Here is a 72089-nt window from a genome sequence, read left to right as displayed (position 1 = left end):
CTCCTGCCATCAGGAAAAAGACTGTATTAGATACCCTCCTAAGTCTTGGTATGGCCATAAGCTGAGCTGGGCCAGTCAAGATCCTAGAGTCGTGGATACGCTACATGTACAAGAGCAACACCGACGCAATGCCCGACATCCTCCGCAAGGAGCTATCCAACAACACCAAAGGGAAGGGCATACGAGGCTACGAAACCACGGCAAAAAAGATAGCCAAAGAGTTCGAAAGCAAGCCATCGGTCAATGCGTTCAAGCAGGCCTTGTTCAGAGAAGACTTCACTTTCCCCGAGACGTTCGTAAAGCGTGCCTACGGTATGATGACGTGGGGGAAGGGGGAGTCTAAAATGAACAAGGCCTTCGGAAAGATGCCACAACAATCCAAACCATGGACAGCAGAGAGCGGTTCCTCCATGATAAACAACATCATCAGCAATGCGAAAAACATCAAATCAAATGGCTACCGACTTTCAAGGTTCGACCTGAAAGTCGGACTCGTTGGGGCCGCGCTTGAGATACGCGACCCGAACGAGGACGGCATCAGACTCTCGCAACATTTTATGTTGCACGGAGCAGCCGGGAAGGGAAAAACATTGCTTGGCGCTTTGTTATTCCCGACCGAATATGCCTCCACCTTGACAAATGACAGCGCTGGGGTTGGTCAAATGTCGCTCCGGTTAAAACACAAGATGATGAAAATCGACGATGCCGGAGCGTCGTTTTTTAACAACGACCAACTGACCAGCGCTGTTAAATTCATGTATCACAATGCATGGAGCGCCAAAGTCCATGGGGACCGCCAGGACAACGCGGCTACCTGCGCTTTTATAACAACAAGGAGCGGTACAACATTTTCCCCTTTAAACGTCACAATGTCATTGTGACATGAAATCGACTTTATCAACAGAACACAATTGAAATAAAAGCGGAATGTCGTAGAAGGACACAATAAGACACGTCAGGATCAAAATTACAAAACATTTTTGAAGATGTAGCCAGAGTCTTTAGTGGATCCTACGTGATCCTTTACCGACATTAAAAGTTTAATGCTAAAAAGGAGAGGAATGTTGTTTCCATTCCTTTCATAAACTTTAAGAGAAATCGATAATTTCGATGACATTTGCACCTAAAGGGGAAGTACGCGAGAACAAATGTGTTGTTGCAAATGTTGTCCTTGTAAGTACACATTTAAGACTGTACGATTACTTTTTATCCAATTATTTACAATTTTTTGCGATTGCATTGTCCACACATTTTTTATTGCATTTATCTTAATGTCAACGCGAACTCAAATGGTTGTTAACTTTTTGAACCAATACTGACCACAGTTCACAGTTAAAAACTTATGTGTATGTCTTTTCTTTTTTTTACATTTATGTTGAACGGTACTGGTTACAACGAGCCGGTGTAGATTGTTTGCCTGTGTATGATGAGCCAAGACGAACTAACAACAGCGTTGAAAGTTTTGTACTATTATTTTGGTTTATTTCAAAACTTAAAACAAAATACAAAGAAGCTAACACATTTTAAGATTACGACGCGTAAGCATATCGAAGCCACAAAAAAGGAAATACATATTTCAAGATGGCAGGCTAAAGACATGCAAGGAGCAGCTTTTTCGTTAAGAATATCCAGTTTTTTACTTTTTGGAAGCTGCAAAACATGACCATATGGGCAATTATATTTGTGACTACCACAGAGGTGATGACAATATTTGAGCAAAACAATTATCAGTAGCACCTTTGAGAACAAAGAAAAAAGCCACTTTAAGATCCTTTAATTTAAATTTATGTACCACTTCTTCTACAAGCACAACTGAATATAAATCATTTTTCAATAAATTTTGATCAAATTAAATCGACCGCACCATTGTGAAAAGACATTGGGCCAAATAATGCCCAACCTTTAACACAGCTTGCTGCTGACCCACTTTTTGTAGCCATTTTCTTTTTTTTCCCTTACAAACTTGTCTTTTTAGGCCCCTTCCCTTTTTCCTGTAAAACTGAAACTTTTTTAAAATTTACACAATTAGCTTATCAGAAAAAATTTGGATTTTTTCAAAAAGAAAATTTGTCCGACGACGTTCCGGTCCGAAACTTTCCTAGTTTTGGATGACGTTTATTTGCTCAAGGTTTTTTTTTATGAATGTTTTTTCAATGTTAAAAAAATTGCAATAGGTACAACGGAAAATGGAGAATTACGCCTTTCTCTTCTTCAAAAGAAAAGATAAATTTAGAAAAAAAAAAAAAAAATGGAAAGAAAGAGGAAAAAGTTGAACATCAAATGAAAAACTACGCCTCAAAAACGAAATTGTTAAATAAGTAAATATTTATTTTAATTTTATTCTTGTTTTTCACCTTTTAATTATTATTTCATGTTTTTTCTTAATATATTTTACCACAAATTTAAACATGTTTTCCTTTTTTTTTTTTTTTTTGAAAACAATACATAAGTATATAAATAAAGCACTACAATAAATTATTAGTATGTATTGTAAAGAGCTGAAATAGATTCAATAGAAGGTTCTTCGAAATAAGGAACAGAAGGTAATATGATGTCGTTATGTTTGATTGCAAAATTATGTATGCAAGCAGCAGCAATGACAAGAGAATTTTGCATTTTAGTTTGAAGCGGGATTCGGAGGCAACGAAATCTTTGTTTCATCACAACAAAACAACGCTCTATTGAGCTTCGAGTTTTGATGTGAGAGCGGTTGTATTTTTGCTCAGCTGCTGTGATCGAGTTAGTAAGTAAAGTTAAAAGATATTTTCGGCATGGATACCCCTCATTACCAAGTGAAATTCCTTTCATCATGTTGTCAAACATTACAGAAAGTCTGTTATTATTAAAAATTCTGCTATTATTATGAGTTGATCCAGGCCAATTTTCTACAATGTTAGTTATTAATAGTTTAGCATCACACACACACTGGACATTAACAAAAAAATAACCTTTTCTATTTCAAAAAAGTTCAGCTTGGTCCCCACCAGGTGAAACTATGGGAATATGTGTGCAGTCAATTGCACCAACAATACCAGGACAACCAGCAATTGAGTAAAAATTGTGTGTAACTTTAGTTATGTTTGAAGGAAACCTTATAAAATATTTATGTTTTGCAGCTATTATTTTGCTTATTCTGTGAAATATTTTGACAATTCCCGGTTGCATAAAAGCGAAGGGTTATTAGAAGTTGTATAATAGGGGGAACTGCATGTGCATTGACTTGCACCATCAAAAAAAAAATGATAGAAAAAAGATTATGTACTTCTACTTTCGAAAATCGATATGTTGTTTTAAATTGAACTTGATCTAAAACAGTAACGCATTATCGAAACCATTGATTGTTTCTGCTTCTTCACAAGGCAGTTGATCAAGAAAAAAAATAATTTTCATTTTACCAAAGGATTCTATTTATATTTCACTACATAACAAATATTTAATTTTGAAAGCAAAAAAACCCTGTTTTAAAGCTGACATTAATTAGGCCTAAAAAGCGCACTTGTCGGCCTAAAGTTTTGTAACCGCCGTCTGCCAATCCGCAGGCAACACAAGCTTAAAGCTGCCTAGCGAATAAAACTACTTATTTTTTTAGTTTTTTTTTATTCTTTCGTTAACTAATTAACATTTTTGTAACTTTTAAAACCAAGTACGCCGAAAAAAAACACCAATTACACTTTATAAACGACGTCCGACTTTCTGACACGCAATTCTAAACATACTTTATATGAAACAATACCAGCATTTTCTGTGCCTTCTTTCGAATTCCTGGAAATCTGGTGTGGTTTAGCGTTGCGTAAAACTCACAGCTTCAGGGTTTTAAATTTCTCCTCTAAAAGGTAGTCACTCTAAAGATCAATCAATTCCAATTGTAGTTCTTGTGAAAGTGGAGCCGAAATAATCTGAAACTAGATTTATTTGAACAACTCTTTTCACATGGAAACTCTAACCTCGTTTTTCTGGTATTGTGTTTTCTTATTTTTGATTACCCCGGGCTCTACTTTGAGTTGGATTGATGTAGCTTATTTTGGATAAATCCGCATAAGCTAACTTTTAATTTTATAAACAAACAGTTTTTGATGTTGATTTGAAATGGAATTGTTATTTATTTGCTGTCAAACTTTGACGTATTTTTCCTCCCCATTTAAATAATAAGTTTCAACTCTTTTCACATGGGAACTCTAACCTCGTTTTTCTGGTATTGAATCATTTTTTTCAACGTTCTATTTCCTCTTTTTATTAAGTGCAAATGTTTGTTTTAAAAACATTTAGGCAATTTCGTTCTGCTGAACGGACGCCACTCAATAAACATGGATTTAGACAAAACTTAAATTCAGAGTTTATTTCCATAAGAATTAGCCAGAATTTTATATTCTTGTATCAACTAACCACTAAAAAATGTTTTTAATAATTAAAATTAATAATTTGCTACACGCGCAACAGTTCTTTTTTACAACGTAATACGTGAGCGTCGCCTTTTTTGCATGGTGCTCCCTTTTGGCAGTCTTGTTTTGATTAAAATCTGTCTGGACTTTTTTTGTGCCTGTTAATGTTTAGCTTTTGACAATACTGGTGTCTTGTTTTTTCGCTTCGCACAATTAACAATAGTTCTGTTCCGCTTCGTTCATTCACAGTTTGGGCGTGTAAATTTAAGTCTTAATTGTGACGCAGAGCAAGTGAAGCGTGAATCAGCCGTTGTAGCTCTCCTTGCTTATAACAAACAGCGCAAGCGTTGCATTGTATTTCAAAGGTCTATCTTAATAATTTATATTTAATGCCTTAAAAATATTTTTATTTGATTTTACTACAACGTTGCCTTAATATATCTTAAGCAATAGTATTTTGTTTTGTAAAATAATAATTCGAACCTTTGTGTATAAAGTACAAAAGACCACAAACAGGAGTTTTTGTTTTTACTGACCATTTTATTTTGTACTGTTACTGTTTTACTATTAATATTACCTTTTGTTTGCCAACAATTACTGCCTCTATTTTATTCTATTTTTAGATATGGCCTTGCCGAAACCTGCTGGGCATGCCAACGACAGAATTACCGTCTGGTTTAGTGGCGTTGGGGCGACTAGGTTTGTTTGTCTAGTGTCGAGTTGTGCTGCACCACAGACTATGTTGCACTCCTTAAAAAGACATCCAGCTGTCATGGCTGGAAGGTCTGTAACGTACCCGTGCATGCCGTTTGCAATAAATGCAAATTGACATTCACAGGGCCCACGCTTAGATCGGTGCAGCGTCACTACTCGTCGTGCGCTGCTCCACTGGCTTGCACTCCTCAAGTCTCTATTAAACCCTTTTCATGTTCAACTTGTGCGTCCACGTGGTTAACTGTGATCAGCTCGTAGACATTACCATCAAGCCCATCCTGGTGCGCCGTCTCTTCCTTATTCGGCTTTTGCTCCTGTCACGGCAGGGAAATCTATGCTCTGCTAGAAGCAGGCCGTCGCGGGGGGAGAAGCCATAGTCGCTGTTCGAATAACCTACGGCGGCATTGGTACCAGCTATGCATGCCACTACAGCGACTGTGTAAAACACCAGAATGGGTTTGGAAGAGTGCGAGCCCTTGTCCAACATCTTAAGACTGTTCATAACTACATAAATATCAAATTGGACGTAACATGCAACAGATGTCACTGCATGGTGGACCAAGGCCCGTGTTTAATATTGAAAGCAGCACAGCATTGAAGAAGTTTTGGTAGGATTGAGGACTCTCCGGCTCCTACTCATTGGCGGCTCGTCTATGGGGCTAAAACCACCAACTTTTTAACACACTTTTTTAAATTTAATATTAATATTATTTTTGGTAAATAATAAATTTTTTACGAAGTTTCTGATTTTTGACAATTTTTTTTCGCTAAAATTAAAAAAAAATTTAAAAAAATAGTGCCTATTTTTGACAACAAAATGTGCTGTGGCAAGCGCTTTATTCTTAACCGCTTTCCAACGGGTTAAGTTCATACGAGTTCACCGCGCCGACACGTCTTCAATGTTGGTTCGGGCGTCAAGAAATTAACGGCAAATGATGACGTTTTACCGGTCAGGCCATAAACAATACATTTTAACAGGCCAAACAACGCAATTTATCGGAACAACGATAACTTGCCCGACGCCACCTTGTTTTTATAATTACCCCACCTTTTGGGTATATAAGCTTGTATTTTTATTTATAAAAACTCGGACTCTTACGCTCTTACTCTTACTCACTTAGTTTTTACTTACTCGCCGACTCTGAAGTTTAGACAACAGCAGTCAAGTCTGGCCTTATGGCCAGACGCATTAATATAAAAATGTAAGATCAGTTTTAATTTAGTATTGCGCATTTAGTGTAATCAAGTACTTGTTTTATATTATTTGTATGTACAATATAACTCGCAATCCTTAGTTAAAAGTTTGTTATCATCAGATTAAATTAACCAGAAAGCTTAGGTGCAAATCAAATTAAACGGAGTCTTAAATCTTAAACAATTTATTAATTAATAGTCAGGTTTATCATAGACTTTAGCAACAAAGGCTTTGATAGAACCTGTGGTGACCCCAAATTAGACAACTAACAAACCACAACCCAAATTCAATAAACCATCACAAACCACCCATATAATATTATTAATTAAAATTATTTAAAACGTTAAGAAAACCCTACAGTGCCAAAACTTTCGAAAAATTTAGCGTAAACATGTGTGGCTAATCTGAGATTAGCGCCACGGGTTGCCAAATTAAAAAAAAAACTAAAGGCATTGTTGCCGTCAGTATTTGAAAATTTAAAAAAGGTTGATAACTTTAGGTGAAAAGTGGGGCTAAAACTACGACGGGGTTCTCAAATATTTTGGCAATTTGAATCTTATGCAGTCAAAAAGTCTAGTCTGCTAATGAAGGATTTAGCGTGTCTACCGAATAAATAAAATACTAATTGAAAAGTGTTTAATTTTTAGTAAATCAATGGACTTTAACTTAACTAAATCAAACTACAGAAATCAAAAGTTTTGTTGCTTGTCTGTTTATGCTTTTATCTTAGCGCGCATTATTTAAACAGAAAATAGTAATTTATTACCAAAAAAAGTTAATATAAACCATGAACCAGGTTGATTGTATTCTGAAAAGTTTTCCTTCGAGTTTTGAGGCAAAGTTAGACATAAAGCGCCTTGGACCTCATCAGCCAAAAACTATTGATATAAAAACTACAGGGACGTTTTATTATAACGTTTATTTTGTTTTTACTGCCTGTTGTTTCGAAATAGTGGAGAAAAGGAGGTTACTTGGTCGAAAGAAGGCTTTAATGATATGCAACATATTTCGGGCACAATAAAGACACAAAAGTTCAAAAGTGCACATCAACAATGCACTTTTATATAGCTTACTAGGAACTGTAGATATCAGTCACAGATTAGTGTAGGACACAGCTTATCTGTTCAGAGGCACAATGAAATTGTTAAAAAGAATAGACACATTCTTGACCTCATTGTTGACTGTTTAAAATTTTGTGGAGTACGTGAAATAGGTATGCGAGGACATAATGAATCACAAGATTTCTCCAACCAAGGCATATTTTTGGATTTTTTGCAGCAAATAGCAAAATCAGATACCGTTTTAAAAGAGCATTTGGAAAGTGCAACAGTAAATCAATACACATCGAAGACAATCCAAAATGAACTTTTAGATTGCATGTTTACTGTATATAGAAATACATTGGAGAAAGACATAGGTAATGCTGATTTTGTTGCTGTTCAAGCAGACAAAACACCTGATATTACCAATCGATCACAATTTGAAGTACTTCTCAGGTTTGTGGTGAATGGCTATCCAGTTGAACGGTTTCTGTCATATTCTGAAGCTAATGATCGTACTGCTGTTGGTATGACCTCCCTTTTAAGATGCACTGCAACCCTTTAATCTAAAAAAAAAGCTTATTGCCCAGAAATATGATGGTGCATCTGTTATGGAAAAAAAATGGCGTTCAAAAAAAATGCAGAAATGTTTTCCCCATTCCAAATTTGTGCACTGTTATGCTCACCAACTAAACCTGATACTAAAGCATGCCTGTCAAGGTATTAAAAACATTAAGTTGTTTTTTGCTAACTTGTCTGGATTTTCTACCTTTTTTTCTATGTCTCCGAAACGTTCAGATGTGTTGCGATCAGTTTGTGAAAAACGGCGGCCAAGACCATGTGAAACAAGATGAAATTTTCAATCCCGAGCTGTCCAAAGTGTTTTTAAATAATAAGGAGAATCTTTTAGCAACTTTTAAAAAAACTCTTAATGAATCACACTGGGACACAACTTCAACCCATGGATGTATTGGATTGACACAACTTTTAAAAGATCCCGCATTTCTTTACTTTTTGAAGTTTTTTAATGATGTCTTTCACCATACAGATATATTGTATAATATTCTGCAGTCAAGAGAATCGACTGGGGTGACTGTTGCCTTTGCTATTGATGATATTCGTGAAAAACTTGTGGAACCTAGTATGGAATTTTGTCCAGAGTTGTCAAAACGCCAAAGGGTTGCTACTTCTTCAAGATTGCTGTGCGCAAATGCAAAAGAAGCCTGTGATATAATAATTGTTGAAATTATTAATCGATTTAGCAACATAAAACAATTTGAGTCGTTTTCATTAGTTAATATCTGTTTGTATAAAAGGTTTAAAAACTTATTTCCAGTTAATTTGGTTAAACAGTTGGTACTGGCTTAACCCATGATAGATAGTTCTAAACTGGCCAACGAACTTAAAGTGTTGTACACCAACAACGGCTTTGAAAACATTAAATCAGTTGTGGATTTAAATTCATTTCTAATAAAAGGTTCACTTTTAAAAACTTTTTCTGAAGTTGGTAAGGTCATAGGAATAGTTTTAAATACTCCAATTGCAACTGCTGAATCTGAAAGGTGTTTTAGTACTTTAAAAAGAATTAAAACATTTTCAAGAAACACCATGACCCAAGATAGATTAAATGCTTTAGCAGTTTTATTCATTAACAAAGATGTGATTTCTACCACACCTGATTTTAATAAAAATGTCATAGATTTGTTTTCCAAGTTAAAAATTAAAAGAACTTTTTTAAATTATAAATAAAGTGTTTTTGATGATGAGTGTTGTAATGTTGATTTTTTCTTAGATACGGATTATGCTTGCCCTCCACTGTTGATGTGTTGAGTTTTCCTGGAAAATAATCAAATATGCCTGCCCTCCACTGTTGATGTGTTAAGTTTTCCTGGAAAATAATCGAATGTGCCTGCCCTCCACTGTTGATGTGTTGGGTTTTCCTGAAAAAAATCGATTATTCCTGCCCTCCATTGTTAATGTGTTGAGTTTTCCTGGAAAATAATCGTTTATGCCTGCCCTCCACTGTTGATGTGTTGGGTTTTCCTGGAAAATAATCGATTATGCCTGCCCTCCACTGTTGATGTGTTGAATTTTCATGAAAAATAATCGATTATGCCTGCCCTCCACTGTTGATGTGTTGAGTTTTCCTGGAAAATAATCGATTATGCCTGCCCTCCACTGTTGATGTGTTGAGTTTTCCTGGAAAAAATCGATTATGTTTTTTCAGTAAAGGTAGATTGTGTAAAAACCATATGTTCGGATAAAAAAACCAATGGATACATGCAAATTGGATATATATTTAAAAATTTATGTGCAGATATATATAAAAGCAATTATAAAAATTTAAAATAAATTAACTGGAATTTATTTTTAGGTTAAAAAAGAATAGGCTTTAACGGTAAGAAATACATTTTAATATTTAATATAGCTTGTTAAAATACCTTATTAAAAAAAAGAATAGTAATCCATTTGTTTACATTACACATTTTTTAAATTAAATTACAAAAATTATAGTGGTCAAGGTGGTGGAGGAAGAGGAAAATGGGTTTGGCGAGAAGAGGAGGGGGAATTTTTTCGGTGGAGCGTGCCCCCGGACCCCCCTAGTCGTGCTGTGACTTTCTAAAATTTGCCTACAAGTCGCCACTGCTCCTACTTGACCTCAAGGAGCAGAGGGCAGAGAGAGAATTTTAAAAATAACGAAAATTAACAAATTTTTCTCCACTCTGTCGTCCGCACCACCTCAACCACCTTCTTCAATGCTGTCGCCAATAAAACCCCATATTATTCCATCTCCGATCCCCATGCAATGCTCGTTGACACTATCGTTTATGGACAGTCTTAACCCGAATCACATAAGTTTTTCCCCACCAAAATTACAGCCATTGGTTTTGCCCCCGCCATCCTTACCGGTTAAGTATTTAACACCGCCACCAACATTAACTTATGCCCAGGTAGTGAAGTTACCGTTACTGTGAAAGTCACTACCATACATGACTTTCTATAAAACAAATTTTTCCGAAGATACGTATCTAAACATCTCGAGTATATCTTCCCCAAATAATTCAGTCACATCCCAAAATTCAGTTGTAACGGTAACTTCCCTACATGAAGCACCGCTTATATCAAAACCTCTTAACAACACCCAAACCCTGATCACACACAAGCCCATTTCATTGGCATTGCCTTCTGTTGTCCTACGTTTCTTTGGCTCTGCGGCGGAATGCTTGGCCGAGTGTGGCCCCGCGCTGAGTGACATCATTCTCAGTTGCGAGGGTTCACTCGACTTTAAGCCTGTTTACATGAGCGTGTTTGAAATTATTTCAAGATCGGTTCCGAGTGACGTCAGCGTAAATTTCAAATCCTTATACGCACTCAGTTTACATGGGTTTATAGAACCGTGTTTGAAATCGCAAGCGAGTGTTGATTTTCGACATGACAAGCTGGCAGTCTAGAGTGTCCGACTATTGTTTTTCTTAGTTCAGTCGGTGGGTAGACAGGTAATCCTTCAATTAAATATCTAATGTGGGATTATCTCACCGGATTATTAACGCCTACCTACTGATTTTACAAGGTTTTATTTAACTTGGGTCAGTTGGTTTTAAGATTTACAGCTATATAAGAAACCTACTTAATACTATTTGATTATTCTGCCATTTCGCAATTTAAATATGACATCCCCAGCCCTGGAGTGTTGAGAGAAAAACTATACAATTTATATGTCGATATATGCTTCATGTCCACTTTCACGAAAAAAGAAACAGAATTTGGATGTTTAAAAGGTATTAAAATGTTAAATATTATACAGTCTGTACAGTATAAAGACTACTTTTATCTACGCAAACCCCCCACCTATAAGTTTATGTATGTGTTTTTAGGTCAAATAATTTTTGGACACAAATCGTGTCAACATTTGTGGATTCCCAATGGTTGCAGAACTTTTGAATGCGCAAATCCTCTTTTTTTAAATTAATTGAACTTGTTAAGGAAGATATGCAACCAGGTAAAATATATTGTTTATGTTGTTTATTTGTTAAACTTGAGTTCAAATTACAAAAAAATCAATAAAATTATATTTTAGATGATTTTGCAGTACGAACACCCATTCCAACTGAAAAAAGAGTTGCAATAGCAGTCTACAAGTTAGCGTCTGCTTCAGAATATTGGGCAGTTGGAAATACATTCGGTGTTTATAAATCTTCGTGTTTAATTGCTTGAAAAGGTACACAAATCTAGATTATGCTATTAGTGAAATTTGCGACAAAACTACAATTTTTTAATTCTAAATATTTTTGTGTTAGGTTTTGCAATGACTCCCGGCGGCATGGTTTTATACATTTTCCAAACAAAAATGAAGCAATTAAAATTGCTAAATGAATAGAAGCGAAATCGCATTTTCCTCAAGTAAGTAAGATTTAACAAGTTTAGAAATTAAAATACATTTTTTCTTGCAAATTTTAATTGCAATATGACTGTTTGGTTAGGTGTATGGGTGCATTGATGGTAGTCACATTCCTGTGACAGCACCAAAACAAGGAAAAAAGGATTACACCAACCGAAAAGGTTGGGATTCTTTAATTCTGCAAGCTGTAGTGGATGATAAATGCATGTAAGTTATTCTCTATTTAATTTCATCAAATTTTAATTTGTTTTAAAAAACAAATAACTTATGAAAATAAAAACAGTTTGCGGAAGCTCAATCCATGTTATGTAACTTTTTTTTGAAATGCTGTTACATTTGTGCCATGGTGAAAAGAAGACATTATTTCGGCAGTTTGTTGCACCCGGCTCTCCCTATCTTTTTCGCACTGCCGTTCTCGACTCTTTGGCCTGTTCTTCAAAGGAAGTCACCATGGTTTTTAAGTATTCTGAAATTATAAATGTTTCGTGTTAAATACATAATGTATTTAATTTTAAAAATTAAAATTTGTAGGTATCTTTCTTTACAACCACTAACATTTTTTTACCTGGTATTTGTTCCTTAGAGTGCTTGCGCTTTTTCGGTATTTTTCCCCTGCAGTGAAAGGTCCAGCAACATCTTTGATAAAACAATAAAATTTAATGCATGCCATCACTAAACACCATTTTTAGATGCTTAAAATTTAAAAGAATGTGTAGGGTTTTCTTAACGTTTTAATAAGTTTTATAATATTAATGATGGGGGGTTATAGTTTATGGAATTTTGGTTGTAGATTGTTAGTTGTCTAATTTGGGGTCACCACAGGTTCTATCATAGCCTTTATTGCTAAAGTCTATGATAAACCTGACTATTTAATTAATAAATTGTTAAAGATTTAAGACTCCGTTTAACTTGATTTGCACCTAAGCTTTCTGGTTAATTTAACTTGATAATAACAAACTTTTAACTAAGGATTGCGAGTTATATTGTACATACAAATAATATAAAACAAGTACTTGATTACACTAAATGCGCAATACTAAATAAAAACTAACATTACATTTTTATATTAATGACGCGAAGGCCAGACTTGACTGCTGTTGTCTAAACTTCAGATCGCATTAACACTAAATAAGAGAGCGTGAGATTTTATAAATAAAAATACAAGCTTATTTACCCAAAAGGTGGGGTAATTATAAAAACAAGGTGGCGTCGGGCAAGTTATACGAGTCGTTCTTTTCTTGGTTTCTTCTATTACGATGACGTTTTTTTTTTTTTTTTTTTTTTCGGTTAAAAGTCTAATTGTTGGCATTGTTTTGTGCGTTGTTGTTTGGCCTGTTAAATTGCATTATTTATGGCCTGACCGGTAAAACGTCGTCATTTGCCGTAAATTTCTTGACGCCCGAACCAACTTTGAAGACGTGTCGGCTCGGTGAACTCGTATGAACTTAACCCGTTGGAAAGCGGTTAAGAATTAAGCGCTTGCCACAAATGTAATCTTAAAATGACAGGTTTGACTGTTACAAAACTTGTTTGGGTGTAAAAAGACAAAATACCTGGGGATTCTTCCTCCATTTCTTCCATACCCCTTTTTCTTGGCAAGGGAGTTTGCGACCGGGAACTCGCAGAAGTTACTGAGGCTGACGATTGGGACTCCTCCTCCAACACAATCGTCAAGTTTGTTTGTGTTTCTATACTTGCAAATTAGTTTTATGTACATTTTCTTTAAAAAGACTACTAAAAAAGCTAAATAACATATCAGAACTGCAACCTGCTTGTAGCTTTTTTTTTAATTAAAAAGTTACATTTATAATTCTGTATATAAATTTTTAAATCTGAAATATTAAAAAGTTAAATAAGAAATATATACCTTCATTCTCAACGAAATCTCGAAACGTATCAATTCCTCGATTTGTGATAGCCTATTAAAAAGGTAAATTAAAATAGATTCAGAAATTGCTAGAATTAAAAATTTGGTAGATATTTACCTTTGCTCTCGGGCGGCAACTTAACAACAGGTCCATATCGTTGTAGTACTCCCAGGTTTCTGCAGCATCCCCAGATCTTGAATGAATTAATTTATATTTAAAATAATCAGTCTTTAAACGTTTCCACTTCTCGCGTATGGTTTGCCTGCATTTAAAAAAATTATGTATTTTAATAAACATGATTAATTTCTGCCTATTATGTTAAAAAAGTAAGCACTAAGTATAACTGCCTTGAACTACCATGAAATTTAACGCAAACTGCTTACAGAAAACCCCTGTTGAGACTTTCCACCTACTTAACCAAACCTTTTACAAAAATATTGGGCCAAATCTTTTCTTTACTACCAGTTAATGATTTTTCTACTTTATTTAAAAACTTAACATGCTTTTGTTTATTATGAAACCAGCTTAAAACTTATCACGAAAAACAGACTTTCCCACCCAATTCAATTGGTTCTGCAGTTCTGTTAAGAGTTTAAAGCTTAAACAATAGAACCGTGTAATTAAATTGCTTACCAGCTGTGCCATTTCCTAGTCCGCATCTAATCCATTAAATTTTACAAAGAAAGTTTGCCGGCGTAAAGCAAAACTCGCCATTTAATTTAATTCTGCTGCTAGCCTACTGACCGATACTTATTTTAGAACCGTGTACGAGTTTCAAAACCACCTCTCCGAAGCGAATTTAAAATTTCGATTTCAAACACGGTTCGCCTTTTTCTCGCGTAGCGAAAACGAGAAAACCGTACTCCAACACGGTTTAAGCGCCCATGTAAACAGGCTTTTTGTTCGGTTCTGCACTGGGCTTGAGGCATGGATTCAGGCCGTCTCTGGTTCTGTAAGTCGGCGTAAACCCGCCCCCGGTTACTGGAGGATACTCTTAGCCGGGTGGAGAAGCTTTTTAGATCTAAGCTAACTCTCCACTAAAAACTTCTGGCGCTCAAAAGGTTTGTAAGTCGGGCTCACCCTAAGAATGTGCCAGTTTTCAAAAGCAAAATTACATCCCTTCGACCAGGAGGAGGTTCGGCATTGCGTTAGAATTGCCTTTGGGTTGCCATTTTTTATACAGCAATGAGATGCGGGTGTTTGGGTATAACATCAATCGCAACTAATGGCGACATTATGGCCACCACGCAACCCTTTAAAATGCTGACCTCGCCCGATCCTGACGTGGCTGCCGTTGCACTTGCGCAGGTGGAATTGCTTTCTGGTAATGTGAACCTAGAGCAGTATGCCTCTTTCCTGAGTGGGGGGGCCTGTTTGCGGTAGATCTGACGAGTCTGGTTCGGGCATGGGTCGCGGCTTGTTTGCATATGTTCGCAAGGGGTCGCCCAGGCTTCGCACTAGATTTCTTGTCTCCGCTGACGGCCAGCTTTGCGTTAAGGTGAACGGGTCAAAGTTACCAAACAAAAATAGAAAAATACTTACTCGTTCCCTCCACCAAGCTCAGAACACCATCTGGAAAGAGCAGTAGGCGGCCCTTCCTGATGCTGGAAAGACCGTAACCGTCCACTCAGCATACTCTCACTCGAACCACTGGGTAAAAATCCGGCACTACTTCCAACTCATGTGTATTCATTTGGCATCAAGGCTCGACAAAACCTTCTTCTTGTTAAAAAAATGCGGACGCGAGGAGGAGACCCTCCCTTATGTACTAAACAACTGTAAACCAGTCATGCCCGCTATACGAGAAAGGCATGACTTCATCATAACCAGCTGGAAGGTTCTCCAAGATTTCGGTGGACGCTGTCTGTTAGGAGCACGCGACGGTCTCTGGCAGCAATCTCTGTCCCGATCTGGTATTAAGGGGAAGGGGCGGAATTGTTGTCGTTGACTTTGCCTGCCCATTTGACAACGGACCCGATGCCCTTGCCGCAGCTAACGACCGGAAGCACGAAAAATATTCTAACCTTGTGCGCAACATCTCCATGGCTACCGGACAGCCAGTCAAATTTCACTCCTTTATAAATGGGTTACGCTCAGGGCTATCAAGGGTAGCCAACAAGTCTGGCAATCTCTCTTCTTTTGTCACTAAATGAATTTTGCTGGATTCAATCATATACACCATAAAAATAACGGTAATGCATCCAGTTATAAAACTGTTTACCTCAACAAGGGCAAGGCTACAACGCCTTGGAGAACTCAATGCAAGCAGCACTTTGTCGCACTTAATTCCTTAAATAGTATGCAGTTCCTCTTTTTAGTTTTCTGTTCTGTATTTTTGTAACTATTTGCACTTATATCGCACTTTTTGTAATGTTTATTTTTTATGTTATACTCGCAAATTAACTCCAATCAAAAACCTAAATAATTTTCAGGAAAATTTGCCCCCACTTGAAAAATATAGAAAAACATATACGAAGTCACAAAAAATTATTTAAAACCGAAGAAATTAATAAGAAAAAGGTATTTCGTTAAGAGAATTGCACGTTTTAGGATTATAAATGCCCCAAGCTAAACAATATTAGGCGTCAAAATTTGAGCGAATTTCGCAACTTAAAAATATCGTTTATAATGTTATTTAGACATTATTAATAATTTAGACATTATTAATTAAAAGTTTGTTGAACCACATACACAATAAGCTTACTGCGCAAAATGGGTTGATGGCGATGTAAAAAATGGATCATACGCGGTAAGAACTGATAACACAAGTATTACTAGGATGTTTTAATTCTATTTATTTTGTAATAGAAACTAAGGGAAGTGCTAAGTTGGAGGATATTCTAACCAATGTAAAATTATTGAAAGATATTAAAAAATTGTCACCAACTTCCCAAACTTCGGCTCTCGAGACCTTTCACTCAGTAATTAATCAGTTTGCTCCGAAAATGACAGGGTATTGTTATGAAGGCATGGCGTGCAGGTAGAGGGTAATTTTTGGTTTAATAACAAAATAGCGATTTCATTAGTTTTATACACATTTATTATTTAAACAATAATTTTGTAGAATTTTACTTGCTGCCTTGCATTTTAATGAAAATTGTAATCGCCAACAAGCCAAACAAACTAATGGACAATTGAAATATAAAATAACATTTTCTAGAGCCAAATATAGTTGAGCAAAAGTAAATTACATTTAAATTTGCAATTCGTAACGCTGGTAATCCAATAAGAATTTAATTCCCTTAGTTTATTACGATTTAGTCCAATTATAAAAAGTTCACTTTACACTTAGTCATTTGTTAGATGTAAATATTGTTTTAATTATAGTAAAACATTTTGGAACTACATTTTATTTATTAAATAAATCAGTAACATGTTGTAGTAGTACACATATATTAACAAAATTGACCTTTTTTAACCTGACGTTATACCATTACTAGTAGCCTTTTAAAAAAATCAGCAACTATTTTACCTAATTTTACTTCAAAAATCGTAATCGTGAGCATAAATATCAAAATATCGTAAATAATTAAGTCATTAAATGTGAATTATCAGTATATTGAGAATCTAAAATCGTAGGCAATTCTGGCCTAGCACCAGCAAAATTAGAAAAAAAAATTCTTAAAGCTGCATGAATATGGTAAATACAAGAACACAACACTTGTCAAATGAAGGGCAAAGAGAACCAGATTCAATAAAAAGGGTTTTCTGCCTGTTCTCGGCTTTGTACCCATTGACAAACTGCGGTCTTAAAAGCATCACATAAATTTGCGCCCTTTATTACTAAGCAGGGCATACCACACCATTGCAGAAACAATTGTAAAACCAGGTCCTTTAAAGATGGCAAATATCATTCGGAAAAGCTTATAAAAAAGTTGTCCAACATTTCTTTTTTAAATGACACTATCAGCAGCAGAATGGAAGACATGAGCCGTGAAATATTGGCTCAGTAGTTGCAGATCAGATTTTTTAATTACAAAAGTTTTCGGCATCCACTTGGACGAAACCACCGATGTTTCAAGTTTAAAACCTGTTTACACTAAGCTTTTGTGACGCGCGTAACGCTATATGTCTTGCAAGCAAGTCTTTTTTTTTTTTTTTTTTATCAAAGTTTTTACAATATATTCTTTGGAAGGTAATTTTACCAATATTTAGGTAAAAGTTAAACGAAATAAACATATAACAAATGTAGATTATTTTATGTTAGTCCACAAACTGGCTTCTTGCGAATTAGGCCACTACTAATAAAAAATAATAGGGCACAATATTTTTAGATTTTTTTTATTAATAATACTTTAAATTATGATAAGAATCTTTTTTAAATGGAGTCACAAAGTTAAACCTAAATTATTTACAGAACAGGTAATACACTTAAACACGATTTATAAAAACTAAACGCAAAATGGTAATACCAAGTACGGGAAAGCAAAGGTTTTAAGACTGATAAGATGTACAGATGCATGGAAAATATGCCCTTAAACGTACTGCCCAAAATTAACGACTTTGCCAAAAATAAAAGATGAGATGAAATTCGTTAAGTATACTTACAAACTGCTAAAAAAAATTAAACAATCTATAAACTAATAGAAACAATATGTTTTCTCTCGTATTTTACGTACTTAGGTTTTTGCAAGAACTGTAAATACAAATGTTACCATAGTATAAAAATATTTTTATGACAAAATTGAAAATCGTTATTTACAAAATAAATTATAATCTAATATAAAATTTAAAATTATTACATTGGAGAACCACATTTTGACCATGCTTGCAAATTAATTTAAAAATTGGTTGATACCTAAAAAAGACTTGAAAATTTATAATATCTAAAAGATTTACTGAAATTTTTTTTAATATATAAAATCATGTAGTTTTGTAAAATCCCCAGTTAAAATCTCGTAACCTATATTTGATTGATTATATTTATATTAAGGTAACTAAGTGACGTTTTTTTGGATTTAAACCACTTACAAGTTTAGGTTATAAAATATTAGGGTTTATTGATTAAGCTCCAAAGTTAACTAGGGCTATAATAAATCGCTATTAAACAAGAGTCTGTCTTATTAAAATAGCACGCAAGTAAATTAATTATGTTACAAATTATATTTTAACTTAAACACACACACCAAGAACTGACTTGAGTGTTTTATTATTTTTATTTGGTTTATTTTGAAGAAGAAAATGTCTTTTTGTATTGTTTTTTTTGTTTTATATATATATAACCTTTAACCTGCATTCTATTCAAATAATACGATTAAGTATATAAAACTGTAATTATATTGCAAAACTTGTTAGAGTAATAAACCGGACACATAATTATTTTTTTAAATAAAATGCAATACCTGTTTAAATTAGTTACCATAGTTATTTTTATAATTCCGACAATAATTATTTTAAATTACTTTATCAACGAAGTGAAATAACGTAAAAGTTGCAACAAATATTTGCAGTTGGCCATTTACCCACAACCAGAAATTCGAATTTTTATCACTTTTGCCTATTAATTGAACAGATATGTAGTTTTACAGTTGTGATCTTACAACTCGAGTTGTGACAAGGTATATCTTTTGGGTTACGTTACAAACTACGAAGAAAATGTTTGTTTTTTTAATTTTATTATTTGTTAGTCCACAATTGGGTTTAGAACTTTAACATTCGTTTGATTAAAATTTGACAATTTGTCTAGCAAAATTCTATTAAAATTCGTTTTTTAAAATTAAACATCGTAGCATAAATAAATAGCCTATATACTTTATTTAAAAAGAAAATCTAATTATTTGTTACAAACGGTAAAAAGAATGACATAGCACTCATACCTAATGTATTTAAAGAATACCCAAAATGTCACTTATAAGCATAACAATATAAATAGAGGCTAAATAAGTTTTAGGTTTCTTGTATTTACAGTCTCGCAAAAATTTAGTACCATTATATTAACTAGAGATGTATTAATTTTTACCTATGTTAAAATAATATAAACATATCTTTAGATGTATTATAATTATAGAGTTAAACTTCACACATTAAAACAGTACATGTGATTAAGGTGTTTAGAAATATATTTTAAAGAACCGATAAAGAAATGGAAAACTTTGCGAGGTTCTTAATAGCAAAGTTTTGTTCGGAAACTGTAGACTACAGGTGATCTTAAAGCCAATGGCGGATCGTCTATGGGACTAAAACCACCAGTTTTTTAAATTTTTTTTATTAAAATTGTATATTATTTCCTTAAACAAAATTTATTTATTCTGCTATGTTTTTCCCTAGAATTATTAAAAATATTAAAAATTAGCGCCTATTTTGGCCACAACTACGTAAAAAATTTCGAAAAACGAAAAGTTAACTTGTGTAAGCTAAACAAAAATTAGCACCGCGGGCTGCCAAATACAAAATATTTTAACGCCGTTTTTGCTTTCAGAATTCCGAAATTTAGAAAAAAGTTGAGAAAAAGACCACCATAAAGTTGCCAAATATTTTGACAATTTCAAACGGTGTATATTAACAAATTTTATTGTTTTTGTTTAACTATTAAACAAAAATAAAATAGCCGTAAACTGAGTTTTGCATTATTGTTTAAGGAAGTTTTAAGGCCTTAAAACGTTCGATTCAAAAAACGGGTATATTCTCAAATTAAATTCATTATGAAAAGGTCGCTCTTAAGTCTCACTAGAGCTAAACAGCAAGTTAAATCAATTTTTGCATTCTTTTTAAAGAGTTATGTGTTAATAAATGCTTTTAATTTTGATTAAGGCAAGTTTTCAAAGATAATCATAATGAATTTACTGCCTGACAAGTAGACTTATAGGCAGGTTGCCTGCCGCCTGCCAAAAAAAACATAAATGAAGTTTGCCAATGAAAAAAAATATGCAATGTACATAGTGTACTAGTGACTGTAAATATTCAGCCATAGATTAAGATGCCAGATAACTGTTGATACTCACAATGAAAAAGTTAAAAGAAAAAGGGCACATTCTAAGTAACTTTTTCAAACCGCTGACATTTTGTGATGTGCATAATTTGGTGGGCAAAAAGTTGTTAATTAAACAGCAAACTTTTGTAATTGAAGAATATTTTGGTTATTTGACAACAACCATAAAGATATCAGCTTTATATTAAACATATTGCAGCTTTTCAATAGCTTTAAACAAAAACAAACTCCTTTTATTTTTTATATAGTATTAGCTCCGTGATATATACTGTTAAGATTGTATTCGAAGGTTCAAATCCTTGCGGCAACATTTTATTATTTTAAATTTAATTAATTAATGAATTCACGCTAGTTGCCTCAGGAAGGAATAACATGAGTTGTCGTGGCCGACTGGTTAAGGCGATACACTCTGCCCGCACAGGTTTAAATCCTTCCGACGATGCATATTTTATTTTAATTAAAATTTATTCAATTTTAGTCAGTTTAATGCAATCTCAAGAATATATACGATGGTTAAGTTATGATATTTTTTTTGAATTTTTGTTTGATTTAAAAAGTTGTACATATCTGTTAAAGTTTTTATCAATTTACAGAAACAGTTAATATACTACAACACCTTTAAAAAAAACTAAACATGCGATAGATTTGAAATCTATTGGGCTCTGCCCGCACATGTTCGAATTCTGCCGAAAACGCATTTTTTTATTTCAGTTTTAATACAAATTTAATTAATTAATTAAAATCACGCTAGCTGCTCAGTGAGGGAAACATACGAGTTGTCGTGGCCGAGTGGTTAAGGCGATAGACTAGAAATCTATTCGCATTTTTTTCAGTTTTAAAACAATTTTAATTAAATAAAATCACGGTAGCTGCTTCGAAAAAGGAACCTAAGAGTTGTCGTGGCCGAGTGGTTACGGGGATAGACTAAAAATATATTATGCTCTGCATGCGCAGATTTAAATCCTGCCAACAACGCCTTTTTCGTTTTAATTAAAAATTTAATCAATTACTTAAAATCACGCCAGTTGCCCTGAAAATTAAACATAACAGTTGTCGTTGCTTAGTGGTTAAGAATATAGACTAGAAATATTTTAGGCTCTGCCCGCGCAGGTTCGAATCCTGTCGACAATGTATTTTCATTATAGTTTTAAAATTACAATTTAATAAATTAAGTAAAATCAGACTAGTTGCCTTGAAAAGTGAACACAACAGTTGTCGTGCCAAGTGGTTAAGGCAGTGGTTTTTCGTGATTTTAATTCCTCCAAAATAGAAGCCGTTCGTAAGTAGAGTCATTTATTAGCAAGACGTCCTTATGTCATTACAACAGATCAACGCTCCGTATCTTATATGCTGTAAAATAAACGAAGAACAAAATAATAAAATAAAGTGTTGGCGATTGGAACTTTTAGCTATATGAAGTGTCATCAAACTCAATTTATTAATAGTATTAAGTGTCGGCCAGGTAAAGAAAACGTGGGGCCAAATACCATCACTCCCACGCTTTGTGCTAGTGTGTTTACGTCGTCATTAATAAAAATACACAATGAACTTTTTCATCCTAGAGTAACACGATTACTTTACTTTGTCCGGTCCAAGAATCTTCCTTTTTTCACAGAAGATATTAAAAAAAAAATGTTCTTCATGCAAATAATGATTGATTAACCGTGATTGATGAGTATTCTCGTTTTCCATTTGCATCCTTGCCCAAACTTGACGTCAGCTACGGTAATAAGTTGTTTCAAACAATTATTTTCTTTATTCGGATTACCAAGTTTTATTTACTCAAACCGTGGTAGGTCATTTATATCAGTGAAATTTTAAAGAGTAATTGTTAAAACTAGGTGTTGCAATCAGCCTTTCTAGCCCTTACCACCCAATCGAAAATTCTCAAGTTTAGCAATATAAAAGAATTACATGTAAAAATGTTCGTTTATGTTTACATTCCAACGAATTGCCCGTCTCGCAGTAAAATATAGTTTTTCCAAATGCTTTACATACGCTGCGCTCACTGTTGTGTTTTGTAACAAATGCTACACCACAGGAGCTATTTATCTTATGTTTTCAAAATTTATTTTTAATTTTTTTATGAAATTTAAAAAAAATGTACTTTAATATAAACTTTTGCTTATGTTAAACCAACCCATAAGCAAGGTTTAATTTAGGCTTTTACAAAGAACCACAACTAGCTTTCTTTTAGGTTTAACTTAGGCTCAAGATTTCAATGTTTAACTTACGGTTGACGAAGTTTAAATGGAAGGCCTTTCAGCGACAGTGGGAGGCCAACTACTTTCCCTTACGTGATTATTCATTGGCTTCATAAGCGCGTTTAATCAGGTTTTAGTGCCTTTGGGCTGATAGCTTTGGTCGACTGTTCCGCTATTTTAAATATTATATCAATATAGTAGAAATCTGTAAGCAACATCATCCTAAGTTTTATACAATCTTAAAAATGTGTTACAAATGGTTGACATGTTTATTCTATTGACTTTAGTTCGACGTCTATATAAATAACTTCATGTTATACATATTTGTCCTTGCTGTTAATTTATTAATATTGATTCTCTAAGTTTAACAACCTTATAGAATGTTTGCTTACAATTTTAATAAAAATTTGTTTTATGTTTTTACATGATATTGAACTATAAGGTTGTGCGTCATATTTAGCGGACACCACCATGTTAAAAATACCTATTTAGTTTAATGGAAACTACCAAATTGTTGAGTATGACTTAATCAACCTGACCAAAATATCGTACGTGATTGACTGTTGGTATTCTCTGTTGCGTAACAGTAATCTTCAGGAAACACACTTGAGGGCCAGGTTTATTTTTACAAGGCAACAACAGTGTGAAAAATAGACTTGGCGAGTAAGTTATTTTTTTACATTTTTTTTAAGCATTTTACTAAATCTAAAATAAATGATGCTGTTAAAAGTAACAGTTTTTTAAATGTTTGGTAGATCTTTTAATTAATTGTAATTATGTTAGTACAAAATTCTAATGAAGTATATATTTTTTTTAGAAAATCTGTACACAACATCAAGGATAGACTTGGCGAGTAAGTTATTTTTTTTTTTAAATTTTTCGTAAGTTACTTTTTCGTTTGATTAGTTAAAGTTCCTTTTAACAAAAGTTAACATGTCCGATAGTAATTTTTAAAATTAACCAGCTCTTAAGTTAGTTTTAACTTAAAATTTGACTTATTTAATAAATGGTTTGGTGCCTACCTTCGGTAATAACATTTAGTTCCGAACTCCATAAAAAAATTCAATGTTAACTTTTTGAAATTTTTAAGATAACAATCACCTTTGCTTTCTAAAAAATTTAATGTTAAGTTTTTACCTATTTTGTTTAACAGGTGTTAAAAGAAAAATTAGTATGTGTCCTATTTTTGAACGTACCTTAAATTCTAACTTATCCTAAGGTAATAAACAAAGTTCAAGCTAATCAACTACCTACCTTTCCACCCACAAATCCAAAGCATGGAGATGCTTTTGTGTTTAAGTATCTAGTAATAAGAAGTTTTTTGAAGATTGGGCGTGTAATGAAATCTCTTGAAGATGTACAGTATTTTAAAAATTGTAAATATTTATTTCAAAGTTTTACATATTTTTTAATAAATCAAATATTAATTCGTTTATTTTAAATGATATAAATAATGTAATAAACTTACTTTTATTTTTTAAAGTTGGAATCCAATCGCGCCAGTCGGTCGTTTCGCCCACGTCTGACTCTACTATATTACATACCTAAACCCTAGTATGTAATATAGTAGAGTCAGAGCGTCGAGCGGCGCATAGCGCCGCACAAAGTTCGACTAGCTCTGTGACGTCACTGACACTCAACACTGACTCTACTATATTACATACTAGGGTTTAGGTATAGTAGAGTCAGACGTGGGCGAAACGACCGACTGGCGCGCCAAAATTCTACGGGAAATAAGTGAAGCCAAGTCGGGAAAGGAAAAATCACTCATATAAAAGATGCCACCACCAAATAAGCGTCATAAAGATAGTAAAGACTTAGGAGGTTGGACGATACCAGGATATCCTCACTGTGGGCCATTTAATCGACAAGGACAGCCTAATTCAGCGTTAGATGCAGCTTGCGCAAAACACGACGCTGGATATAACGAGTTTGGTCAGGCAGCTTACTTTACTTACAACTCAGCAGACGAAGAATTTATACACGATACAAATAATATCCCTGGCGTTGTTAGCGCTTTTACTAATTCTATCTTTCGGGCAAAACGTTTTCTTGCTCCGACAACTAAGCAAAAGGGAGAAGGAATTTCTTGGGGCGCGAAACACCAAATCAACAAGTACAAAAAGGCGAGGTTTGACCGAGACGCCGAATCGGTGGGGCTTGATAGAGACGGGCTAAAGCAACTATTAATACCAGATAATAAAGCATTCCCGAATATGAAAAGAGGAATTGAACCTGACAGTACGGAAGATGAGCCTGCCGCAAAGATGGGAGCAACAGAAAATACAGGAGGAGGGGCGGCACACCCGGGACAATTTACATCCTTAATAAGAGCACCCAGAATGTACCACAACATTGTGGTTTACGGAAGACGAAAGGGAATCATGGTGTTCGAGGGGAACCGTACAGGCAGCGATGGGGAAAATATAAGGGCCCCTTGGACACCATGGTGGAGTCACGCAAGAACAGACAATGTTATACAGAAGATCATTTGACATTGGTCATCAAACAACAACAACACATTTCGCAACAGCCTGTGACGAAGAACCATTAATCACAAACCAAAGCATGAAAAGATACGAACTAGGAGATGACTTCAATGACATCCCAGTGAAAATGCTACAAAAAGACACCCATACAACCGGACTAGATGAAACAGGAGGAGGAAATACCCACAGCGTAACAATAACATCAAAAAATAACACAGGATGGTTCGATGTATTTGAAATGACAACTCCGATAAGCAAAGCAATGGTGACTCAAATGCACGTATACACAGACACCAAAAACGTATACACAGACACCATAAAAGGAATATACCAAACGCCCAACTGTACAATCGTGATCGGGCCGATGGAAGGAGGTTCCGCCGGGGTAGTTCCTCACCACCATGGGCTGCTCTGGCGAAAGAAAGCCGAGGGGGTAACGCCGGCCATCCGCAAGAAGACCGTGGTCGACACCCTACGATCACTTGGTCTAGTGATACCATGGGTTGGACCCGTAAAGTGCCTCCAACAATGGATCAAATACATCTACAAAACAAACCCAACGGCAATGCCTGATGTCCTAAAAAAGGAACTATCAAATGACACGAAAGGGAAAGGAATGCGCTCGTATGAGCATACGGTAAAACGAGTGGCGGAGACCTTTGAATCCAAACCAAGTGTAAACGCTTTCAAACAGGCCCTCTTTAGAGAAGATTTTACATTCCCGGAAACATTCGTAAAGAGGGCCTACGGGATGATGAATTGGGGCCGAGAAAAAAGCAAAATGGGAAAAGCATTCCAAAAACTAAAAACACAATCGACACCGTGGACCCCCAAAACTGGCGCCAAAATGTGCAACAACATCATCAATGAAGCGAAAAATATCAAGACCGATGGCTACCGCCTTAAGGCCTTTGACCTTAAGGTGGGACTCACTGGGGCCGCGTTAGAGATTCGCGACCCCAATGAGGACGGCATAAGGCTCAGTCAGCATTTTATGCTGCACGGAGCAGCCGGAAAGGGGAAGACGCTGCTTGGTGCACTGCTCTTCCCCACGGAATATGCCTCTACACTAACAAATGACAGCGCTGGGGTTGGTCAAATGTCGCTCCGGTTAAAACATAAGATGATGAAGGTAGATGATGCCGGAGCGTCGTTTTTCAACAACGACCAACTGACCAGCGCTGTCAAATTCATGTACCACAACGCGTGGTTTTTACCCTTATTTTTAATTAGTACTAATTAAACAGATTTTAAGTTAATTAAAAAAAAAAGTTCACAGCTAAACCAATTCAATTTATAAGTGATTTTTTAGGAGTGGAAGCATGTTTAGGCTTTATTCAAGCCCTGAACTATTAGATTTATGCAAAGACCTTTCAAATTTTAACATTTTGTAAATTTTAAACCTTTTAGAAATTAATTAAAGTTTATCTCTATATTTTACCTTATATTTTATATAATAATGGAAATTATTCACACTATTGAAATTTTAACCGAGGAACACTACATTCCAAAAAAACGCCTAAAGGACATGTCAAACCCGCTCGAAAAATATGATGAAATTGAAATAAAACAAAGATATAGATTTAGAAAAGATTCGTTAATAAATTTGTTCCACATAATAAAAAATAACTGTAATTTTGATAACCGGAATCATGGCATTCCACCTTTACTACAATTATTAATAACCATTCGATTTTTCGTTACTGGCCATTTTCAGAGAAGTGATGGAGATTTAGTCGGTGTAAGTAGAACGGCAGTGTGTGGTGTTGTACACCGAATCTCCAAACACATTGCATCTTTAAAAAACCTATTTGTTAACCCCGAACTTTTTTCTGTGAAACAAAATTTTCATATGATCGCATGTAGTTGGCGCTATTGATTGCACGCACATACCCATTGTTTCTTTAGGTGGCTGTTCTTCAGAAATCTTTCGAAACCGCAAGGGATTTTTCTCAATTAATGTTCAAGCCATTTGTAATGCGAATCGGGTTTTCACCAACATTGTAGTTCGATGGCCTGGGTCGACACAGGACTCCAGAATTTTTCAAAATTCAGTCATTCATGACCATTTTTAAGAACAGGGTATCCAGGGTTTACTGTTAGGAGACGATGGGTATGGGTGCAAACCTTATCTGTTAACCCCTATTCTTAATCCATTTACAGCAGGGGAGAGAAGATACAATCAAGCCCATGTTAAAACAAGAAGTAGAGTGGAGCAGGCTTTTGGTGTTCTTAAACAGAGGTTTCGCTGCTTGAGAACACCACTCAGGACAAAACTTGAACACTCTCTGATAGTGATTATAGCTGTTATGTGCTTACATAACTATGCCATCAAAACGGAACAACATTCTGATGCAAGTTTTGATGAGTCGTTTGGCAACCCCATGTCTGAAGAAGTAAACCTTGAACACTCATTGCCTGGTGTTGCTGCAAGGCAAAATGTTGTTGAAGAGTTTTTTAATTAAAGTCTTATTTTAAAATTTGCATAGGCAGCGAGTTTTTGAATAGTTTTGTTAATTTTTGTTTTATTATATAAATATTACATATATATATATATATACATTTTTTAAATTTATTTTTAGGTAGTATATCCAGAATATTGTATATTTAAATTTTTTTAAAAGTTTGTTTATATAAACTGTATTTATATTTTATACCTGTAATTCCATATTTATTTTTTAACATATATGAAAATATAATTTAACACAATTTTAGATTTATTTTAGTTATTAAATAAGAACAATGGACAAAAAAAACAGAAGTTTAAACTATGACTTTATTGAAAAAGAAATTCTGACAGATTTGATAAAAAAATACCCCATCATAACTAACAAATTAACAAATTCGAATTCCGTTGCATCCAAGAAAATGGCCTGGTTGGAAATAACAAATCAATTTAATAGCTCTAGTTCAAGGTGCAAAAAAACTTTGGAAAATCTTCAAAATTTGTGGAAAAATAAAAAAAAAACTGAGTATGCAAATTACAACCGCAGTATGAGAAAAACAGGAGGTGGTCCTCCACCACCACCAATTGATACGTTTACTGAAAAAGTTATATGTAAGTTTAATTTGTTTGTATAAATGTATTAAAATTTTATTTACCTATTGTAGTGTTAAAAATTTTTTAACTGCTTTGTTTAGCCATTATTCCCCAGGAAATACATCCGTTGGAAAATAGGTATGACGATGACAGTGGTCAAGTACATACCCTTGACTTAACTTTGGATAACGATGACTAGGTTGTCAGTCAAGATGTGAAAGATGGGGAAATCTCTATTGTTCTAGAGTCAGTTCCAGGTAGTTACATTTGAAAATGATTTTTTTCCAAAACTGTAAAATAACAATTTTCTAAAAATGTATTTTAAAACAGTATTGATTATTTTTTTATTACATAGTAATTGTAGTTTGAACAAAACATTTTTTTAATGATAAGATTTAACTTCTGTAGAAAAGCAAAACAAAAGTAGAAATTTAAAAAGAAAACGTAGTTGGGAGGAAGACAGGGACAAATTAATAAAAATGGATTTGGAATACAAAAAAGAACTTTATGAAATAACTAAGCAACAGTTAGCAAGAGAGGAAAAAAGAAAAGAATTGGAGCATGAATTAAAATTAGAAGAACATAAAATTAAAATGGAATTTTATGCTCTAAAAATAAAAAAATTACAAGGGGAAAAATAATTTAACCTAATATACTTTTTGTTTAACTTTAGTTTTTTTTTTAACATTGTTTTATTTTTGTTTTCTTTTATTCCTTTTTTATTAAATAACAAATGTTTGTTGATTCGAAGGTAGAAATTGTTGCCTATAGTAACTGCATAGTTAGGGTGAGCTACCCACAGAAAAGGGCAAGAGGTGTAAAAAAGGTGAATACAAAACAAATAGTGAAAATGGATATTTGATGATGAATACCAAATTTTAATCAGTTAATGGAATTTAAATATTACATACAACAAACATACTGTGTATCTGTGGCAGTTTCCAAAACACCCATTCATTGTGTTTTCCTCCACTCTTTCACAAAACCCTTTATTAATTGCTCTTTACTTGCCGAACCCAAATTTTGCATGCCAAAAAGCTACACCCATGAATATTCCGCAACAACTTATACCAATTTTTATTTGGACCTTAAATCCTAACTTTACAATTTCAGTAAAATTTTAGCCACATTATATTAACTTTGCATTACTTTCCAGGATAATATTAAAGTACAATGGTAGCTGTGCAGTGGAATGGTGCGAAACCGTATATACACGTTTTCGCATCCCGTATTTTTAGTACTATCCATTTTACACTTATTTTAAGCTGTTTACCTTTCACAGGCTAAACAAAAAAACTTCTGCGGACGAATTTTGACTTGCGTGCACGTGTAAAAACGATACGCTTCCAAAATTAGTAAACCGTAAAAGAGGCAAAAACCGTTTATCCTCCATCAAATATAACGTTAATCCGAGTTTAAACCACCTCTACCGGCGGGTTAATTTTTTAACAATTTAACTCGGGTTTAATCCCCGATTAGCGTTAACTCGACTTTAGTGACTCCAAAAAAAAGTTAACCCGAGTTTAATCCGCGATCAGCGTTAACTCGAGTTTAACTCGACTTTAGCGACTCCACCCATACTGTCCCTTTTAACGATCATAATATTACAGGCTTAATATTTTTATAGTTTGGTACCTAAATAAAAGTTGATGTTAAAACAGTATGAATTGTCCAAATTGTAGTCAAGTTGTGCAAAGTGACCATCTGTTTTGTTCGCATTGTGGCCATGGTAAGTTGTGTACACAACAGAATCTAATTTAGATAAACCTTTTTTTCAGTTACTTCGGTAGATCGAAATCATGTTATCTTCTATTACTTTAATTTGGGATATAAATACAGTAAGATTTTGCAATTGTTGCAAGGTAGGCACAACCACATATCAAGTATGAGAACACTTAAAAGGCATTTGTTTCAAATGGGCCTGTTCAGGCGATGTGGTTGGCTGAAAGATCGGAGTATTTTACCAGATGTATATGGTCGCATTAAAGAATTGACCAACGGTCCTTCATCTTGTGGTGGTTACAGATCAGTATGGCATACTTTGGAGATGGAAGGTTTAAGAGTGCCACGATTATTTGTGGAAGAAATGTTACGGGCAGTTGATCCTGAAGGCTGTAAGGCTAACAAAGTCCAGACAAAACACGGTGGCAGGTCGACCAAACTTGCTATATTCTATGCCGGAAGAATTTGGTGGGTGTGCTAATCTCCTTAAAAAAGTCTCAGATCAAAAAATTCAACTGGGTTATAATGAAATAGCAGATTCAACTGAATTTAATGAATACACTGAATATTTTGATTATGTTAGATCTGAACTGAGCCTCAACATGCCGAAATGTTGGCAGGATGCAATTACTTTTTATCAGCAGTTAATGAATGTTATTGACAATTGATTGTTGTTTTGTGTGAACATTTGGCTAGTTTGCCAGCTTTACCTACTGTTATGGATCATAATTGTTACTATTTTCATTTTACAGCAAAATTTTTTTTAAATGTCATTTTTAGTTCATTTTATTCGATGCTACCAAGTTTATAACTTATCTGTAGACTTATGTAAATAAATTTTTCAAAAAATGTTTTTTTTTTAACATTGTTGATAAAACGAACTTTATTTACAAGCAATAATTATATACACACAATAGTACCAAACAAGACTGCTTAAATTGTTTATGACAGTTTTTTTGATAAAAGTTTAGTAAATATTTATCACAATAAAAAAAACAACTAAAAATAAACACAAGTACAATTATATAGCAATGAATACAACATTTTAGTCAATGCATTCCAAAAGCTTGGGCATTTGACATTGCAGTGATGAATACTAAATTAAATTGATTGGCATCTTCCATGTGCTTGGTGGGAAGAGTAACAGTACGACCACATGCCCCCACCAAAGGAAAACATATACTATGACCAGGATTATTTTTTAAACAATCAGGATTAAAGTTTACAGAAATGGTAAGTTCATCCCCAAAATTTGGCTTGTGTTTCTGACCAGTTAACCATCCCAACACACCAGCTGTTGTTGTAAGCAAGTCATTGTTTTCACCATCAGGAATAGGATTTGCATTGTCCGAGTTGTCATATGCTAGAGGTTCATCTGTAGTGGCATGTATAGAGTTGTCTTCTATATGCATTAAAAAATCCTGAAAGTTATCCATAATTTTTTCTTCTGTGCACCTTTTTGTAGACTTTTCAATGGAATATGCGGGAATTAATAAACTTAGAACATAATTAGCATCTACTACATCCCCACCAAAAAGAGTAAACAAATGTGAAAATAGTGCTGCATTATTCTTCATAATACTAAATAAACCAAATAAATCCAATCCAGAAGCCAACTCCTTAGGATAACACAGTCAAGACTTAGTTTGCTTAGGTATATAGAGTCCACGTTGGTAAATATCCGATACACATTCGGATGAAAGCAATGCGGCGCTGGCCCACCTTGTATCAAACTTGCAGCTATTATTTCACCACATGTTCTGAAAAAGCCATTTTGCACATACTGCATAGAATCAAATGGAGCTCCTCCTGAAAAAAAACTATTACAAATACCTTGTACTACAAGAGAAAAATCCTTATTTGCAATAGCACCACAATCAATACCAGTTTCTCCTTGAAATTTTACAACAACTTTTCGAAGAGCAGGTGTTTGCTTCATTGACTCTCTTTTCCAAATAGCAAGATGGCGTTGAATATGTGTTCCTCTTCTTACAACTATAAAAAACTGGTCTGTATCGACCATGTTTTTACGAAGAGTGGAGATAGCATTATTCACATCATTAAAAATGTGTTTTTAATATCAGTTTCTTCATTTTTTTGCTTTAAAGCAGTGGTCGGCAACCACCGGGCCGCGGCCCGGTGCCGGTCCGTGAGGAGTTCGTTACCGGGCCGTATAATTTTCCAGGTTAAATGCTTTCGTTAAAATTTAACTTTTCAAGTTAACTTTAAAAATCATAAACGGATCTCTTAACTTTTCTTGTATTAATGTGCTTTCGTTAGATAACGTTCGTAAGTACCAAAAAAGTCTTAAATATACGAATTTTATGTGGTTCATTGACATCTTACGATTTAAAAAACGTTGTTTTCGAACAAAAATGCGCTACAAAAACGAATTAGTCGTTATAAAATAGAAGTTTACTCGAAACTTGATTTTAATAAGCCGATAGACATGTTTATTTAATAAATTGTATCTATTGTTACAACAGTTTAAAGATAACTCGTATACTTGCATCGTAAACGGTGGCGTAACAAATTATAAGAAAACAAATTAAAAAATGTGGCGAATGTGCTGCAATTTGCTTTAGTTTTTATTTGTTTTCTTATTGCGTCATAATAGTATGCCTGATAGTACAGTCTGACAGTAGTCTTTATAGAGTTCTTGGTAACTTCTGATACATTCGTATGTAAGTAACGGTTTAGTTTTATTGAAGTTCACAATTTTCTTAACTATTATCGAAGTGAGTGTTTTTGCAAAAGTAATAGCCTAACCATAAACCTCTTTCTTACCAATATAAGCTTAGTTTAAGTGTTAAGCTGGGCAAAAGGGTACATACCAAGTACAGTATTTATACCTAGCAACATGCCATAGCAGTCAGTTATTACAACGAGGAATAAATCAAGTTGCCAAAATTTATGAACCCATTATCTTCTGATCAAGAACATTGTAAAAAATGAGACCATTAACTGAACAAGGAGTTCTTAAAATTTGTGAATGTTCTTCAAAAGTTAGGCCTGAGAAAATAACGTTAGGAATTAGGTTTTGGAAAAGCCAGAAATTAGCGCAAAGCTACGGTGGCAGTTAATTTAGGAAAATCGAGTAGAAATTTGTTAATGAAACTTGACTGATGAAATTTTACAGATTTAAAAAGCTTTAATATTTAAATTTTGAGTCTAAGAAAAATGAGTATAAAACAAACATCTATGCTGAGTTATTTTGGAAATAGGTCAACACCACATGAAGAAACTGACGTCGAGGACGAGGGGCCTACAACCGCCAAAAAAATGAAAGCTTCTTTCAATCGCCAATATAATGAATCGTACTTAAAGTACGGATTTATTTCAACTATCGATTCTAAAAAACCTTCTCCGCTTTGCCTAATTTGCAACAGCAATTTATCAAACGAGGCAATGAAGCCTTCAAAACTACTTCGGCATATGAAAACTAAGCACCCCAAATTAGAAAATAAACCTTTGGAGTTTTTTGAAAGAATGAAACGTGATCACGAAGGTGAAAATCAATTATTGAGGACTGCTGTATTAACATATCCAAATGCACTAAGAGCATCATATTTGGTATCTCACCGCATCGCTAAAACGAATAAACCATTTACTATTGGAGAGGAATTAATTTTACCTGCGTGTTCTGATATTTGCCGTGAAATTTTAGGAGAATCGGCAGTTAAAAAGATAGCGCGCGTTCCTCTTTCGTCTCGCACTGTTGCAAGACGAATTGAGGATATGGCGGAAGACATTGAAACTCAATTATTAAAGAGGGTTGTAAAGTCACCATGGTTTGCAATTCAGTGTGATGAGTCTACAGATATTGAAAACAAAGCTGTGCTGCTAGTTTTTGTTCGATATCTTCATGAAGAGGATATTTATGAGGACATTATGTGCTTTGTTGCTGCAAAAAAACACAACAGCCTCCGAATTATTCAAGTCTCTGAATGTTTATTTCACGGGAAAACTGAACTAGTTCTTTTGTGTCGGCGTGTGCACGGATGGAGCTGCAGCCATGATTGGACGTCTGTCTGGTTTGACTGTTCGGATTAAGGAGGTCGCACCAGAGTGCGAGGCCACTCATTGTGTCATTCACAGGGAAATGCTGGCAAGAAGAAAAATATCCCCTGAGTTTCACAGTTTATTCAATGACGTAGTTAAAATGATTAACCTCATTAAAGCTCATGCACTTAACACCCGGCTGTTTGAGCAAATATGTGAGGACATGGATGCAGAGCACAAATGCCTTCTCTTGCACACAGAGGTAAGGTGGCAGAGTGTTTGAATTGCGTGAACCACTGCAAAGCTTTCTATTGGAGAAAAATTCAGATCTTGCCAACAAATTTAGTGATGAAAAATGGGTTCTCAAACTTGCCTACTTGTGTGACATATTTAATCTGCTCAACGATATAAATCTTTCACTCCAGGGCAAAATGACAACTGTATTCAAGTTGGCAGATAAAGTGGCTGCATTTAAAGACAAACTTAAATTGTGGGAACGGCGCGTGAACAAAGGAGTATTTGACATGTTTCAAACAATAGCAGAGACTTTGAAAGACAGCGAGCCTGAGCAAGCGTTCTTCGATCTTGTTAGCAACCACTTGCGTGTTCTTTTACAAGAGTTCAATCGCTATTTTCCTAGCCTTAAAGACCCTCGGGTCGCAAAGAAATGGATCCGTAATCCATTTATCTTCAAACCAGGTGAATCCACCTTGCCTGTACGACAAGAAGACCAGATGCTAGACATTGCAAATGATGGTAGCCTAAAATGTATTTTTGATGCAAAGACTCTACTCTACCAGTGTTTTGGATGAAGCTTTTGCCAGAATACCCTGACCTTGCCATAAAAGCATTAAAAACTTTGCTGCAATTTCCGACATCCTACTTATGCGAGTCTGGATTTTCTGTGATGGCAGCAACAAAGACAAAACCACGAAACAGACTAGACGTGAGGGACACATTGCGGGTGTCATTGAGTTCCATAATTCCTCGGTGGGAGCGTCTCGTTGCGGCAAAACAAGCTCAAGGTTCTCATTAAATCAAACTATTTTAAACTGTAATAAATTTTCATTGCTGAATATTTGTGGTATTTTAAAAGCCGGTCCGCGAAAAATTGTTAATTTTAACCCGGTCCGCAGTGCGAAAATGGTTGCCGACCCCTGCTTTAAAGAATCATTTTGGTCAACAAGCAGATTTTGCATTTCGTTAGTGTTAAGGTAATCTTCTAGTGTACTTTGCAACACAGAAGAACTGGAAAGGTCTGGAAACAAGCAATTATCATGACATGTTGTAAGGTCCTCTTCAGTTTCTTTTTCAACTAGATACAAAACCATTTTTTTGTAATCTTTTCCAATGTTTTTTTTTGTACTTTTCTAAAGTAAAAGGTTCGGAAGTTCCTGGCAAAAAATCAACAATACGGCCATCTTTAAATGCAAGTAGGTATGTAGCCCCATCTTTGTAACCTTTTGGAAAGAATTGAAGATATCTTTATTTTGCTTTACATAATATGGATTGAACAGGTTCTGTTTTTTCCACATCTATAACAACTGTTTGGCCCCTGACGGGCTTCAGATGAAAATCCTTTCCTCCATTTTCCAGCATCCCAATATTAATACAAACATTTTGGTTTTCTGTTTTTCTTGTTACTCTTTGTTTCCATTGTGATCCCTTTTTCGACTTATACTGACTAAATGACAAAACATCAGGTGCACTTTTTCGTTTGCCAATATGTAAATCTTTAAAAAAACGTGTAAAATTTTATTTGGGTTGTTTTTTTTTTAAAAACACTCAGATTTTTCTTAATATTTTATGTAACACTAACAAGTCAAGTATTCTTTTAATTTTTATACTGACCATATATGGGCTTGTTTCAGGCTTTTCAGTCATATTATCTCTATTTAAAGATCTAGAACCAGATGGAAGCAGTGGCGGCTCGTGGGCAAAATGACAGGGGGGGCTAATTTTAGAAGGTCACAGCACGACTAGGGGGGTCCAAATTCCAAATTTTTTATTTTTTTATATTACTAAGAAGATAAAATTTTTATTTTATCTGATAATGGGAACAATTTTAAGGTGTGCCTTTAAAGCTATTAGTAACTGGGGTGTAGGGCATACAACATTTTTAATAACATTTTTTAAATAAACACAATTGTATTTTATTCAATTAACTACTAATGTAGCCTATATCTTGCATAAAATAAAAATGTTTTTTTTTTGTTATTTTTTTTTTCGGCGTCTTCCTTCTAAAAAAAATTTCAAATTCAATAAAAAGCAGTAGAGTACATAATACATTTCTTTCATTTATGGTTAGCAAACTGGATTAAAGTTTAGTTGACCATTTACTAATAACCATTTTTTAGACATAAAAAGCAGTAAAAATACTTTTAAGTTAATTAAAACATAAAATCAGCAACATATTTATTTGAGACATTAATGTAATTAGATAATTTGTGCGAAAAATAATGATATAATTTAAAAAAATTAAAATTACATATCAACAAAAAATCAATATATATAAAACGAACTAATGAAAAAAATTAAAACTTTGATCACCTTTTTCTTTAACTCTTCAGCATTTCTTAAAAGCAACATTACAAATAATTAGTTATATATAATAAGTAAACAAAACAAACTATGAAGGGATATTGAACTATTTACCTCTCCTGCTCCCTTCTTTCCTCCCTCTCTACTCTCCTCCTCTTTAACTCCACTTTTCTTTTTTAATAAATATTTTTATCAAATTATTTTTAATAAGCTGGTGAAAAATCTTTTAGCTTCGTTAAAGCTAAACTTCTAGATTTTATAATATAAAACCTAAATTCTCATTTAATGATATAATACTAAACTATAAATTCTAAAAAAATAACGCTAAACTTTCAACCCAATAAAAAAACTAAACTTTCTAATTGTAAACTTGTTAATTTAGACCTAAGTTACCTCTCCTCCTCACTTTCTTCTTCTTCTTTCCTTTTCATGTTTTCTTCTCTAAAATTTTTTTATTTAATTGTTAAATTAATGAAATATTTAAGTATAATATTTGCAGTTACCCTAATTTTTTCATCTTCTCTCCTCTTTCCTTCCACCCACCCGACCTTCTTCCTCTTTTCCCCCAGCCCTTATCCTCCCATTCCCCCTCCTCTCCAAACCCATTTTCCTCTTCCTCCACCCCGACCCCTTCTTCCACCAACTTGACCACTATAATTTTTGTAATTTGATTTTAAAAAAGTAAATAAATTGTGTAAAGTAAATAAATTGACTATTCCTTTTCTTAATAAGGTATTTTAACAAGCTATATAAAATATTAAAATTTGTTTCTTACCTCCATTCCCCTCCCCCATATTGGTTGAAAGTAAAATTCATTTATATAATCTTTTTATTTTTTTTAAAACCTTTTAATTCTTTTCAACCTAAAAACAAATTCCAGTTAATTTATTTTAAATTTTTATAATTGCTTTTAAATTTTTATAATTGCTTTTCCAGTATAACTCAACACATCAACAGTGGAGGGCAGGCACAATCGATTATTTTCCAGGAAAACTCAACACATCAACAGTGGAGGGCAGGCATAATCGATTATTTTCCAGGAAAACTCAACACATCAACAGTCGAGGGCAGGCATAATCGATTATTTTCCAGGAAAACTCAACACATCAACAGTGGAGGGTCGGCATAATCGATTATTTTCCAGGAAAACTCAACACATCAACAGTGGAGGGTCGGCATAATCCTTATCTAAGAAAACATCAACATTACAACACTCATCATCAAAAACACTTTATTTATAATTTAAAAAAGTTCTTCTAATTTTCAACTTGGAAAACAATTCTATGACATTTTTATTAAAATCAGGTGTGGCTGAAATGACATCTTTGTGAATGGATAAGACTGCTAAAGCAGGCTTCTTTTGCATTTGCGCACAGCAATCTTGAAGAAGTAGCAACCCTTTGGCGTTTTGACAACTCTGGACAAAATTCCATACTAGGTTCCACAAGTTTTCCACGAATATCATTAATAACCTTCTGAAATGAATCAATAGCAAAGGCAACAGTCACCCCAGTCGATTCTCTTGACTGCAGAATATTATACAATATATCTGTATGGTGAAAGACATCATTGAAAAACTTCAAAAAGTAAAGAAATGTGGGATCTTTTAAAAGTTGTGTCAATCCAATACATCCTTGTGTTGAAGTTATGTCCCAGTGTGTTTCATTAAGAATCCTTTCAAAAGTTGCTAAAAGATTCTCCTTATTATTTAAAACACTTTGGACAGCTCGAGATTGAAAATTCCATCTTGTTTCACATGGTCTTGGAAGTCGTTTTTCACAAACTGATCGTAACACATCTGAACGTTTCGGAGACATAGAAAAAAAGGTAGAGAATCCAGACAAGTTGGCAAAAAACAACTTAATGCTTTTAATACTTTGACATGCATGCTTTAGTATCAGGTTTAGTTGGTGAGCATATCAGTGCACAAATTTGGCATGGGGAAAACATTCCTGCATTTTTTTTGAACGCCATTTTTTTCCCACTCATAACAGATGCACCATCATATGTCTGGGCAATAAGCTTTTCTTTTAGATGAAAAGGTTGAAGTGCATGTTTTAAAAGGGAGGTCATACCATCAGCAGTACGATCATTAGCTTCATAATATGACAGAAACCGTTCAACAGGATAGCCATCCACTACAAATCTAAGAAGTACTGCAAATTGTGATCGATTGGCAATATCAGTTGTCTCATCTGCTTGAACAGCAACAAAATCAGCATTACCTATGTCATTCTCTAATGTATTTCTATATACAGTAAACATGCAATCTAAAAGTTCATTTTGGATTGTCTTGGATGTGTATTTATTTACTGTGGCACTTTCCAAATGCTCTTTTAAAACGTTATCCGATTTTGCTATTTGCTGCAATAAATCCAAAAATATGCCTCGGTTAAAGGAACCTTCTGATTCATCATGTCCTCGCATACATACCTATTTCATGTACTCCACAAAATTTTAAACAGTCAACAATGAGGTCGAGAATGTGTCTATTCTTTTTAACAATTTCATTGTGCCTCTCAACAGATAAGCTGTGTCCTACACTGATCTGTGACTGAATATCTACTGTTCCTAGTAGGCTATATGAAAGTGCATTGGTAATGTGCATTTTTGAACTCTCATGTCGCTTTATTTTTTCTGAAATATGTTTTATATCTTTAAAACCTTCCTTTGACCAAGTAACTTCTTTTTCTTCACCTTTTCCAAACAAAAGGCAGTAAAAGCAAAATAAACTTTTTTTTTCCTCGCTTACAGTAAGCCATTTCCTTTTGCTTAGGGCCTGTACTTTTTATTTCAATAGATTTTGGCTGATGAGGTCCAAGGCGCTTCAAGTCTAACTTTGCCTCAAAACTCAAAGGAAAACTTTTCAGAATACAATCAACCTGGTTCATGGTTTATGGTATCCACAAAAATAGTCGAAGAAATCACAAACTTGTTCTTATCAGTCTTATACCAAATTACAACTAAGCAAAATACTTGCTATTAATAGCCAACAAACTATTTTAGTACACAGTTTGGTTTTTTCAAGTTTTCCACAATTAGATATTTTTTTATATATGGCAAAACTCTAATCTGCTAATCATGGCGTTCGCCGTTTGGGCTGACTGGCTGGATATGGCGTGGGCAGGCAGAATAAACTCTGCACTTTACTTCGACTGCCAATCAATAAATAAATAACATTTGGCTAAAAACACTACCAAAATTCAATTAAAATTAACAAATTTATACATTTTTTTACTAAAAAAACGTATGCGGAATTAGCCTAAAATGACTGTTTCCGCAAGACATGTGCACGCCCTTTCTAAAACTTGTGCGACGACCTTTCATACAAAAATCCAATTGATTATTTTTATTTGTTAACTTAAAAATATTATTTAGGGACTTATTACCTCCAGAGAAAATCATAAAATACCCAAATTATGTTTTAATTATTTTATATTTTAATTACTAAGTAAATTGAACGTCAAATTTAAAAAAATCACAAAGCTAAAATTGTCAAATTATTTGGCAACTTTATGGTTGGCTTAGCCCCACTTTTTGATTCAAGTTCTCAACTTTTTTTAAAATTTCGGAATCCTGAAGGCAAAAACAGCGTTAAAATATTTTTTATTTGACAGCCCGTGGGGCTAATTTTGGTTTAGCCCTCACATGTTTACGCTACGTTTTTCGAAAATTTTGGCGTATTTCGTGGCCAAAATAGGCGCTAATTTTTAATAATTTTAGCAAAAAACATTGCCGAAAAAACAAATATTATTCAAAATAAAATAAATTATAATTAAAAAAAAACATGTTAAAAAGTGGGGGTTTTAGCCCCATTAGCTACATAGACGAGCCGCCACTGGATGGAAGACTTTCATTCTAAGGTCTTTCTGCAAAACAATACAACACTGCACTTTTATAAACTTAGAATTGGAGTTATTCTAGACTGTAATTAATCCTGGCCTGCACCCTATCTTATTTATATATAGATTCACTTACTTAACAACGACCTAAACTTACCTTTCCCACAAAAAGCACAATACATTTCTCCATGACCATTGGATTGCAATTTTCCACACTTTAAGCAATACATTAAAAAATTAATAAATCAAACAGGCAGATTTTTAAAATTAGGCATACATGTAACTGCAAAGTAATGTCCGGTTTAAAATTTAGCTTTAATTAACCTTGTATTTTACTATCAATAAATACATTTTTTTTACATTACCACACTATGTTCACCCCTAAACCATTACTGCAATGCGAATCAAATACAAAATTTTGTATGAGCTTAAAATATTTCGCAAGCGCTCAATATATTTCTCGCGATCAAAATATAATTCGCGCTCTTAAAATATTTCTCGCGATCAAAATATATTTTGCGCTGTGTTAAAATATTTCTTGCAATCAAAATATATTTTGCGATGTATTAAAATATTTCTCGCGATTAAAAAAATAGAAGTGGCACCTACGGGCTACCGTAAAAAGCAATTTAGTATAGAAATTAAAGTTTATTTAACTATATAGTTTTTGGTATAAATATATATACCAAAAATATAAATATAAAAAAAATATACTAGACCACTCCCAAGTATATGAAAAACAGTAAAACATTTTCGGCATGAAATTTATTAAATTTTTTTGACATTTAAAATAAACTGATCGTAACGCTCTCCAAAGTGTAATGAAATCAGCGTAAGAACACCAAAAATTTCAGCTCTGCTAAACTTTTCTTCTTTTTTTGCGGAATCAATCTGTTGAAATATTTGTCTAATTTCTTTGTTGCCTTGTTTTGATTGAAAAAACGACATTAATCTTGGTATGATATTAATAATTGAACCCTTGAAATTTTCAACTGTTTTACCCATAATTAAAAAATAGTACGAAAAAATTCCAGCTTTCGTAAAAAGAATGGGCCAATCTTTTTGTATTTCAACCAACGGCATCTGATTTATTACCATTTTGACAGTAGTTACGACTTTTTTTTAGCTCTACTATTATCTTCTCTTGGTCTTTAGCCCCATCTTCGTAAAGACCATAAAGAATGTATCTTTGCTTTTCCGGGCAAACAGTAGGTGTTTCATCTACAAAGTTCTTTTTTTCATAAGAATCCCTTCGACGGCTTCTTTTCAATCCTGGGCATTCTTTACCTGAACTCGAGAATGGTTGGCAACGCGTCGTTCAAGCTGAAGCAAAACAGACATACTTCCATCTCCAACAATTTTATTTTCAAAATCCCTATCTTCAAAAGAATAAGTCTGACAAATTCTTTCAGCGGACTTGGCGAGGGTCTTTGTTTTTTGTTTAAAACTTCATTTAGAGCTGTCGGAACAAGATGCCATGGTATTAAGAAGCTTTCCCTGTCAATTAACACTGATGGTTCACTACATTCAGAAGCATCTGAGCTTTTAATAGAACTTATGTCGGATTCATCATGAGGGCATTTAATTCTGTGACATATAAATTGCAGTAACTTTCTTTTTTTAATAACTGGCATAATGTCACCTAAGTCGTCAGAAGAAAAAAACTCTAAATCAAGGTAAGTTTTTGCTCCAAGTTTAGTAAACAGAGTTAATAATTGTTGCCGTGTTTCATCAGTTACATTAATCTTAGATTTGTCAATTATTTGATTAAATGATAGTAAAACCACAGTATCTTCCGTTGTGTCACTATCCATTTTGAATTTATCTTATAAAACAATAAAATGATGTGTATATATTACATTTTTTGAGATCTGTAATCAAAATAAAAGTTAGGGTTACTATTCAATAAACAATGTTGAATACAGTTAATTACACACAACTATTTATTACACTTAATTATAAGCACAGGTAATGGTTGACAGTTTAATAACTTGACTTATTTATAAATAAAATGTAAATAATAAAATGCATTGCAGTACAACCAAAAAACTTTCAAACAATATATGTTTAAGTGGTATAAAAACATTTCCGGAGATTTTATAGGACCACATCAGAAGGTAGTCCGCAAGATCGGAACTGTCCAAACAATGTTTTGTGCGAGACAACTTTATATAAGCCTGTCAAAGGCAAAATTGTTACAAGGTAATTTTCTGTAACAAAATATAAGATAGAGTCTTTAACAATCAACATCAGTAATTTACTGAAAAATTGTTGCAAAATTCCTTGTTTTTTGTTAAGAACATTTTCCGGCATATAATTATGATTGGTGCAGTTGATGACAATTAGAAAGTGTATATTCTGCAATATTAAAATTGTGGGAATTTCTAGCGCGTCGCTTAAAATATGAATGTTTGCTTTCAAACCTTAGTGTTCAAAATCTGATCAAAAGACCAAACATTAGAGTTAAAGTAGGGTAGTGCAAAAAGTAGTGATGTTTGGGTTTTAACTTGAGAAAAGTGTTGTCTTCTTTGGCCAATATAGTCGCATATTTAAATGTTAATGTAGGGCACATGATCTTTTAATATCGAAGGAGAGCAAACCAATTCCACTATCTCTCTTAACAATAAACAGAGCTCCCAAATTTCGTTAAACAAAAAAGGAAACAATTGTAATAAGCACCAGTTCTCCATTGCCTGTCTATTAGTTTTTTAGCAAAACAAGCTATTGGGGGGGGGGGGGGGTTGCTTCCGGCATGATTTCCCTGGTATTCAAAATCCTCAATTTTTTTTATTTAAGAAGGCATAAGTAAACTAACCATTGCTCACAAAGTATTTAATATATTATGGAAGATCATATGCAATTTTACACCTTCAAATAAATCATGAACAAAGCGAGAAGGTAGGCCAGGTGTACAAACATGAAAAGAATTCAAACAATTAAATACAGAGTTACGTTTGATACCTTTATATAATTTGCAAACGGAATTATTTTTTAAATATTCACATGCTTCTTTGTATGATTTTGCATTCCGGAAATCAATTTAAGAGGATCTTCATAAAACTGAGTTTGCGTGATTAAACAATCCCGACAAAAATATTGGGATTTAAAGCACTTCGTATCAAGGACTACAATTTAAGTCGGCATTACGAGACGAAACACGCAGAAAAATACAAAAACTTGACTGATACCGAAAGGGCACGAACATCTGAAGCTTTGTTGGCTGGGCTTCAGAGGCAACAATGTTGTTTTAAAAAGCTACATACATCCAGAGCTTCCGCAACCAAGACTAGCTTCGTGATATCCTACAAAATTGCTAAAAACAGTAAGCCATTCTTGGAGGGAGAGTTTGTCAAAAAGTGTATGGTGGAGTCCGTGGCACTTATATGCCCTGAAAAAGAAGAAGAATTTCTGCAGGTCCCGCTCTCCCGCCGAACCGTGACAAGAAGGATTGAGGACATTGCTGAAACATAAAGTGGCAGGTTTTGATTTTTTTTCCTTGGCTTTGGACGAAAGCTGTGACGTTCGCGACACAGCACAGTTACTTGTATTTGTCCGCGGGATAACATCGGACTTTTAAGATAACGGTGGAGCTGGCAGCAATGCGCTCAATGAAAGGGACAACAACAGGACGCAATTTGTTTATTGAAGTAAATGAATGCATGAATACGCTGGGACTAAAGTGGGACAGATTAGCAGGTGTAACAACGGATGGTTGTCCAAATCTTACCGGAAAAAACGTTGGGCTTTTGAAACGAATGCAAGATAAAGTGAACGAAAATGACGCGGATCAGAAATTAATATTTTTGCATTGTATTATACATCAACACGTGTTGTGCAAATCAGTGCTAAAAATTAACCACGTTATCGATGTTGTTACTAAAATGGTAAACTTCATCAGAGCACGAGCATTAAATCACAGACAGTTTGTCTCAAGTGAGACAGAGCAGTGTGATATCGGCTACCACACCATCAGATGGCTTAGCCTAGGAAAAGTGCTAAAAAGAGTTTGGGAACTTAAAGCAGAAACCAAAAAAGAAAAATTTCAAGCAGGTATATTTAGGAAATAGTAAATATATTTTTTTGGTACATATAACATTTAAAATACTTTTCATTTCGTCCATAGATACTACTAGAAAACGTTCATGTGTTGCCATTCCTGTAGCAACATGTGTAAGTTCAACAAGAACATGTTTTTGAATGCCTGGGGCAGACTTAAATGCATTTCTGTAATTTAATTAGTTTAAAATGGACATTTCAATTAAAACTAAATGACTAGAAAAGAGATTTTCAACTGCTTTAACTATTTCACATTTGTCTAAACCTGTAGTCACACAATGTACGGGAACTTGGTAAGCGAAGAATATTGCTATCTCTTGATTCTTCATAAGCTGAGCGACTTTAAGCTGCAATACTCAGACAAAACCTGTGTAATTTTAAACTAATAACTATACATATCTGATTTACTATATTGCCAAACTGCAGCCTAGCAACTCTAAATTTTTGTTACCAAAATTGTTTAAGCTTCAAGTTTTGTAGTCTAACTTAAAATAAAGATTTATCAAACTTTTTATACTTGATAATTTCGGGGCGATACCGTTCACCATTTTTATTAAGGGTATTCAGCTTTTACTGCTCTTGCCAAAACAATTTAATAAAGCTGTCAACTTCTCCTTGCTTACAAGCTGGAATATTAGAAAAAAAGTATGAAAAAAACTACTAGTAATCTTTTAATACAATAACTTGAAAATTTAGTGGTATTAATTTCATACCAGACTCCATTAAAGTTTTTATATCCAAACCTATGTCGTCATCTACTTCGACTTGATTGGATTGCTCCAAAAAGCTTTTTTTGCGAAGGAAAAATTTTAAATATAAAAGAAAACTATTTTGATCTCTGGGTTGCCTTTCGGTTAATAGCCAAATGCGCCAACCATTGCAACACAACAACTACTGATTCGCGACATTTTTATTAAATTTGCAAAACATTATTATGGTAATAAAAATGAAGCAAACAAAAAATTCGTCCTTGGGTGGGTTTGAACCACCAACCTTTCGGCTAACAGCCGAACGCGCTAACCGATTGCGCCACAGAGACGACATACATTGCTACACTTGGATTGAATCTGAAGATCAAAATTATAATAATAAAAATGTAACAAAATATATTTGACCTTGGGTGGACTCGAACAACCAACCTTTCAGTTAACAGACGAACTCGCTAACTGATTGCGCCATAGAGACGACATTTTTTGCCACACTTGGTCTAAATTTGGAAATGATAATGAAAGCTCTCCATAATTGAAGTTTAGCATTTTTAATTTTACCTTAATCTCTGAACCCAGCTGTATTTTTAATGGTTTCATTGTAAGTTCATTCTCATAAATTTTAGCAGTAACAGAAGTACATCCACAATCTTTAGCCAATTCTTTAAGTGTATGAACATATTCTGAAAGAGTTTGTCGATATACTAGTTACTTATATTATTAGGCTTAACCTGTGAAGATCAGGTTGGTTGAGTCTAGAAGAGTAATTAGTAGTGATGTGCCGATTGCCTTTTTTATGATCGAAATCGGCTCGTAATCGTAATAATTATTTCCGATCAGATCGCGATCACGATCCGATAACGTGACCGAAAAATCGTTAACTTAACAGTGACTAAATTACTAAAAAAATAACCCAGTATGTTGAATATTTCTACCTACTTATTCACAGGTTTGTTAAAAGGTTTAACAGTCACATTTAGTACAATTTAAGGAAACACTAGGCACTTTTATTAATACAAAAATACGGCGCTACGTATTGACGTCACATATTATATTTTATGAACGCCAACATTTGCACATTCTCGGGTTTAAGTCTGTTTCTTCGCTCTTCTAAGATTCTTCCTACAGCAGAAAAAACCCGTTCACTAGCCACGCTCGTTGAGGGTGAAGACAAAATATCAATAGCCAACTGAGATAAGCGTGGCCAAACTTCACGTTTTTCTATCCAGAACATGATTGGATCTCTTTCAACAGCAATGCATTTTTCTTGAAGGTACTCATCAACTTCATCCGACGCTGTCAATGGAGACTTGTTTCCTGATGTTAAATCAACAATAGTATCAAGCAGGCCTCTTTTGGTTTGATTTAACGAGGTGGAGGGAACTACTTCAGTTACTTCATCGTGTTCTTTACTAATAATGTCTTGCTTTATTTTTTCTTTTATTTCATCTCCTTTTTCAGCGACGAATTTCATTTTATATCGAGGATCTACGCAAGTCGCGATGATGTAATGATCATTGTTAAGAATACTTTCGAAACGTACGTTAATTCCACGTTCTAATTCGCATTTCATTGTACTCAATCCTTCTGCCGCTGTGCCAGTAAGCATGGTACGTATGCCAATTATTAGCGGAATAACCTCGCTTATTGAATCTTCGGCTCGAGAAATTCTTTTGGTTGCTTCTTCAAACGGTTGAAGCAAGTCTATAATTTTGGGCATTAGGTCCCACTGGGTGTACGTAATCGCCCGAATATTTTCAATAAATGAAAGAGATGTTTGTGTATTGGTATCTTGGGCAATTTTAGTGAACACTAAGCGTTGGTTATAGACAGCCTGCACGTTATAAAACGCAGAATTCCATCTTGTAATAATCTGTTGTGGAATTTCAACCACAGGAAGACCCATTTCAGACTGGGTTTTGTGAAACAGCGACGAGGCTCTTGTGGATCTATGTAATGTTGAAGTTATATTTTTACAATTTGCAGCAATATCACGAACCATTCTTTGCGATTTTAGACTGTCTGTAACAATTAGATTAATCGTGTGTGCAAAGCAAGGATGGTGGACCAATTTAAGCATTTTTGTAGCGTTTATCATATTCCCAGCATTATCTGTGTTAACTTGTCTAATTTCTTGCGTTGAAGAAAACCAACAGGTAATTACATCGCGAAGTTGGCCACTTATATATTCGGCAGTATGCCGTTCTTCCACCAATTGTAGGGCTAACAAGGCCATTACCCGGCCTTCTTTGTTTGACCAATGCCCAGTTACACCGATGTAGCTAATTGTTTGTTTGCTGGTCCACAAATCAGTAGTTATTGTTACAGCACTAATTTTTTGTTTGATCTTGTCTTTTAATCCTTCCCACACTTCTGTTTTAAGAGCAGGTATAATTGTTCTTGAAAATGTTGTGCGGGATGGTATTTTAAACCTGGGCTCTAGAACTTCCATCAGGTCTCTAAAACCTTCGTCTTCGACGAATGAAAACGGCTGTAGATCTTTTACAATCATTTTAGCGATGGCTTGCGTAATTTGATTTGCCTTTGGATGAGCTGATTCAAACTTTTTTTTCTTTGCGATGACATCTTCAAGCGTGGGTTGTATTTGAGTAGCACCCGACGCGAGTTCCCTTTCGTTGCACCAATATGAAGTTTTGAGATGTCTCCACAAATTTGTTGTATTATAGCTTCTTTTGTTGCCCGGACTTCCTCTTGGAATAACCAATTTACATGTATTACACATTGCTTTGCTTTCACTATCTTTAATTACAGTAAACCTTGTCCAAATATCCGACCTACGATTTGACATTGCGGTATTTATTTACTTAGAAGTAAAAAGGACCCGACTGTAAATGATTTTGCAAGAAATTATCAAATAAAAAAAACGTAACACTATTTTAATTGTGACGTTACAATATTGTATTAACATAGTTGATATAAAATCATGTGGTTAAGGCATGTACAGTGCCTGATCATTTGTGGCGCAATACCTAGTTGTTACGTATTTTCCGATCTGCCGATTTTGAACTCTGATCGGGTGATCGCAAAATACCTTCAAAAATCGGCGATTTACGATCACTTTTTTGATCGGCACATCACTAGTAATTAGCCCAACAACTGAATCATAAGAGAAGTTCCACCGTATAGTGTTGGGGACAAAAAGCTATTTTCCTAATTAGGCAAATAAGTTGTCTGCTGTCATTTGACTTCGGCAATTCCAAGGTTCATTTGTTTTTGTCATAGCGTTTCGAAATGATAGCTTGGACAATAGTGCCATATCAGCATCTTCGCTAGCTATTTAAGTAAAAGTATCAATTTAGTTGTTCGGGTACATACAAGCATAGGCGATATTTTATTTAAAGGAACAACCTGAAGAATTACAAACTTCAGTAAAACTTCCACTTTAAAATTTGTGTCACGGCCCCTTTCCTCTTAAGAAAATTTGTTAATTTCAAACAACACAAATTGGTATATACACAAAAATACTGTTTATAAATTTGACTTTTTAAATTAGTCCCAACGTTAACAAAACCCTTTATATACTTGTACTTAATACCAAAACATTGTTTATCTTATAACACGGTCATTAATTAATTGTTTACGCTCTTTATAAACCAAGGGCTAGTGGTTCAATTTTAATGTAAATTCTACACCATACAAACTCTTTTTAAATCGGCCAAATCCTGGATTAACACTATCAATTAATCGTTTATTACATTTATTAACTAAAATGTAATTAATTAGCAGGCATACTTATTGGTCGTATACTAAGTTGTGTGTGCCTGACTTTTTGGTACACTTGTGCACTTAAATTATATTATTTACATTACAATGTACCATATGTAAGAACTAATCACCTATTACTACTACAATAAATCATATTAAATAAACTGATTCAGCACATTTATGCACCTGAATTGTATAAAGAGTTACGCAATGCGAGTATGGTTTGACTTTTGTGCATTGCCCTGAGTACGGATCGATTGGCAACCACAATAGTTATTCTATAATATATATTTAAAACAAATAATAATCTAAAACTGTGTTGTTTTAGGTTAATTCTTTATGTGAACAACTTTCTGAACTATGTTTTGAGCAAGCTAGTAGTTTTGCCCATGAATTCTGCTCTCCTGTCCAGTTAGACAAACAATTAGAATTTGTTGAGTTAGAACTTGCTGAATATTCTTCCACTGATATTAAAGATTTAGATTCAGTTGATCACTTTTATACCACAAAGGAACAATTTGAAAGAATGTCCAAGTTAATTCAACCTGGCAAAAACCAAGTTAACTCAACCTGGCAAACGCAGGGACTGGCAAATCAACTTTTATTAAAATTCTGATCCAGGAAATTTTTTCTGAAAATAGCGACTTTCTTCAAAATATAAAATTTATATTCAGCATTATTTTGCGATCAGTTGATTTTCGTAGGGAAATGTCAATTTTCAGGTTTCTTGTTGCAAATTCACCTATAGAATGGGATAAGCCAGAGTCTACTGATGTAGAATCATTTGATTGTATTAAAAACAGTTCTGACACTATCCTTATTTTTGATGGACTTGGATGAAGCTGATAATACTACTTTAGGGAAAGCACCCAAAAACTTGGTATCTACAAATGGCTCTGCTGAAGATTTTCTAAAAAACGTTTTTAATGGAAAGTTATTTCCCAATGCTTATAAGTTTATCACTTCACGACCAAGGCAAATGTATGAGTGGCATCCTTCTTGCAGACCTATCTTAGTGTTAAAACTAATTGGTTTCAATAAGGAAGCACAAAAAAACATTTGCAGGCAAATAAGTGGGGAAAATTCATCTAAAGGGTTAGCCTATCTACGAGATCATCAAGATATTGATGCTTACAATTATGTTCCTGTCAATTGCACTCTATCCATGCACTGCATCAATCAAGCAATTTTGTCCGGCTCCGAGGTTAATCTAAAAACTATGACAAAAGTTATGGTTGCTTCTTTATTGCATTATATGAAGTCGGATCATTTTCCTGACAACACACACATTCTTGAGAACAAATTTAAAGGTCTAGCTTGTCTTGCATGGAATGGGTTTGAGCAGAAAATAAATATTTTTGATCAAAAAGACATTAAAAAGGCTGGAATTATAAAAGAAATGCTTAAAACCTTTCTTGACACTTTTGTTATGATTCTTCAAATATGAAAGTCAAGATTTTGGAAAGAGACAAACGAAGCAACTTCAGTCATCTTACCTGGCAACTGTTTGCTGCCATGTATTTATTCTTACGGGCAAGTCTGGATAAATTTCAAAAATGTGTTCCGAAGTTTTCCACTAGTCGATGGGAGGTAGTCACAAAATTTCTGTTTGGGTTTTACAGTTCCAAGAATTTGTCTGAATTTCAATCTGGTATTTCAACAGCTTATGATGAGAAACGAGCTCTTCTGAAAACATATGCCTAAGATTTGTGTAAAAAAATTGATTCTTCATCCATCATCAACAAATACTGCAACCCTGTTTGAACTCAGCAGTTTTATGCTCATAATTTAAGTCAAAATGTCAATTCCTTATCAACTTTTATTGAACTTGGCAGTTATTTGTATGAATCCAACGATGATGACCTCAACCAGTCTGTTCTAAATCTTATAAAGAAACTTTATTGCCGAGTGACTACATCCATCTTGGCTACTTGTTTGAACACTAGACCAAACCACTTTCTTTAAAGATGAAGTTTGGTAGAAAGGATCAATCTTAACTCTTTAGTATCTTTAAAGGTTTAAAAATTAAGGTAAGCAAAATTAACATTATTTTTATTTTGGATATATTGCCCAGAATAAATTTACACTGGAAATTCACTAACTGAAGTAGATAAAATAACTAAATTTATAGATTTGTATTCAATAATGTTTAACTAATAATTTTAGGTATAAAAATATTTTTTTTGATTAATAATTTGAAATTTTGTAAAATGTTAAATAGTGACAATGCCTTTATTGTTTAACAAAGGTCTAATTTTTGAATTTTTGAAAATGAATTTTTGAAAGCAAAACTCAACATTCTTTACCTGAACACATATTAAATTTAAAATAATAAATAAAAAATGTTCAATAACTAAAAAAAGTTTTACAAAGTAACATCGAAGTAACATTTCTTTAAAGTAACATTAAACAAACATTTACTATGCGCGCTTAAAGAAACAACAATAAAACATTAAAGCGCACTTATTATTCCAACCTGGGCACAATAACACATTGGTGAAATAAATTTGATTCAAAATCTCCAAGGTTTTGTTGGAATTTTACCCAATTTCTTATTATATAACTTTTTTTCTGTAATTTAAATCAGAGTAATCTTTAAATTAAGGAAAATATCAATTTTGTTTTAGATAAAGTTAAACTTATCAAAGAACAGAATTGGTGATGAAACTGCAACATTACTGGGTGAGGTTATTGACAAGTTTGAGGAACTTGATATTAGTTGTTGTCACATCACAGAAGTTGGTGGATTGGTCATTGCTAGAGCTTGTTCAAAACTAAAAACTTCTGTAAGTATCTTACTTTATTACTGTGTATTTTTTACTTAAATTGTAAGCACAAGATTTAAATAACATTTATTTTTAAAATTGCTTTATGTAAAAACAAAACTTTAATTTTTTTGTTTAATTTTATAGAAATTAATTTACTTTGGCTTACTCTTTATTAAAAACATGTTACATGCGATAAAACAAAAGCAGTGCACAGTTAAAACGTTCTGAAATAGAACGATCAACATAAAGCTACCACGGTCTATCAGAGAGAAATACTTGCGCGCCGTTAATTAGTGCGTAAGCACAATTAAGTCAATCAACGCTCCGCGTCACAAATAATCCAGACGCGCTACAAGCTTGCTGGCACTCAACACTAAATTAGCTTCTATCAAACCCCAAATGTAACACACTTCCCTCCCACCGTAAAAGATGTCGACCACGACATTAAACAATCAGGTAAAATACAAGTATGAGAACAATGAAATCTTGCAACACATAGACATACATAAGTAAAATACATCAGTTAGAAAATAAACGTGAATAACAAAGCAAACATATTTTTTTAAACAAATTACTAACAGTAAATATCATATTAGCAAGAACAAAAACATTAAAAACAAAACACTAAAAGCAAAAGAAAATAGAATCTCGTTAGTATAAACATAATGAGAAAAGGCGGCAAAACTAGTAGTGACGTAGACAAAAAGGGCGTTAAACCGGAACGATTACGTAACAAAACATTGTAAATAGGCAACAAAGCAAACAACCACTCACGTTACATTCATCCCCTCCCAATATTTTAAAAAGGCACAAAATAAGAAAATAACATATACATTGTAAAAAAGAAATAACACTAACTAAAATTTTAACAAATAAATACAGAGTATATGACCACAATCAGCGATATCTACGGGGTTTATTTATAATACGCCCTCGGCGGGATGTTTGTAAGTATACATTATTATGGTCAGTATGTATTACTTGAAAATGATTGTTTTGTGTTTGTTTTATTTTGGTACCAGTTACTTGGTAGTTTTCGGTTTACAACCTTTGGCTTGTGTTTGGAGGATTGTCTTATGCGGTAAACCACATCGTTTATCCGATTTGTTACCATATATGGGCCTTGCCAAGGCAATGTCAATTTCGGCGAAAGTCCCTTCTTTCGTTGTGGGCAATGTAGCCACACTGGTTCGTGCTCTTGATGTATTTTGGTTAATGTTGTACGGTCGTAATATTTCTTCATTCTAAGGCCCGAAAATTGTAGCTTCTCTCTAGCGAATTCATGAGCTTTGTCTATGTCCTGTTCAACTTTTTTAACAAATTCACATGTGAAATATTTCGTTTTCTGCGCACGTCCATATGAAAAGTCGGATGGCAAATTTAACTCCCTTCCAGTAATAAAAATGCCCCGCAATTAGAAACAAACACAATAAACATAACAGTGTACATCAATCAATGAATAAGTAAGAATCATAAAATAATTAGCGACTTTTTACCATATTGGCTTAGCCACACCTTTTGACCGTTTACAAAACCTTGGTTCGGCAATAAATTGTAGTGTAAATTACATTTTGGATTGAATTTAGTCAAATATTTTGTTTGCATCAGTTTAAGCAGGTCCGATCAGCTAAAGTACCAATAGTACTTGCTATGAAGTCGGCTTAGCGCAACTTTAGGAATACAACATTTATTAACTGCAAATTCCAACACAATTTTTTGTGAAGAGCTGGGAACAATTAATTGATAATTTATGAATTGATTGCGAGTTGAAATCCACCTCCGATATAGTACATCATCCCGCAATACTAGACTATCCCACTGCTGGTAATAAGAAAACGCGGTTTTGCTCAGTGTGCCAGAGCTAAACCTAACCAAACTTGGTCGCTTTGAGGATTTCTTTTTCCAGTAAACTAAAGAGTTTATATCCTTATCAGAACGTTGTGCTTTGCGAATTAAACTTTTTGTAATTACAGGTGTTTCTTTAGGCGTTGCAATTATTCTCCTAACATTTACCACCTGCGGAGAACTTTTAAAGTCTATTTTAGTAATTTCGTCCCTTTTTGAGTTTTTAATTTTTTTTTTGCTTTTGTTTGAGAATGGGGCTTTGGCCGAACGATTTCCTCTGCAGTTTCTTGTTTTTTTATTTCGGTGTCTTCTATAAATTTATTTTGGTTGATTTCTTTAGCAGGACTTGGTTTAATCATTGTTAAAACTTCATTTCTTAAATCGTTAACAGATAGCTTCACCGCTGTCTTTATAAGAGAAATCTCGGTTTCGTGTTCATTTTTTGCATCATCTTGTTTATTTTGCACTTCTTTTAATAGTTGTAACTCTTTTTGCAATATTTCAATTTCTTTCTTCATTTCTTTAACTGAATCCATAACTTTGACCATGACGTTAGTTTTTATTTCTTTTTTAATTTCCTCAAGGTCGTCATAAGTTACGAGGTCATCACTTCTACTTAAGCTTTCATCTCCATCATAATAATTTGAAGGTGCTTCTATTTCATACGAAGTCGCACGATACATATCTTTTTGTTATATTAACGATCTCGGCAGGACCTCCATTGTAACGAATTTTGCCTGATATTCTTTTGTATAAAAAGCCGTATTTATATTTTATAGTATTTTATTGGGTAAGATTACAAACAACCGTCCACAAACTCGTAACACAGAACACGTGATACTAGTAAGGTGTAAAGACGAGACCCAAGGTGTAAACACGTGACATAGAATAGATAAGACTTGAAAGTAAACAACAATATGGCGGATTTGTTAGACCACACCTAAATAAGATCTTAATTTCTTATGCCTCCATTTCAGTCGGTCTTAACTTTGTTTGTTGTTGGGGCCATCTCAGACTACATCTAAATAAGATCTCAACTTTTTATGCCTCCATTTCAGTCGGTCTTAATTTTGAAGATGGAAAATTATTATATTTTTCACAATATAACGAAAATGAATTGATTTAATAGAAAGAAAAACAAATACTTTGCGAAAAAACGACGGTCAACGGAGATGACTTGACTATGATTGCCCATTTGTATTTTAAATGTTTTATCCCCTGGCTCTAAAACTTCGTTGAAGTGGATGTCGATGGGCGTCCCGGCGAATAAAAACATATCTTGCCTGGTTAAGCGACCTAGGCAAAAACGACTTGGTTAAGCCGTGATGAGATGTGGGAACAGGTGCCAAAGATCCTACCTTTTCTCGCAATTGCTGAAGATGTGCTGGCGTTGAAAAATGCTTCTCACAATCAGGTACAAAATCACCGGGGACAGTTAATGGTGTTCCATACACTAGCTCAGCTGAGGAGGTTTTAAGGTCTTCCTTTGGAGCTGTGCGAATCCCGAGCATGACCCAAGGTAACTCGTCGATCCAATTAGGTTCTTGAAGGCGGGACTTACGAGCTGCTTTCAAAGTCCGTAAGCTGTCGTGTGATGTAGCTTGGTTCCAAGTAGTTCAGCAATTGCTGACCACAAAGATGAAATAAACTGAGAGCCGCGGTCGGAAGATATGTCAAGGGGAACGCCAAAACGGGAAATCCAATTAGTTACCAGTGCTCGTGCACAAGATGTAGCAGACATGTCGGCAAGTGGGATTGCTTCTGGCCACCTTGTATATCGGTCCACTATCGTGAAAAGGTATGTGTTGCCCTGAGATGGTGGAAGTGGGCCAACCAGATCAACGTTGATATGGTCAAAACGTTTGTCTGGTATATCAAATTTGGCAAGAGGTGCGCGGACATGATGGTGGATTTTAGATTGTTGACAGGCAACACAACTCTTTGCCCATTCATCAACTTGTTTTGATAATCCATGCCAGACAAATTTCTGAGAGATTATTTTTCGTGTTGTACGGATACTTGGGTGGGAGAGCGAGTGTGCTGCATCGAAAATTCGTCGGCGCCATTTCGCAGGAACAACGGGTCTTGGTTTACCAGTGGAGACATCACAGAGTAGTGTAAAAGAACCATTGCCGAAAGAAACATCTTCAAAACGTAGGTTAGTTATGGCAGTGCGGTAGGCCTGGGTTTCTTTGTCGTCAGCTTGGTCAACAGCCATTTCTTGAAAATTTATGCCGTCGTTGATCGAATTAATTACAGCACGGGAAAGAGCATCGGCGACTGTATTATTTTTGCCCGAGATATGTCGTATGTCTGTAGTATACTCGGATATGGCATTAAGATGACGCTGCTGCCTTGCGGACCATGGTTCAGAGACTTTTGCCATTGCAAACGTGAGAGGTTTGTGATCGGTAAAAACAGTAAACGGCCGTGCTTCTAAGAAATAGCGAAAATGCCTAATTCCCAAGTAAACGGCTAAAAGTTCTCGGTCGAATGCGCTATATTTTTGTTCTGGCTTGCGCAGCTTACGACTGTAAAAGGCAATCGGTTTCCAGACACCATTTAATTTCTGTTCAAGGACGCCGCCTAATGCCAAATCGGAAGCATCCACTGTAAGGGCTGTTGGCGCGTCAGGATGCGGGTGAATAAGCATCACGGCCCTAGCGAGGGCTTGTTTCGTTTCACTGAAAGCCTTGTTCATTTGATCTGTCCACTCTGTCAATGCTTTTGGCCTTGGTTTTTTTGAGAGACCTGAAAGTGCTGCAAAAAGAGATGAATTCTTGCAGGCCTTTGACTGTTGCTGGCTGTGGAAAGTTCGCAATCGCCTTCACTTTCTTAGGGAGCGGTAATGCACCATTTGAGGTGACTTCATGTCCAAGAAACTCAATTCGTGAGACACCAAATTCGCATTTAGATGGATTGATTACAAGGCCGTACTCCTTTAGACGTTGGAAAAGTTCTCGAAGATCCCGTTTGTGTTGCTTTTTATGGGTACTAGCTATCAAAATATCGTCCAGATAAACAAATACAAAAGGAAAACCACGGCAAACAGTGTCCATCAAGCGCTGAAAGGCCTGGGCAGCATTCTTTAAACCAAAAGGCATCCTGAGAAATTCAAATAAACCAAAAGGTGTGATAATAGCGGTTTTGGGGATGTCTTTATCACATATAGCAATTTGATGATAACCGCGAACAAGATCTACTTTAGAAAAAATTGTCTTGCCTGCTAAATGGGCAGAGAAATCCTGTATGTTGGGTACAGGGTAGCGGTCGGGCACTGTTAAATCATTAAGTCGCCTGTAGTCTCCGCATGGGCGCCAGCCACCCCCTGGTTTGGGTACAACGTGAAGTGCTGAAGACCATGGACTTTTTGAGGGACGTATTATGCCAAGTTTAATCATATTATTAAACTCTGCTTTGGCGGTTGCCAATTTGTCTGGGGGCAAGCGGCGGGCCCGAGCGTGAATGGGAGCTCCTTCAGTGAGGATGTGATGCTCTACTCCGTGCGTTGTTTTAGGGCTATCAAAAGTTGGAGTAATTAACTCACGAAATTCGTCTAGAATTTTTGCGAACTCATTTTCAGCAATGAAATGAAGACCAAGAGGCGTTCCACCATGTCTGTGAGTTGGAAACGATTTGTATGTATCAGTTTCTATAAGCCTTTGTCCTTTCACGTCGACGAGCAATCTGTTTGCACGTAGGAAATCGCCGCCAATGATTGCCCTATTAACATTGGCAAGAGTAAATTTCCAGGTGTATTGCCGGTCTTTAATATTGAGAAGAACATTCCGAGTGCCAAAAGTTGGAATAGCGCTACCATTAGCAGCAATAAGTGACTGCCCTTGTTTACGATGGCGACGTTCTTTGGCGGTAGCCGGCAAAACGCTAACCTGTGCCCCGGTGTCGACGAGAAACCTGTGGCCGGCGGTGCGGTCTGTAAAGTAAAAAAGATTGCCATCGCCAATGAAGTTAATGACAACCGGCTTGGGAGTTTTCCGAATTTGAAAACGGGCATGGACTACGGCACTTTTTGGCGTTTTTTCCGAATTTAGCGTGGTAAAAACAGACGCCATATTTAAAAGCCAATTGTTTTTCTGGTTGTTTATGAACGGCATTGGTAATTGCAAAATCTCTGGCGGTAAGAATTTCGTCTGATTTTTTGGCTAACGCTCGAAAATCTCCAGCAGTTGAAGTTACATCTTGTGTCAGCTGTGCACGGACTGGCAGGTGAGATACGAAAAGGTGTCGAAAAATAAAATCAGGATTCTTACCGGATGGGTATAAAGCGAGCATTTTATCCATGAGCTGCACAGCTGTGCCGTCACCTAAACCAGGCATCGAACACAGTCGAGCTGCGCGCTCTGCCTCTGAAAGCGAACACTTGTTGATAAGTTGTTCTTTTAAATATTCGTATTTGTTTGATGCCGGCGGATTGTTAAGAATGTTTAGTATACTTGTTGCCGTATCTTCGTCCAGAGCCGAAACGATGTAATAATATTTGGTGTTGTCGTCGGTGATTTTACGCACACCAAACTGGGCTTCAACTTGGTGAAACCAAACAGCGGGATTTCTTGTCCAGAACGGTGGCAACTTCAGTGTGACCGCTGCAATTTTACTTTCAGCCATTATTCCGTAACCAACTCAACTTGAGGTCGGGGTCACCAATGAAGTGGAAAATTATTATATTTTTCACAATATAACGAAAATGAATTGATTTAATAAAAAGAAAAACAAATACTTGGCGAAAAAACTTCTAATGTGAACATTATAACATAAACAAAAACAAGCGGGAAAATGAGTAACGATAGTAACAGAAAAATGAGATATATAAAGGTGGCTCTTCCGGTCTGCGACGCCACAATCTTAACTTTTTATGCCTCCATCTCAGTTGGTCTCAACTTCGTTTGTTGTTGGGGCCATCTCAGACAACATCTAAATAAGATCTTAACTTTTTATGCCTTCATTTCAGTCGGTCTTAACTTTGTTTGTTGTTGGATAATACAAATCATTATTTTTTTCTACATGAACTTTCCAATTTAAAAAATCTGAAGTTTTTTACAATTATAAGATCGTAAAATTTTTTAAAAGGAATAGTTGCTTTTTCAATATTATTAAAGTTTAGAACCTTTTTGTTTATTAAATGTTTGATTTATTTCCTCTTCAATTTTAAGGTGATTACGTAAATCATCGATAAACATAAAAGCCTTGTTAAAATTTTTATCTTTGCAGAACACATTAAATTGCTTCACCTAGATATGTCAATGTTTAAAAACCTTGTGTATTGGTTTATAGTATTATTCTTTAGTACATGTTAAATTTACTTTCTTTTTTTTTACTAAAGTACGGGATGCAGGAAGTTGCGGGAAGCAAACGTACTAAACCGCGGAACGAGACGGAATTTAATGCGGGATTGGCAAAATTTATTACGGAACTTGCTTTAAAGGCCAAGGAATGACGCGGGGTCGAGTTTAAAGGCCTACAGATGTTGCCTGATCAAGTGGATTTGCGGTGTCGAGTTTAAATGTAGAGGGATGTTACTGGGTCGAGTTTAAAGGCCGAGAGACGATGCTTGACCTAAATTGGTAATAAAAATATTAGCAATAAATACTTATTTTATTAAATTAATTAACTAGTACATATCTTTTACATAAAAGTTTTTTTAAAAAATCGGACGAGGGAACTTATTTTTACCTTTTAACTTGGTACTCTGCAAAGGTAAGTTACAGTCAAATTTGCAATTTGTAAATCTGGTAATTCACTTATAATTAAATACTGGTTCCTTTATGACGGTTAAGTTTAAAGATAAAAAGTTAATTTTTTTTATCAAATAAATTTAGTTACGTATTATATCCGTGGACTTCTAAATAAACCTGGCTTTATTTATAACCCGACGTTATGCCAACACTAGTGAAATTAAAAAGTTGTTTATTTAATTCAAAAATCGTGTTTTAGTCATATAAAAATATTGTCAGAAGTGGGATTCGAACCCACGCCTCCGTTCGGAGACCAGAACACCCATCACCGCACAACGGCGAAGATTTTATCTTATGTCTGACGCCTTAGATTGCATTACGAAACTCATTAAATTAAAAATATCGTGTGGCGAAATTTCTATGTTAATTGCTATTATGGGATAGTTGATACAAAACTTTGACTTACTTTTTTCAAAAATAAACGCTTAATTTACATTATGTCAAAATTCATTTTTACTAACCAACATATGCACATCACAAAAGGAAAATAATTTTTTTAGAATATATAGATTTACCGAGAAAACAAATTTAAAGTTTCATTAAAAAGATTTGCAAATATAAACCGCAAATTTTATTTATTTTTAAATCAGAAAAAGAAGACTACTTTTTAGAAATAAATAAACTACACAACAATAGTTTAAAAATATGAATAGGCGCTACTGGGGATCGAACCCAGGATCTCTTGTTTACAAGACAGGCGCTTTACCACTAAGCCATAACGCCCTTTCTGCTTATTAACGTATTAAATTAATATCAAAGTAAAATGTAATAAGGAAAATAAAAATTTTTATTGTTTATATATTTTTGCTTATTCTCGTTTAATTTTTTATAGGTTAAAAGCTAAACAACTTATAAAAAACATAAATTTTATTTTTTTGCACTTTAAATGACTTAACTTATTCGTATCAAATAAAGCTCAAATTTTCGTTAGAAAATCCCAAATTAAGTAAACTTATTACCATTTTTGCAACCAATTTTATGTTTTATGTTGGTTTATCTGGACATTGTTAATTAAATAATTTAATATATTTTAACTATTTTCATTTTAAACCACAAAATCTTTTTCTATTAGAAAATATTGTCTTTAAAAAGATCGTGTTGCGAAATTTCTAATTATAATTGCTATTACGGAATAGTTGATACAAAGCTTTGGCTTACTTTTTTCAAATTTAAACGCTTAATTTACATTTAGCCCGTTTCCATGTCCACTTTTTTCTGGGCTTTGGGACTAATTTAGTCCAAAAATATCATGACTTGGCGAAAAAAAACGGGCTTTTTTGGCCCTGCTAAAGAGGTGGTCTAATTCGAAAAAGCCCGGGCTTTTCACCGGTCTTCGGTTACGCAATTGGTTAGGTTAGTGAGCGCATACGTGATTTTGTTAGTTTAAGCGATATTTTGTTGATAAAATGCAAACAAATGGATAAAATTAAGAGGTAGAATGGTTGGTGAATAAAAACAAATACGGGTTTAATCAATTTTAAAACGGCAGTTAAGCTGTCTGACCGACGGAGACTTTGAAACATGCCAAACCACAAGTTAAAATATAGGCGGACAGTCTGACATGAACCGTTATTTTATTTTATAATCGCCGTATTAATTGGTTAACTGTCAATTTAAATGTGTAATCTTACAAAAAATCACCTACAAATATCTGTCAGACAGTAAAAATGTCAAATTGTATGGTTTGAATTTTACAGACTGCCAAGTAAAAACAAAGCATTATTAGATTTGTTTAAACACGTTTGAATCTGTTTTTGAAGGATAAAATGGTATTAATGGTGTGTTTAATGGTATAAGTGGTTAAACAACTGAAAACAAAGAAGCTGTTTAAAGAAAGCTAATATATACAATTGGCAACCTGTTAATTTGATTAGCTATATGTTATATATTTGAAAACTTTTAATTCCTATATGGTAAAATCCTTACTTATAATTTGTGTTTTTTGTGCAATAAACAATATAAAAACAGGTTGTTTTGCGTTAAGCAGATTTACAAAGAAGTTTAAAACAGCCATATTCAGTTAGTTATTAATAATTGTGCTAAAACTCGCAATAGAAGATGTTTTATAACTAAATCAATAACAATTTTAAGTCTGACAAACAGACAAAACGAACATTTTAATAAAAAGCCCAATGTGCTAAATGGTCATGGAAACAGAACTCGGCTTTGGACTAAAAATTAGCACAAAGTCCAATACAAAGCCTGGCTTTATTTTTGGACATGGAAACGGGCTAATTATATCAAAATTCATTTTTACTAACCAACATATGCACATCACAAAAGGAAAATAAATTTTTTAGAATATATAGATTTACCGAGAAAACAAATTTAAAGTTTCATTAAAAAGATTTGCAAATATAAACCGCAAATTTTATTTATTTTTAAATCAGAAAAAGTAGACTACTTTTTAGAAATTAATAAATTTCACAACAATAGTTTAAAACATGAATACCCTTTACTGGAGATCGAGCCCAGGATCTCCAGTTTACAAGACAGGCGCTTTTTCACTAAGCCATAACGCCTTTTCTGCTTAATAACGTATTAAATTAATTTTTACTCTTTCATAGGTTAAAAGCTAAACATCTTATAAAAAATATAAATTTTATTTTTTCGCACTTTAAATGACTTATTCGCACTTTAAATGACGTATTCGTATCAAATAAAGCTCAAACTTTTGTTAGAGAGTCCCAAATTAAGTAAACTTATTCCCATTTTTGCAACCAATTTTATGTATTATGTTAGCCTATCTGTTCATTGTTAAATATATAATTTAATATATTTTAACTATTTTCATTTTAAAGCACAAAATTTTTTTCTATAAGAAAATATTGTCTTTAATTTTTCTAAATGTTTAATAATGCATATTAAATTACTTTTTAATTGTTCATGTTTAATTAACGAATTTAAAAAAAAACAGTCCGGTAAAATTATCAGTCGGATAATGTAGGGTTATATGCAATGAATTTTAGCTTTATTGCTACATAATTAAAAAAAAATTTTTATATCAAACTATGTATATTTAAATATATAAAATTTAACACTATTTTTGAATTAAAAATCTTGCGTCGACCGGGGGTCGAACCCGGAACTAGTGCTTGGAAAGCACCAATGCTAATCGTTACACCATCGACGCGTACGATAACAGTTAATTAATAAAGCTCTTTAATATAACGTAAACAGAATCAATAAAGATAATTTATGGCCTTATAAACTAATCAACTTGTGAAAATTTGGAATTTCTTTTTAGCGCTTTTAAAGAACGAACTTATTCGGATCCGATAATGTTCAAACTTTTGTTGGAAATTGCTACCATTTTAGAGTATAAATTAATATCATTTTTAAATTTTTTTTTATGTGCAGAAGTGGGATTCGAATCCACGCCTCCATTCGGAGACCAGAACACCCATCACCGCTAAACGGCGAAGATTTTATCTTGAGTCTGGCGCCTTAGACCACTCGGCCATCCTGACACGTTTTTATTACAGTTATATAAATTTAATATTTACAAAAAAATTTGCATATTTTCGTTCAAACGGGTGCTGCATTACGGAACCCATTAAATTAAAGATATCGTGTGGCAAAATTATTAATTATGGTTCGAAATTTAGATTTCGAAACATATTGTTATTGTCAGTATTATTATTCTTCAGATTAATCTTTTCCAGTGTCCTATAAGCCGTGAATTTGGGGTTAAAATAACTTTTGTTCTAAAACATTAGCAGTTCTGAAATTATAGTGTGTTGTTTAATTATCATATCGTGTTTCAAACCTCCTATTTTGGTAATTTAAATATTACTAATTACTTATTAATGGGTGTTTATTTATTGAAATTTAGGGATCGTTATTATGTAGTTAAATTTTGGTCAGTTATACATACATCATAGTATTAAAAACTCAAAAATAGATTGAAAATTTAATTTTTGTTTGTTTATTATATTTAAATGCTTGTTTGTTTATTAAAAATTAAGTTTGATATTAAACATTCAATATTTAATATAGTGTATTTTATAATATTAGTAAATTGAAAACATATTTAAAAAATAATTTTCGTTTGTGTATTATATTTAAATGCTTGTTTATTTATTAAAAATCAAATATCGATTTTAGGCATTCAAAACTTAGTGTAATGTATATTTTAATATCAACAACTTTAAACTGGGTTAAAAAATTAATTTTTGTTTTTTAAGTATATTTATTTACTTTTTTGTTGATTAAAAAATTAAAGATTGATATTTTAAAACTTTTAAAATAATTTTGTTTTGAAATTTTCTTAATTCAATAATTTATACGTTTTTAGTCTAATAATTTATTATGTAATATTAGATTTATTAATTTAGTTAATATTCATAATTAAGTAATGTTTATGCATAATTTTATTTATTAATAAAGATTAATCTTAAAAATTAATAAATGATTTCGAACCATATTTTATTTATCAAATAAATCTAGTTATTATTATTATTATTAATCTTTTCCAGTGTCTTATAAGCTGTAAATTTTGAGTTAACATAACTTTTGTTTGTGAACATTTAACATTTAGTTTTGAAATTTTAGTATGTTGTTTATTATCCGATTGTGTTTTTATTCTCCTGTTTACAACATTTAATTATCACTAATTACTAATTAATAGGTGTTTATTTAATGAAATTTAAAGATTGTTATTTATTTTTTAAATATTGGCCATTTGTATATTATAATATTACTAACTCATAAATGAATTAATTTTTTTTTTTTTACTAATTACCAATTAAAAGGTGTTTATTTAATAAAATTTAAAGATTGTTATTTATTTTTTAAATGTTGCCCATTTGTATATCATAATGTTAGTAACTCAAAAATGAATTAAAATTATAATTTTTATCACTGATTAATAATTTATGGGTGTTTATTTATTAAAATTTAAAGATTGTTATTACTTTTTTAAATCTTAGTCTGATGTATATTATGATAGCAGTAGCTCAAAAATAGATAAAAAATTTAATTTTTGTTTGTTTATTATATTTAAATTATTGTTCATTTATTTAAAATTAAAGTTTGACATTAAGTATTCAAAATTTAATATAATGTATTTTATAATATAGGTAGTTAAAAAACATATTTAAAAAATAATTTTTGTTTATTTATCATTTGTTAATGCTTCTTTATTTAATAAAAATCAAAAATCAACTTTAGGAATTTAAAATTTATTCTAATGTATATCCTGATATTAACAACTTAAAACTCGGTTAAAATATTAATTTTTGTATGTATATAATATTTAAATGATTGAAAATTTATGTTGAACATAATCAAATAATTTCGAACTATATTTTATTTATCAAATAAATCTAGTTGTTTTTATTTTTTCTAGTCAGAATTTTGAAAAACGATAACTCCTGTTCTTTAAAACTAAAAGTTCTAAATTTTTAGTATGTTTGTTATTATCCCAACGAATCGCAAACCTCCTATTTACGACATTTAATTATCACTAATTACTAATTAATATATTTTATTATTAAAATTTAAAAATTAAATTTTTTTGAAATTTTTATATGTTGTCGGTATTATTATTTTGTTTGTTGATATTTAAAATGAAGATTTAACTCTAGCTAAATATCGTATAATTATTATTTTTGTTTTTTTTTATTAAATAATGAATCAGTTCGAGTTTAACGCTTGAATAATTTAATAGCGTTCTGGTCTCCGTCCAAAATCGTCCTTTTCGCTGTTTTTTTAATTGTTTTGTTATTATTATATTTTAATACTCGTTTGATTACTAAAAAATTAAGATCGGTATTTTGCTTTTAAATTTAGTTTACTTTTATATTACAATATCAATGAATGCGTGTTCATTTGTTAAAATTAGGTTTTGTTTAAATATAAAAAAGTTCATATTTAAATTTATAATTTAATTAATAAACCTACTAAACAAATTATATTTATAAAAAAGAATTAAACGATTTCGAACCATATTTTATTTATCAAATAAATCTAGTTATACACGTTATCTGTCAATAACTTAACAAAAAAGATTACGTTCCCAAAACCAGTGAAATTAGGAGTTACGTTATATTTACGAGAGAGCTCTCTCGCAATGTAGCCTATGCGAATAAATAATAAACAATTTTAGTGTAACATAATTTAGTTAAACTATAATATAGTTTAATTAAACAGTTATAAGTTCGATTATGTCCCAAATTAGGCAGTACGCTTGTTGATAAACAATAGTCGTCAGACAAGACCTATTGTTTTAAGTTTGCGCATTTACTGAACACTGACGGTTGTTTTGCAGACATCATCTTAATCTTTAAATATATATACCTTTACCCTAACCCTAACTAAGTTTGTTGTTAATAAGCAGACACGTTCGCAAAAACTTAGATAGGGTTGGGGTAAGGGTATATATCTTTGAAGACTCAGATAATAAAACACAACAAACTTAGATAGGGTTGGGGTAAGGGTATATATATTTAAAAACTCAGATGATAAAATATAACAAACTTAGATAGGGTTGGAGTAAGGGTATATATATTTGAAGACTCAGATGATAAAACACAACAAACTTAGATAGGATTAGGGTAAGGGTATATATACTTAAAGACTCAGATAATAAAACAGTCGTGTCTGCTAGTAAAGTCTGTAGACAACATTAAACACCATACATACTCTAAATAATTATACCTTTACCCCAACCATAACTTTCTATCGAATAATTATTAATCGAATAAGCGGTTTTAAATGACCGTAAGCTACAGGTAACAGATTTTTTGGAATAAATAAAATGCATTTTTTAGAATAAATAAAATGCATCTTAATACTTATCAATCTACTATATTGCCCTTGTTAAATAATGAAAATCCCCAGGAAGTGATGAAGTGTACAAATAACTTTATTATTTTTTGACTATGTGTTATTTTACCTGTTAACTGTGTACTTACGTAACGAAACTAAATCCTACTTTCATGCACCTAACGCATCACAACGCGTAATTTAATGCACGCATTCCTTTTTTAGACTGTTCAAGTAATTCATTTCATTTCTTAGTTCTGAACTAGTTAAACTTTACTTACGTTTTCATAATGTATTTCATTATAACCATTTCTCTCTGTTTTCTATTTGAATAAGCGTAATAAAAGTAGGTGATGGTAGACTTGTTGTAAATTAATGGAAATTCAAAGACACAACACAGTGGATGCAAAATAAGTCACTATTGTCCATGATGATAAAATGTGAAAGTTGTAATAGTATAATGCAATTAAATAAACGACCCGGTGTCAAATATAATTGGAAATGTAGAAAAATCTATTGCTTTAAACATAATTCAGCTGTATCAATGCGAAAATATTCTTTTTTCGCAAATTCACGTCTGAAACTGAAACAATGAATACACTTAATCTATTTATGGAGCATAGATATCAGTCGTAAGGTAGCAACACAGATCACTGGTATTTCTGCACCAGTCATAGGAAATGCATACTTTTTCTTTAGAGAAATATCGCAACACCACTTTAAGCAATTGCCTATAAGACTTGGAGGTCCAGGAAAAATAATTGAAATCGATGAATCCTGTTTTACTCACAAAATTTAACACCATCACGGGCTAACCGCACAGCAAAATGTGTGGGTATTCGGAATGGTAGAAAGATCAAAAAGTATGGAAATTGTTAAACAACGGGATGCCATAAACACTCCTGCCAATTATAACAAAAATGGCGCGTCCAGGATCTATTATATATAGCGATCAGTGGAGAGCATACAGACAGATACAACACAGCTTAGGATATCAGCACAAAACCGTCAATCACTCGGTTAATTTCGTAAATCCGTGAACAGAAAGTCACACTCAAACCATAGAATCCTACTGGAGTCGCCATAAATATAAAATTAAGAAAATGAAGGGATGTCCCAGACACTTGTTGCAATCTTACCTGCAAGAAATGATGTGGCGTGATCGCTTCAACAGCGATGCATTCAATAAAATATGCGACCACATTTTAGTTAAATATGTTTTTCATAATATATTAGTTAAGTTTTTCTTTAATTTTTAAAATTATTTATTGTTTTTTTAAGTTATTATAAAAAATTGTTTTTTTTTAAGTATTATGTGAAATTGTTTCTTTTTTTGAATTATTTTAATAAATGATTGTTTTGTTTCAACTTGTGTTATAGGTTTTTGAGCAGTAAATTAGTGTCAGAGTTACATTAAGTTATTTTTAAAGTTAGACTTTGCCGACAGTAACCGGTAAAGTACCTTAGAGAAAACAACGTTCCGTTGAGTAACCGGTAAAGTACCTTAGATAAAACAACGTTTCGTTCACAAAACGAAAAAGGCGTTGCGTAGGAGGGGCCTATGTAAAAGGTGGAGTGCTTGTGCGGAGTATTTTTTGCCTATGTAAAAGGTGGAGTGCATGTGCAGAATGTTTTATTTTTTAATGACGTCACGATCTGCGTGGGGGACGTCATTAAAATATTATTTCATTGTGTTTATAGCATAAAACAAATATTAAAACAACCGTGATATTCAAAATGTAAAAAAACATTCGAAGCAGTTTATGACTTATTATCAAAGTTTTTGAGCGGAAATGACGTCATAACCCCTCTGTGCCACATTTTGATTGCCCCAATTCTAAAGTAAATTCAATTTTCAATCGAATTTTGCTAACTTAAAGTTGGCACAAAGGGGATAAAGGGGTCAACGGGAGCAATATTTGACGAAAATACCTATTTCGATTATCAGTTTTTGAGCGGAAATGACGTCATAACCCCTCTGTGCCACATTTTTATTGCCCCAATCTTAAAGTAAATTTAATTTGCAATCGAATGATGCTAACTAAAAGTTGGCACAAAGGGGATAAAGGGGTCAACGGGAGCAATATTTGACAAAAATACGTGCTTCAATTATCAGTTTTTGAGCGGAAATGACGTCATAACCCCTCTGTGCCACATTTTTATTGCCCCAATCTTAAAGTAAAGTCAATTTGCAATCGATTGATACTAACTTAAAGTTGGCACAAAGGGGATAAAGGGGTCAACGGGAGCAATATTTGACGAAAATACGTATTTTGATTATCAGTTTGTGAGCGGAAATGACGTCATAACCCCTTTGTTAATTATGGGCCAGACAATCTAGAAAACGAAAATGTTGCACACGACAGAGGAAGTCAGAGACCGAAATGCAGAAAATTTTAACGAATATGGGGAAAGTCAACATACAGAACAAGGTAGCAACGCTGTTGAAAATGATGGAAATCCAATTATAGAAAATGATGGCTCTCATTTTAAAAATGGTGGAAATCCAGTTTTAGAAAATGATGGCTCTCATTTTGAAAATGGTGGAAATCCAGTTTTAGAAAATGATGGCTCTCATTTTGAAAATGGAGGAAATCCAGTTTTAGAAAATGATGGCTTTTATTTTGAAAATGGTGCAAATCCAATTTTAGAAAATGGTTGTAATCAGCTACATGTACCAAACCAAACCAACGAAAGGTCAAAATGTTTACCCCACCCATTCAGTGAAAAATCATTAGTTTCTTTGCAAGAATCGGTGAAAAGTGAACTAGAATTTAAAGAAGATCATTATTTAAGTAAAGCCAGCTTAAACGACCGCTCAAAAACTGATAGTTGAAGCACGTATAGTTTGTTTGCAGAGAGCCAGTGCTGTAAGTTGGCTAGTTCATTATTACCATTTAAAATTAAGTTCCCACGGTTTTTATCGGTTATAAGAAGGGTTGTGTCATCTGCAAACATTACAAGGAAAGATTTTAGCAGGGAGTTGGAAAAGTGATGTAAATGAAAAAAAACTAAAGGTTCCAGTATTTAAGTAATTCTATTTTTGTTAGTTGATAACTGGCCATTAAATTCGACGACTTGAGATCTATTTGTCAGATAATGTTTAAACCAGTTTTAAGCAATTCCATAGTTTGTAGTTTGTGCAGTAGTATTGTATGATCTATAGTGTTAAAAGCTTTTAAAAAGTCCAAAAATATTCCAAGTGCTGCTTTTTTTTGTTCAAAAGCATCAGTAATATTACTTATTAACAGGGTTGCAGCTAAGTTAGTTAAATGTAGTTTTCAAAATCCAAATTGTTGTTAAAAAAAAAGGATTTGGTTCAAGAAAGAATGACAACCTTTAATGCATAAATCTTTCTAGTAATTTTGAAATACAGGGTAGTAGCCTAATGGGTTTATAATTTTTTGGTTTCTTTGGGGTCACCGTTTTTGTAAATAGGAATCACTTTGGCAGTTTTAAATTCTATTATCGATTTCCAATCACACGGTTGAAAATATGGCTTAATCTTTCTGAAATTTTTTGAGGGGTGGATTTAAAAATTTTTGATGGTATTTCATGCAATCCATAACTTGTTTTGGATTTCATTGATACCAAAATAAGTTCAATCTCTTTCGGACAGGTTGATTTAAGAAAAATTTATTTCAATATAGGTTTTTTGAGGAAGGAATTAATGGTCGGGTTAGGTATAGATTTAACCAGTTTTTTTGCTATTGATGTAAAGTAAGTATTAAAATAATTCGATATTATCGTGTTGTCTGAGGTTGGACACTGTTTTTGATATTAAATTTGACTTGATGTTTTTTCTTTTAGATTTACTAATAAGAGAGTTGATAGTAGTCCCATTTTTTTCATATTAAACCTAAATTTATTATAACAAAAACAAGCAAAAATGAGTAACAATAGTAACCGAAAAATGCAATGGAATTTAATATTAAAATAGGTCGTGGATGTAACTGCGCCCGAGCCGTTGACTCTATGACACCAGATAGAGAATTCCGTCTTTTTCTAAACGCTTTAATTCGCAATCGACCTTAGCCTTTAAACCAGTGCTTTTTAACCTTTACAAAAAGACGGTTCGCACTGTTTTGTTTAAATAAAATTTTATCCGCACAAGCAACCGAATTTGCGTAAAATCAGATTATACATACCCTATGAACGTACTTTAAGAAACACAAATGAATTCTTGTTTATTAAAGAAAAATAACGAATACTGACTTTAAAATATAAAAAATGTGTTAAGAATATCCGCATGTCTTTATGCGAAATATTAAATTTTGTTAATGGCTCGGTTGCTGCTGCATATTTTTTGCAATTTCGTTCCAGTTCGGAACAACGTCATGCTCCAATGCTCCCCGCATAAGGTCATCTAGTGTCCCAGTAAGAAGACAACTTCTCTTTTTAGTCTTAATATCAACCAGGGCACTAAACCCTTTTTCGGCCAAATAGGTGGTTGGGTTTTGCACAAGAACTTCTAGCGCTTGAATTGCCAGGTCTTCGTAAGGGCTGTCGAGGGCTCTTGTCCAGAATTCAGCGTGTTTTCCACGGCTAAAAAAAGCTTGTTGACATAGGTCGTTTTTTAGATTTTCGCCCAAATAACCTGGAGGCTGTTGTTCGCCGAATAGATTCAAAATCCATAGTTTTGATTGCAATTCTGTTGCCTGCTGACTAGGGAAGTAGGCTTCAAAATTATCAATCAAAATCTGCATATGAGAGCCGACTATTTTGATAATTCGTTGCTCAATGTTTTGTTCTGTTTCCTCCCATCTACAAGTAGACATAAAAGTCTACAGTGTTTTCAAACCGATCAAATTCTTAGTGCATAATTTTTCTTTTAAATTTTCAATGACATTTTTGAAAGATGTAATTTTGGAGGTCGCTTCAAATATATCAATTCCAGAACATTGAAGAGTGAGGTTTAGCATGTTAAGCAGATTAAATATGTCAACGAGATAAGCCAGTTTAGCAAGCCAGAATGAATCTTGAAATAAGAGCTTTATGATCCTCTCGTCTATCAAACCACACATTGAGTTCCTGTCGCAATTTCCACACTCTTTCCATTACTTTTCCACGAGACAGCCACCTCATTTCAGAATGATAAACGAGGTGCCCATTGCCTCCCATTTCTCTGACAAGTTCATCAAACGCACGACTTTTCTTCGGACTATTTAATATTACATTTACAATTTTGATAACATCGGAAATCACATCGGCAAATTAGTAGTTTTCTTCTTCATTGCCCAGTTTCTTGGCAACCAGTGCTTCGCGATGTATAATGCAATGGATACTCACAACCTCTATGACTTGCTTTATGAGCGCAACAACCCCATTTCTAATGCCGACCATAGCCCTTGCGCCGTCGGTGGGCACAGCCTTGCATTTTAACCACGTCACACCATGTTCTTGAGTGATGCAGCAATTACCGCACATCTCCTTTGCATGGAGTTATCAGACAATGCCAGTTTTTGCACTTCGGTGACAGCCGTTGATCCACCATGAATTTCCCGTGCTACTATTTTCAGACAAGGTTTTATGACGCTTTCTGCCAAGGTAAATGGCTTTCTTGCAGACATTAGCTATTTTTAGTGATGATTCAAACCGCAAAAAAATTACGGCGTTATTAATTTTCTTACTAATGTTCAAAATTTGTCCCAACTGGCCGTGTTACTGTAACTGGACTTGCTATCTTTACGTAAAAACGCTCTGTAAAAAATGATATGCACGTAAAACTATTAGGATTATGACGTTACAATATTGTGAGAATATAGTTTTAGAAAATCATGTGGTTAACGCATGTACAATGCATGATCATTTGTGGCGAAATATCAAATTGTACGTAATTACTGATCTGCTAACTTTGGACATTAATCAGGTGATCGCTAATACCCTCAAAAAAATGATTTACGATTACTTGTTTTGATCGGCATTATCACTCTATTGCCCATATTTTTGTGTAATGTGAACCTAAAATAGTATCGAGATTATCTAAAATAATGAAAAAAAAATGACCAGCTATTCTCATCCGCACCGTGTTTGTTATCCGCACTGCAGATTTTCTTATACGCACAAGTGCGTACCGTCTCACAGGTTGAAAAGCATTGCTTTA

General features: G+C 33.7%; 4 protein-coding genes, 1 non-coding gene and 2 pseudogenes across 5 annotated transcripts; 3 read left to right on the top strand and 4 right to left on the bottom strand.

Annotated features, from left to right (window-relative positions):
- Nucleotides 1-29918: 29918 nt before the first annotated feature.
- Nucleotides 29919-30646, top strand: LOC145760291 (uncharacterized; annotated as a pseudogene).
- Nucleotides 30647-31027: 381 nt separating this feature from the next.
- Nucleotides 31028-35864, bottom strand: LOC145760290 (uncharacterized; annotated as a pseudogene).
- Nucleotides 35865-43971: 8107 nt separating this feature from the next.
- On the top strand, nucleotides 43972-44560 carry LOC145760289 (general transcription factor II-I repeat domain-containing protein 2B-like). The gene is made up of 2 exons (XM_082574159.1): nucleotides 43972-44413; nucleotides 44487-44560. Exons 1-2 carry the CDS (start codon nucleotides 43972-43974, stop codon nucleotides 44558-44560), a joined length of 516 nt encoding a protein of 171 aa, XP_082430285.1.
- A 1608-nt stretch (nucleotides 44561-46168) lies between these two features.
- On the bottom strand, nucleotides 46169-47935 carry LOC145760288 (zinc finger BED domain-containing protein 4-like). The gene has a single exon (XM_082574158.1). It carries the CDS (start codon nucleotides 47933-47935, stop codon nucleotides 46169-46171), a length of 1767 nt encoding a protein of 588 aa, XP_082430284.1.
- A 1743-nt stretch (nucleotides 47936-49678) lies between these two features.
- On the top strand, nucleotides 49679-50299 carry LOC145760286 (NACHT, LRR and PYD domains-containing protein 12-like). Its single transcript, XM_082574157.1, has one exon. The coding sequence runs from the start codon at nucleotides 49679-49681 to the stop codon at nucleotides 50297-50299; it is 621 nt and encodes a 206-aa protein (XP_082430283.1).
- Nucleotides 50300-59869: 9570 nt separating this feature from the next.
- Trnat-ugu (transfer RNA threonine (anticodon UGU)) lies at nucleotides 59870-59941 on the bottom strand. Its single transcript has one exon. It is a non-coding gene; the product is annotated as a tRNA-Thr (tRNA).
- A 10322-nt stretch (nucleotides 59942-70263) lies between these two features.
- Nucleotides 70264-70764, bottom strand: LOC145760285 (protein FAM200A-like). Its single transcript, XM_082574156.1, has one exon. It carries the CDS (start codon nucleotides 70762-70764, stop codon nucleotides 70264-70266), a length of 501 nt encoding a protein of 166 aa, XP_082430282.1.
- Between the last annotated feature and the right edge of the window lie 1325 nt (nucleotides 70765-72089).

The sequence above is a fragment of the Corella eumyota genome, chromosome 7, assembly GCF_963082875.1.
Source record: "Corella eumyota chromosome 7, kaCorEumy4.1, whole genome shotgun sequence".
NCBI classification, from domain to species: Eukaryota; Metazoa; Chordata; class Ascidiacea; order Phlebobranchia; family Corellidae; genus Corella; species Corella eumyota.
Note: the sequence above shows the minus strand (reverse complement) of the source record. Positions and strands in the feature narration are given on the sequence as shown.

Bases quoted from the DNA above. Each gene is read 5' to 3' on its own strand.
- LOC145760289 (XM_082574159.1), top strand. From the start codon at position 43,972: ATGAAAGGGACAACAACAGGACGCAATTTGTTTATTGAAGTAAATGAA. The intron at 44,414-44,486 runs GTATATTTAGGA...TTTCGTCCATAG, and splicing joins AAAAGAAAAATTTCAAGCAG to ATACTACTAGAAAACGTTCA.
- LOC145760288 (XM_082574158.1), bottom strand. From the start codon at position 47,935: ATGTCAAATCGTAGGTCGGATATTTGGACAAGGTTTACTGTAATTAAA.
- LOC145760286 (XM_082574157.1), top strand. From the start codon at position 49,679: ATGGACTTGGATGAAGCTGATAATACTACTTTAGGGAAAGCACCCAAA.
- LOC145760285 (XM_082574156.1), bottom strand. From the start codon at position 70,764: ATGTCTACTTGTAGATGGGAGGAAACAGAACAAAACATTGAGCAACGA.